Source organism: Salmo trutta, chromosome 4 (genome assembly GCF_901001165.1).
Source record: "Salmo trutta chromosome 4, fSalTru1.1, whole genome shotgun sequence".
NCBI lineage: Eukaryota > Metazoa > Chordata > Actinopteri > Salmoniformes > Salmonidae > Salmo > Salmo trutta.
The window spans coordinates 65556211-65628299 of record NC_042960.1 but is presented as its reverse complement, the minus strand read 5'-3'; the positions used below and the strand labels follow the sequence as shown (position 1 = coordinate 65628299).

Sequence of the window (72089 nt, the reverse complement as noted above, 5' to 3'; positions counted from 1 at the left end):
TAGCGTCTTCAAAACATTCACAAATCAACAAATATGGATCGATAGCAGGCTTGCAGGAAAACTGAAAGAGACAGATGCTGCTTATAAACAGGGCAAGGTTACCGGGGACAATTGTTTGGTTAAACTGTACAAATATGACCTACACAGATCGATCAAGATGGCGAAACACAAGTATAGGGACAATGTGGAGGAGCAATTCAGTGGGTCGGACACAAGGCAGTATGTGGCAGGGGCTCTTAAGAAAGCCAGCCACATCGCGGTCACCAACGCCACCCTACCAGAGTAGCTTAAAACCTTTTTCTCACGATTCGAGCACAATGACCCTGAGCTGCAGAGGAGAGCACCCGATGGCAACGTGGGTTACACGCTCATATATGTCTCCACTGAGGACATATATGTCACTCAAACGTGTTAACCCTTGCAAGGCTGCTGGCCCAGACGGCATCCCTAGCCGTGCCCTCAGAGCATGAGCAGACTAGCTGGCTGTTGTCAGACATCTCTCCCTAGCTCAGGCCTCTATACCCACCTGCTTCAAGATGTCCACTATCATCCCTGTGCCCAAGAAAGAGAACTGAATGACTACCGACCTGTAGAACTCACTTCCATCATCATGAAGTGCTTCAAGAGGCTAGTCAGAGACCATATCACCTCCCCGACACACTCAACCCTCTCCAATTTGCCTACCGCCCTGACAGATCCATGGACAACGCAATCGCCATTGCACTGCACGCTGCAGTCACCCACCTGGACAAAGGGAATGCATATGTGAGGATGATGTTCATTGACTACAGCTCGGCCGTCAATACCATAGTGTTCTATAAACTCATTACAAAGCTCATGGCCCAGGGTCTGAACTCCTCCCTATGCAACTGGGTCCTGGACTTCCTGACAGGCCACCCCCCAGGTGATGAAGGTAGGCAACATTATCTCCTCGACACTGAATCTCAACACGGGGGCCCCACAAGGGTGCGTCCTCAGCCCCCTCCTGTATACTCACGACTGCGTGGCCTCCCACGGTTCCAACTCCATCATCAAGTTTGCTGACGACACGACAGTAGTAGACCTGATTACCAACAACGACGAGACTGCCTACCTCCTCCCTGTAGGCTCTCTGACTGCGTGGTGCCAGGTAAACAACTTCTCCCTCAACGAAGCAATTAGGATTAAGTGCCTTGCTCAAGGGCACAGACAGATGTGTCACCTAGTCTAACTACACAGACACCGTGGTGCAGATGGCACAACAGCGACTCTTCAACCTCAGGATGTTGAAGATATTCGGCCTGTCCCCTAGGACCCTCAGTGTTCTATAGGAGCACCACCGAGAGCCTACTGTCGGTACAGCCTGGTACAGCAACTCCTCGGCCGTGGACCGCAAGGCTCCTCAGAGGGTGATAAGTGCAGCCGAACACACCATTGGGTGTACACTGCCTGCCCTACAGGACACCTACATCACCAGGTGTGGCAGGAATGCCAAGAAGATCATCAGGGACCCCAACCACGCCCTCTTCTCCCCGCTCCAATCACTCAGAAGGAGGCAGTACAAGAGCATCATGGCAAAAACTGGAAGACTGGCTAATAGTTTCTACCCTAAAGACTACTGAATAGCCACCACTAGTCAGCTACCTGCTTCTCCCTCCTATGGACATTATATATTTTACCAGGTAAGTTGACTGAGAACACATTCTCATTTACAGCAACGACCTGGGGAATAGTTATAGGGGAGAGGAGGGGGATGAATGAGCCAATTGTAAGCTGGGGATGATTTGGTGACCGTGATGGTATGAGGGACAGCTTGAGAATTCCCCCCCCCACACCCATTCAAGTCACTTACCTTACATGCTGCACCCCCTATGGACACTTCCCCACAACTGACTTTTACTCTGTCCCCACCCCAACGACATTCATCACTGTTGCAGTTGTTATACACACACATAATTGATTTATTAGACATTTTTTATTGTATTTATTTAACTTGGTCCCTACAACCCCTCAATGATCATGCTGTTCCCCCTATGGTCATTCCCCCCCACCCTATCAACAGTCTTTACTCTGCCTGCTGTTCCCTCTATGGTCATCACCCCCTCAACAGTCTTTAATCTGCCTCCACCCCAATGAACATGTATTCACCACTGCTACAGTTGTTATGATGCAGACAGTGCTATTTCTATTGTTTTTTTGTTTTTTTAAATGACCATTTTAATTATTTTAATTTCACTTAGTGCTGCATGTTGGAGCTCAGAGCCTACGAGTATTTTTATTTAACCTTTTAACTAGGTAAGTCAATTAAGAACAAATTCTTATTTGCAATGACGGCCTACCCTGGCCAAACTCGGACGACGCTGGGCCAATTGTGCGCCGCCCTATGGGACTCCCAATCACGGTCGGTTGTGAGACAGCCTGGATTCGAACCAGGGCGCCTGTAGTGACGCCTCTAGCACTGAGATAAAAATCCTTAGACCACTGCACCACTCGGGAGTCCAATGTACCCTGCAATCAAACGTGCAACCCTGTACATGTGACTATTAAACAATGAATGGCTCGGAAGAAGAAAAAAAAAAACACATACCCCTTTCTGAAGGCGTTTCCGGAGCAGGTCAGAGCCCCCAGGCTTGGCTCCAAGATGAGGGTACCTGGTCTTCAGTTTCACCTCCTCTGCCTTCTCTGGACTGATCACGTTATCATCAATCTCCTGTGTTGGCAGAAGAACACACAGTATAAACACGCATGGAGAGATGGGGTGATTTAACGTTAATGTCATGACGTTTCGTACCATTATAGTTCAGGCAGCAATATCGTTTTATCAATCTCGTGGTTGACAAGTCATGGTTAGTTTACCTACTAGTTATGATTCTCAGAGAAAAGGATGTCCTTTGGTTTGATTATCTAACGGTTTGGGGTTAGTTTACTAGCTAGCAGCACACAACGTTAGCCTTCTGCGTAGCAGCAGTGTGGCAAAAAAAAGAGTAGCTTAGCTGCAAAGCATGAACGCACGTAGACAAAACAATATGGACAACATATAGTTAGCTAGCTGGTTAGCCAATATACAGCGCTAACTAGCGGTAAATTGAGAAAGACTTGTGTTGGTAGTTCACTTTAACGCGCTAACTCATCTTGATAACTAAAATAATGATTATGCAAGGTGATGATACATTTGAAATACACTAACCAAGTTGCTAGCTAATTAAAATGCTGCTTAGACATCCATATTTGACAATTATCATGGCTAGCAAGCTACTGGCAATGTAGCATTAGCATTACCCTAGCTTGCTAGCATCAAAATAATTCAAATCTGACCTGCTGTTCCTTGTGGGTTGCCTCATCGGTGGCGGGCCTTGTTCCTTCAATCTCCTCGGACATGGCCAAAAAAAAAAAGTATGTAAATATCAGGTTTTCTACAAAACTGACGCGAGGTTAAACTTGCACACCAACAAAACTGCAGTGCAGACACAGCACATATATGGCTAGCCCATACAACAATGGCCGTATGTTTGAACTGGTTCGCACCACTCTCTAAAGTCGCTCCCTCACTTTTTTTTCTTCTGTGTTGCAGCAGATTGTAGAACGTTGTAAAACACGAGACGGTAGGGGACCTCCGGGGCCCTTTGGAATATATAACCATTGGACCCTTTCTTCTTCAAAGTAATCCCTAAAATGTATTTTTATAGTGAGCAACACATAATTAGATGGGTAGTATTTATGTTACATGTATTTGAAATATATACAGTTCCAATCAAAAGTTTGGACACACTTACTCATTCAAGGGGTTTTCTTTTATTTTCACTGTTTTCTACATTGTAGAATAATAGTGAAGATGTCAAAAAAGATGTGTTAAACAAATCAAAATATGTTTTATATTTGAGATTCTTCAAAGTAGCCACCCTTTGCCTTGATGACAGCTTTGCACACTCTTGGCATTCTCTCAACCAGCTTCATGAAGTAGTCACCTGGAATGCATTTCAATTAACAGGTGTGCCTTGTTAAAAGTTCATTTGTGGAATTGACTTTCTTCTAAATGCGTTTGAGCCAATCAGTTGTGTTGTGACAAGGTATGGGTGGTATAAAGAAGATAGCCCTATTTGGTAAAAGACCAAGTCCATATTATGGCAAGAACAGCTCAAATAAGCAAAGAGAAACGACAGTCCATCATTACTTTAAGACATGAAGGTCAGTCAATCTGGAAAATGTAAAGAACTTTGAAAGTGTCTTCAAGTGCTGTCGCAAAAACCATCAAGCACTATGATGAAACTGGCTCTCATGAGGACCGCCACAGGAAAGGAAGACCCAGCGTTACCTCTGCTGCAGAGGACATGTTCATTAGAGTTACCAGCCTCAGAAATCAGTAATTAACTGCACCTCAGATTGCACCTCACAGAGTTCAAGTAACAGACACATCTCAACATCAACTGTTCAGAGGAGACCACGTGAATCAGGCCTTCATGGTCAAATTGCTGCAAAGAAACCACTACTAAAGGACACCAATAAGAAGATACTTGCTTGGGCCAAGGAACACAAGCAGTGGACATTAGACCGGTGGAAATCTGTCCTTTGATCTGATGAGTCCAAATTGGAGATTTTTGGTTCAAACCGCCGTGTTTTTGTGAGACGCAGAGTAGGTGAACGGATGATCTCGAAATGTGTTTCCCACCGTGAAGCATGGAGGAGGAGGTGTGGTGGTGCTTTGCTGGTGACACTGTCAGTGATTTATTTAGAATTCAAGGCACACTCAACCAACATAGCTACCACAGCATTCTGCAGCGAAACGCCATCCCATCTGGTTTGCGCTTAGTGGGACTATCATTTGTTTATCAACAGGACAATGACCCAACACACCTCCAGGCTGTGTAAGGGCTATTTGAAAAGCAGCCAAAAAGTGCTCAGCATATGTGGGAACTCCTTCAAGCTTTTAGCCAAATCCTTATCCTACTCCTCCTCTGTTCCTCTGGCGATGTAGAGGTGAATCCAGGCCCTGCAGTGCCTAGCTCCACTCCTATTCCCCAGGCGCTCTCTTTTGATGACTTAAGCCTCCTCCCTAAGTTTGTTTTATTCACTGCTTTAGCACACTCTGCCATCCCGGATGTCCTAGCCGTGTCTGAATCCTGGCTTAGGAAGACCACCAATAACTCTGAAATCTCCATCCCTAACTAAAACATTTTCAGACAAGATAGAACGGCCAAAGGGGGCGGTGTTGCAATCTACTGCAGAGATAGCCTGCAAAGTTCTGATCTACTATCCAGGTCTGTACCCAAACAATCTGAACTTCTACTTTTAAAAATCCACCTCTCTCAAAACAAGTCTCTCACCGTTGCCGCCTGCTATAGACCACCCTCTGTCCCCAGCTGTGCTCTGGACACCATATGTGAACTGATTGCCCCCCATCTATCTTCAGAGCTCGTGCTGCTAGGTGACCTAAACTGGGACATGCTTAACACCCCAGCCATCCTACAATCTAAGCTTGATGCCCTCAATCTCACACAAATGATCAATGAACCTACGAGGTACCACCCCAAAGCCGTAAACACGGGCACCCTCATAGATATCATCCTAACCAACTTGCCCTCTAAATACACCTCTGCTGTTTTCAACCAAGATCTCAGCGATCACTGCCTCATTGCCTGCATCCGTAATGGGTCACCGGTCAAACGACCTCCACTCATCACTGTCAAACGCTCCCTGAAATACTTCAGCGAGCAAGCCTTTCTAATCGACCTGGCCCGGGTATCCTGGAAGGATATTGACCTCATCCCGTCAGTAGAGGATGCCTGGTTATTTTTTTTAAATGCCTTCCTCACCATCTTAAATAAGCATGCCCCATTCAAGACATTTAGAACCAGGAACAGATATAGCCCTTGGCTCTCTCCAGACCTGACTGCCCTTAACCAACACAAAAACATCCTGTGGCGTTCTGCATTAGCATCGAACAGCCCCCATGATGTGCAACTTTTCAGGGAAGTTAGAAACCAATATACACAGGCAGTTAGAAAAGCCAAGGCTAGCTTTTTCTAGCAGAAATTTGCTTCCTGCAACAAAAACTCAAAAATGTTCTGGGACACTGTAAAGTCCATGGAGAATAAGAGCACCTCCTGCCAGCTGCCCACTGCACTGAGGATAGTGCAGTGGGTTATGTCACCACTGATAAATCCACTATAATTGAGAATTTCAATAAGCATTTTTCTACGGCTGGCCATGCTTTCCACCTGGCTCCCCCTATCCCGGTCAACAGCACTGCACCCCCCACAGCAACTCGCCCAAGCCTTCCCCATTTCTCCTTCTACCAAATCCAGTCAGCTGATGTTCTGAAAGAGCTGCAAAATCTGGACCCCTACAAATCAGCCGGGCTAGACAATCTGGACTCTTTCTTTCTAAAATTATCTGCCGAAATTGTTGCAACCCCTATTACTAGCCTGTTCAACCTCTCTTTCGTGTCATCTGAGATTCCCAAAGATTGGAAAGCAGCTGCGGTCATCCCCCTCTTCAAAGGGGGGGACACTCTTCACCCAAACTGCTACAGACCTATATCTATCCTACCCTGCCTTTCTAAGGTCTTCGCAAGCCAAGTCAACAAACAGATTACCGACCATTTCGAAGCCCACCACACCTTCTCCGCTATGCAATCTGGTTTCAGAGCTGGTCATGGGTGCACCTCAGCCACGCTCAAGGTCCTAAACAATATCGTAACCGCCATTGATAAGAAACAATACTGTGCAGCCGTATTCATTGACCTGGCCAAGGCTTTCGACTCTGTCAATCACCACATCCTCATCGGCAGACTCAATAGCCTTGGTTTCTCAAATGATTGCCTCGCCTGGTTCACCAACTACTTCTCTGATAGAGTTCAGTGTGTCAAATCAGAGGGCCTGTTGTCCGGTCCTCTGGCAGTCTATGGCGGTGCCACAGGGTTCAATTCTTGGGCCGACTCTCTTCTCTGTATACATCAATGATGTTGCTCTTGCTGCTGGTGAGTCTCTAATCCACCTCTACGCAGACCACACCATTCTGTATACTTCTGGCCCTTCTTTGGACACTGTGTTAACAACCCTCCAGACGAGCTTCAATGCCACACAACTCTCTTTCCGTGACCTCCAACTGCTCTTAAATACAAGTAAAACTAAATGCATGCTCTTAAACCGATCGCTGCCTGCACCTGCCCGCCCGTCCAGCATCACTACTCTGGACGGTTCTGACTTAGAATATGTGGACAACTACAAATACCTAGGTGTCTAGTTAGACTGTAAACTCTCCTTCCAGACTCACATCAAACATCTCCAATCTAAAGTTAAATCTAGAATTGGCTTCCTATTTCACAACAAAGCATCCTTCACTGATGTTGCCAAACATACCCTTGTAAAACTGACCATCCTACCGATCCTCGACTTCGGCGATGTCATTTACAAAATAGCCTCCAATACCCTACTCAATAAAATGGATGCAGTCTATCACAGTGCCATCCGTTTTGTCACCAAATCCCCATATACCACCCACCACTGCGACCTGTATGATCTCGTTGGCTGGCCCTCGCTTCATACTCGTCGCCAAACCCACTGGCTCCAGGTCATCTACAAGACCCTGCTAGGTAAAGTCCCCCCTTATCTCAGCTCGCTGTTCACCATAGCAGCACCCACCTGTAGCACGCGCTCCAGCAGGTATATCTCTCTGGTCACCCCCAAAGCCAATTCCTCCTTCGGCCGCCTCTCCTTCCAGTTCTCTGCTACCAATGACTGGAACGAACTACAAAAATCTCTGAAACTGGAAACACTTATCTCCCTCACTAGCTTTAAGCACCAGCTGTCAGAGCAGCTCACAGATTACTGCACCTGTACATAGCCCATCTATAATTTAGCCCAAACAACTTCCTCTTCACCTACTGTATTTATTTATTTTGCTCCTTTGCACTCCATTATTTCTATTTCTACTTTGCACTTTCTTCCACTGCAAATCTACCATTCCAGTGTTTTACTTGCTATATTGTATTTACTTCACCACCATGGCCTTTTTTTGCCTTTACCTCCCTTATTTCACCTAATTTGCTCACATTGTATATAGACTTATTTTTCAACTGTATTATTGACTGTATGTTTGTTTTACTCCATGTGTAACTCTGTGTTGTTGTATGTGTCGAACTGCTTTGCTTTATCTTGGCCAGGTCGCAATTGTAAATGAGAACTTGTTCTCAACTTGCCTACCTGGTTAAATAAAGGTGAAATAAAAAAATTATAATAAAAAAGACTGCTGGAAAAGCATTCCTCATGAAGCTGGTTGAGAGAATGCCAAGAGTGTGCAAAGCTGTCATCAAGGCAAAGGGTGCCTACTTTGAAGAATCTAAAATATATCTAGATTTGTTTAACACTTTTTTGGTTACTACATGATTCCATATGTGTTATTGCATAGCTTTGATGTCTTCACTATCATTCAAACATTTAGAAAATTGTAAAAATAAAGAAAAATCCTTGAATGAGTAGGTGTGTCCAAACTATTGACTCGTACTGTATATACATTTTTAACATAATGCCACTTTGACAGTTAAACTAAGGCCATGAGTCATTTATAAGTTACATTCTTCAAGAATAAATGGGCATATATTATGAATTTACAAGTCCAAAAATGAATGTAGCACCTAAGGATTCTAGCTTTAACTTAAGGATCTGCCCCTTTTTGAAATTTTTGCCTAAAATGACATACCCAAATCTAACTGCCTGTAGCTCAGGACCTGAAGCAAGGATATGCCTATTCTTGGTGCCATTTGAAAGGAAACACTTTGAAGTTTGTGGAAATGTGAAAGGAATGTAGGAGAATATAACACAATAGATCTGGTAAAAGATAATACAAAGAAAAAAAAACGACCGTTCTTTTGTATTTTTTTGTACCATCATATTTGAAATGCAAGATAAAGGCCATAGTGTATTATTCCAGCCCAGGTGCAATTTAGATTTTGGCCACTAGATGGCAGCAGTGTATGTGCAAAGTTTTAGACTAATCCAGTGAACCATTGCATTTCTGTTCAAAATGTAGTATCAAGACTGCTCAAATGTGCCTAATTTGTTTATTAATAACTTTTCATGTTCAAAATTGTGCACTCTTCTCAAACAATAGCATGGCATTATTTCACTGTAATAGCTACTGTAAATTGGACAGTGCAGTTAGATTAACAAGAATTTAAGCTTTCTGCCAATATCAGATATGACTATGTCCTGGGAAATGTTCTTGTTACTTACAACCTCGTGCTAATCGCATTAGCCTACGCTAGCTCAACCTTCCCGTGGACGGGGCACCAATCCCGAATAAGTTTTTAACAATTCACAGATTACCTATTTATATCTGCTGAAATTTGAATTGCAAATTTGTTTACATTGCAAATAATTCTTCCACAAAAAAATAGGGCAACTATGGGCTCTGGTCAAAAGTAGTGCACCCTATTCCCCATTGGCCCTGGTCAAAAGTTGTGCACCCTATTCCCCATTGGCCCTGGTCAAAAGTAGGGCACCCTATTCCCCATTGGCCCTGGTCAAAAGTAGTGTACCCTATCCCCAATTGGCCCTGGTCAAAAGTAGTGTACCCTATCCCCAATTGGCCCTGCTCAAAAGTAGGGCACAAGCCAAACTGAAGAATCAAAAGTAGTGCACCCTATCCCCCATAGGGTCCTGGTCTAAAGTAGTGCACTACATCTGGAATAGGGTGCTATTTGGGATGGAGCCTTACCCACATATCAGTCAATGCTGTATACTGTGTATTTAAAAAAAAATGTACATTGAGGTGAAACAATGTCCTCATTATATCTCATCCACATCAACTGAGAATTACAAAAAACACTACCACACAACACAACAGCACCACTGCACCAGACAGGAATAGTTTTTCAGGAACTGTTTTATTCAAATGATGAGACAATCTTGAGAGGACCAAACCGTTTGGCTTGTGCATTGTAACACAGAAACACCTTTGTTTTAACAATTGAGAGAAAAACATTATAAATGATATGGTATGGTAAATATGCATTACAAAAGCAGGAAATTATAACAAAAAAATTGTAAAATAATAAAAATAAGCAACACATTCAAAATGTTCAATTGGTGTCCTACACTGGCAACAGGCAACAGGCTCACTGACTAACCTGCCACTGGCACAGGCTCTGAGAACACAGACAGGGAAAATAGCCCAATCTTTTCTTATATCCATCTGTGAAAAATATGCGTTAACACTCAATAAAATTATCCTAAAAGAACAAAACAATAACAAATCTTTTAAAAGTCCCAAAGTTAACTTTTAAGATCTTTAAGGTGAAATCTCTTGAACAACAATCACATCAACAACTAAACTGAACACTTTTTGACCTCTCAAGACGCTCTATACAAAATGGAACTTGGCATCACAACGAATCGACTATAAAATGCCCTTTCCAGTGAATCAAAATCATAAAAATCTATCACATTATGCAAATACTGTTACGTAAAAAATGTCAAACCAAATGAATAAACAACAGTGACTTTAAATTATTCTTTGGTTAAGATTATTTGTTTTTCAAAGATATAAAACTTGATTATATTGCTCTTCACACAGTCGTTATCGATTTGATAGTCAGAATCCTTGTCGTATTGTCACACTGAAATATAGAATATAGTATTAGTCAGGTTAGAATACAGAATATCGTAGTAGCCAGGTTAGAATCTGGTTGATGGATGAAAAATCCCCCAAAATAAAAAATCATCATCCACCCACTATCAGTGTCAATACACTGACTGGATTCTTTGGTCCTGTGTGAGCAGCAACTACTGTCAGGGTTGGACTCAATTCCATTCCAATTCAGTCAATTCTAGAAGTTAACAAAAATTCAAAATGCCAACTTTGCTCATTGAAAAGCATTGGAATTGGAATGTCAGTTTACTCCCATAATTGACATTTGAAATGGAACAGATCCCAACCCTGGCTTCAAATTACATAATTCCAAGGATCAATCTGAAGGACCCATCAGTCCTCCCCCTTTGAGGAAGTAGACAACTCTTTGGCATCTAATAGCACATCTGTGTCACCGCTGCTTTTAGCATCAATGATCTAGATAGAAGGCATCCGATAGCACCCCACTGGGCACAGACGTCAGTTCAACGTCTAGTTTTGAATTACATCTGGTTGAGTTGTCAACTAACATGAAATCAACAAAAAATGTTGCCATGTAATTGGACTTAGGTTAAAAGCTGAAAAAAATATGAAATTCTCTTACAGTGATGACTTTTTTTCAAATCCAATCAGTTTTTCACATTGATTCAATGTTATCGCATTGCATTTTTGTTGTGGAAACACTGATTGAACCAGTTTTTGCTCAGTGGGACATATGTGTCACTGCTGCGTTTAGTATCAGTGATTTAGACAGAATGCAAATGGAGAACAATTGTCTGAAAGACAGACAAAGAGTTAAAGCTTTCAACCAGGTATAAAAATTTACAATAAGAAATGCATTCAACTCAAAGAGGAATAGACATAGAAAAAAGTGTTCCAAAAGGGTTCCATGGCTGTCCTCATAGGTTAACCCTTTGTGGTTCAAGGTAGAACCCTTTTTGGTTCAAGGTAGAACCCTTTTGGGTTCCAGGTAGAACCCTTTTGGGTTCCAGGTAGAACCCTTTTGGGTTCCAGGTAGAACCCTTTTGGGTTCCAGGTAGGTAGAACCCTTTTGGGTTCCAGGTAGAACCCTTTTGAGTTCCTTGTAGAACTCTGTGGAAACGGTTGTACATGGAACCCATAATTTTTTGTTGTTGTTGTTGCTTTTGAGGTTTTGTTTACTTATAGGCGAACAACTCTTTCTTTGGATACCTTTCTTTGGATCTCTATATCTACGGTCATCTGCAAAGCCCTTTTCCACGTTGTGAGGCCATTTTAAAGCTTTTAAGAACTGGAAATGTCAGTTAAATGTTTATTTTTGGTTACTTGATCTTACTCAAATAGAGACTGATGATATCTAATGCACTTAAAGAGTAGAACTATACTGAAGAGACTCATCATTCAAAACTTAAAGCTTTTCCAACCTTGTAAAAAAACATCTAATAATTCAAAAGGAATTTTCACAAATCTTCAAAACAAATTAAACCTTTATAAGTCCTGCAGGATATTAATGCAGGTTAGACATGGCTTTTAAATGTTTTCAACTTCATTCCCTGAGTTATGGGGAAATACTGCACAATATACTGTTAAGATGAGGTAGTACTATATACAGTACTGCACAATATACTGTTAAGATGAGGTAGTACTTTTTACAGCACTGCACAATACACCGTTAAGATGAGGTAGCACTATATACAATCAGAGTCACTGAGGTAGACAATCAGCAATGAGTGGTCACCAACTACACCCTCTACTTCAGTGGAAGAAATAAATCGACATTAACATATTAGAAAATGTATCACAATAGCAATAGATTTTTTGACATTCTTTTGAACATTCATTTTTGGCGTGAGCTTTGGTTTAGAACAGACATTAAGGACTCGTTTCCCCGGACACAGATTAAGCCTGGTCCTGTACAAAGAAGCCACTTTGAATGGAGAATATCACTAAACATGTTTTTCAGGATCCCATAACATACCTGTCACCAATCCAGGACAAGGCTTAATCTGTGTTCAAAAACCAGCCCTAAAGACCGAACAGACACACAGACGAAAACCAGACAGACTGAAAATGAGATCAAAATGAAACAGGAAAACAACAACATTAATTTACAAATATCCTGAGGTAGACCTGAAGAAAACACCTGTTTCCTCTTCAATCTTCAACTTCCTGATCCCTCCTCATAACTCCTCGTATGTTCTATGCCCAAGGACCTGTTTTCAAGAGGCCAAGAAGGGAGAGAAGTGGGCAGCTTCAGCTGTAGATAAGTCACATTCAGGCTGGGTAGCATATCGTCAGGAGGAGCCTGCTGACTGGACCGTGCCCTGGGCAGGATAAGCAGCTTCCTCAGCTGAGAGGGAACGTGAGGGCCGTTGGACAGTGTCATAACCAGGCCGGTGGAGGTGATGGTGATGATGGTAAGGGTTGGCTTGGTGTCGTCACCTCAGATTCCACTTTAAAACCAGGCTTTCCTTCTTCCTCCACTTCTAAAACACTCTTCATCCTCTGGAGTTGAGCTGTCATCCAACTCCGACCCGAAGGACGGATGCCTGGAATTACGGCCCGAACGTAGCTGTGGACGGGTTACTCAATCTCACTCTCGTTGCTCATCTCTTCGTTGGAGTAGTGACCGGAGTCTCCTGTCTCGTGGCTTCCTTCGCTGGTCTCAGTGGTCCCAGAGCTGCTTCCCTGACTGCTACCCACGGAGCTCTGTAAGCCCCCTAGTGGCCCGAACAGGATCTGCAGGCTGGAGGGACAGAGCGTCTACCTTATCCTCGTAACACAGCACAGTCTTCCCTGCCTCGTACAGACACACTCTGTTCTCAGCCTAGAGATAGAGGAGAGAAGGAGATTTTTTGATATTTGTTAGTTTGTCATTGTATAACAATACTCCACTCTGTAAAACTATACCGAACCAAAATATAAACGCAACATGTAAAGTGTTGGTCTCATGTTTCACGAGCTGAAATAAAAGATCCCAGAAATGTTCCATATGCACAAGAAGCTTATTTCTCTCAAATGTTGTGCACAAATTTGTTTACATCCCTGTTAGTAAACATTTCTCCTTTGCCAAGACAATCCATCCACCTGACAGGTGTGGCATATCAAGAAGCTGATAAAACAGCATGATCACTACACAGGTGCACCTTGTGCTGGGGACAATAAAAGGCCACTCTTAACATGTTCAGTTTTGTCACACAACACACTGCCATAGATGTCTAAAATTTTGAGGGAGCGTGCAATTGTCATGCTGACTGCAGGAATCTCCACCAGAGCTGTTGCCAGATAATTTAATGTTAATTTCTCTACCATAAACTGCCTCCAACGTCATTTTAGAGAATTTGGCAGCCGCAGACCATGTGTAAGCACGCCAGCCCAGGACCTCCACACCCTGCGGGATCGTCTGAGACCAGCCACCCTTGACAGCTGATGAAACTGAGGAGTATTTCTGTCTGTAATAAAGCCCTTTTGTGAGGAAAAACTCATTCTGATTGGCTATGCCCTCCCAGGCCCACCCATGCCCAGTCCTGACCCAGACATGTGAAATCCAAAGATTAGGGCATAATGAATTTATTTCAATTGACTGATTTCCTTATATGAACTGTATCTCAGTCAAATTGTTGAAATTGTTGCATGTTGCATTTAAAAAATATATATTTTGGTTCAGTATTGATGTTCAGGATAGGCTCTATAATAGCATCAAGTTCCCGTCTGAAGACTTTACCTGGCTTGTATTTGTATTACGTCTCTCCCTCTTGAAGAATTGCCATCTCTTTCCGCGGTTGCTGCCATTGACTGGACCTGTTCTACTAATCACCAGGTTAGAACCACCCTGAAACAGAGAGATTACAAACAAATAAAGAGGTCTGTTGCTCGTTGCTAAAAAGACGTTGACAACCTTATCATGGCATCATAAAGGTTGTCATAGTGATGTCTTAAATACATTCTCATACCACTCATGGCCTGTGTCTGTGGAGCCATGTCTCACCTTGGCATCAATGAAGTGTTGTGTCATCAGGGCCTCTATGTTGTCAGCCTGGCGTTCATTGGCCAGGGCCAAACCAGCACGTGGACCGTGGGGTCTCTCACTGTTCACTACGTCGATGATCTTACAGATGGACGATTTCCTATTGGAGTAAAGAGTAGAAGTTAGTGGACAATATGAAATAATCTATTTGAAGAGAGGTCTTTCAAAAATGGCTGATGGATCGTAGTGAGTAAATGGCATATGAGAAGAACAAGAAGAAGATTACCATAAAAGAAGAAGATTACTATAAAAGAAGAAGATTACTGTAAAAGAAGAAGATTACTGTAAAATAAGAAGATTACTATAAAAGAAGAAGATTACTGTAAAAGAAGAAGATTACTATAAAAGAAGAAGATTAATGTACAAGAAGACAGATTACTGTAAAAGAAGAAGATTACTATAAAAGAAGAAGATTACTGTAAAAGAAGATTACTGTAAAGGAAGAGGATAACTATAAAAGGAGAAGATTACTGTAAAAGAAGAAGAAGATTACTGTAAAAGAAGAAGATTACTGTAAAAGAAGATGATTACTGTAAAAGAAGAAGAAGAAGATTACTGTAAAAGAAGAAGAAGAAAATTACTGTAAAATAAAAATATTACTATAAAAGAAGAAGAATAGTATAGATATGTACCTGGATCTGCCTTTGTTGATGAGGATGAGGGCACAGATGGCGAGACAAGCCAGAGTGATGCAGACCCCCACCATGATGCCTGTCATGGACTTCTGGTCCATGTGGTACAGGCCATCAGAGAACACTGAGACAAACAAAAGGCATACTGTTACACAAGAGAAATCATCTCACTTTAGGCAAGTACTATAGGCTACTGGAACTATACAGCTGTTAGCTATACACCGCTAACAGATCAAGGACCAGCCTATTAGCATTAAGACAAGACAGAAATATAATTTGTTTGATGCTATATACTGTACTGGTTCAGTTTATATGTCTCCAACAGCAGTAATCTTTTTATTTTACAGTAATCTTCTTCTTCTTCTTTTACAGTAATCTTCTTCTGCTTTTACAGTAATCTTCTTCTTTTACAGTAATCTTATCAACATTCAAAATATCTCCCCAGTCCAACAACACTCCATGGGAAAGGGGGATGCCTAGTCAGTTGTACAACTGAATGCATTTAAACCGAAATGTGTCTTCCAGACTAAACCCAACCCCTCTGAATCACAGAGGTGCGGGGAGCTGCCTTAATCGATATCATCAGCGCCCGGGGAGCAGTTGTTGTTGGGGGTTAACTGCCTTGATCAAGGGCAGAACGACTGATTTATTTTTTCACCTTGCCCGGCTAGGGGATTCGAACCTGCAACCTTTCGTTTACTGGTCCAACGCTCTTAACTGCTAGGCTACCTGCTGTCCATGTAACCATAGTAACCTGTAGTGTCTGAGGAGGATCCGCTGTCTGAATGCCTGGGGCTCTTCCCTCTGTGTCTAGACCCAGGCCCCAGGGCCAGCTCCACAGTGGTTGAGAAGGGCCCGTCTCCCACCAGGTTGGAGGCAGATATCTTCACCAGGTAGACGTTACCAGGCTCCAGACGCTCCAGCAGGACCATGGTGTTACTTCCTGTAGGGGAAAGACAGGACTGGTGTTAGAGAGCGCTGAATAGGATGAGGAAACGTACTGTGTTGGTTTAGTCTGTTCTTTTTACATCGTTCTTTCCAGCACGGTTACAGTAACCACGGTGGATGTGTAACCAGGCCAGCCCAACCCAGCCCAGCCCAGCTCAGCTCAGCTCGGCTCAGTTATGTCAAAAAGGGTTTAAGAGATGAGAGGTCAAAATCTAGCTGTCCATACTCACCCTCCCTCTACAGCGTTTGCTAGTGTCCATACTCACCCTCCCTCTGCAGTGTTTGCTAGTGTCCATACTCACCCTCCCTCTACAGTGTTTGCTAGTGTCCATACTCACCCTCCCTCTGCAGTGTTTGCTAGTGTCCATACTCACCCTCCCTCTACAGTGTTTGCTAGTGTCCATACTCACCCTCCCTCTGCAGTGTTTGCCAGTGTCCGGCCAGCCAGGCCCTCTGTGAGGCGTACAGGATGGTGTAGTGTGTCACTGCCAAGTTGTTCTCCTCTGGTTTCCTCCAGGAAACCAGGGCTGTGCCGTCCTCAATCAGAGACGCCCTCACACCTTCAGGTGGATGGCTGGGCGCTGATGAACAGAAAAGGGTCATTTTGAGACTTTAGTTTAAAAGTATCTTGGTCCGTCATCTAGTACGGTCCGCTTTGATAGGTGAGTGTTGTTGTGTGCAGAGGGGTCCTTGGTTGAAGCCCAGCTTGGGGTAGACTGGAAAGGAAGCTCTACTGTTGATGTCTTTTTAAAGTTAATTAGACTGCTTCATGATCTATAGATAGAGGGCCCTTGTTACCCTGGTTACCCTGGTTACCTTGGTTACCCTTGGGAGATGATAGTCAGAGAAAGATTAGAAGATGGTTGTTCACCTGCAGGAAGGGTCCTCTGGTGGACAACAGAACTCCAGGGGCTGGACAGCTGGTCGGCATGGAGACGCACCACTAACTCGTAGCGGGTGTTGGGTTCCAGACCCTGTATCGCCACAGTCTGATTGGTACTGACGAGGACAATCATGACAGGTTCAATCCAACAACTGTGTCAAAACAATCTTTATTTTCAGTCTCTTAGAAACTAAGTGTAGAACTAAATTACCACATGTAATATAAATGTCCAATGATCTGAAAAATTACAATGGATAATAGCATAGTAGTAAAGTAATAATCTTAGTATTAAAGTAGTAGTAAAGTATTCTTCTTCTACTTCAACAGACCCCAGTATACAGGTATAAACATCATAAGTGTCTAGACCTTGAGCAGTTCTGTTGCAGAACTGGTCATGAACTCACGTCTGTATGTAGCGTATGGCTGATGCGTTCATCAGGCCCACAGGTGTACAACGAGCTGTGTAGCTAACAACCTTCCTAGAGGCGAAGGCAGGACGGCTCCAACGCAGGTACACCGCTGACGAGCTGTTAGCCACCGCATTCACATGGTCCGGGGCTGGAGGCTGGGCCACCGGGTAGTCACGGATTGCTAGACACACACAGATGCACAAATGTTTTTAGTCACAACTAGAAAAGGTACATTTCCAGAAGAAAATGTGTGCTCTTGCTTCAGCTGTCTAGAAGTATTTTTTTATGGTAGTGGGAGATGTGTTAGAGGCCATTGTAGATATTCAGGATGAACAGAAGCTGAAGCAGATCAATAGTACGAATTGATCTGATTTCTTTGTGTACTTACACACACATCCTGGGGTGCTGAGTGTCTGGTCGGCCTGGTAACCATCTCCTACATGACTTAATGCCAACAGTTTCACCTGGTACTTCCTCCTTGGGTCTGGAAAACAATAAATTGTAGATTAATAAATAACATAAGTGGAAATAAATATTACATGTTCTGTTTATTATCAACTGACCAGCATAATATTTTAAAACAACTGGGCTAACACAATGCTGAGATGTCCACTATCAGTCACAATCAATCAATCAAATGTGTTTATAAAGCCCTTCTTACATCAGCTGAAACCCATCCTAAAACCCCAAACAGCAAGCAATGCAGGTGTAGATTACATCTATCATCCTAATGGAGGAGTAGATTACATCTATCATCCCAATGGAGGTGTAGATTACATCTATCATCTATCATCCTAATGGAGGTGTAGATTACATCTATCATCCTAATGGAGGAGTAGATTACATCTATCATCCTAATGGAGGAGTAGATTACATCTATCATCCTAATGGAGGAGTAGATTACATCTATCATCTATCATCCTAATGGAGGAGTAGATTACATCCATCATCCTAATGGAGGAGTAGATTACATCTATCATCTATCATCCTAATGGAGGAGTAGATTACATCTATCATCTATCATCCTAATGGAGGAGTAAATTACATCTATCATCTATCATCCTAATGGAGGTGTAGATTACATCTATCATCTATCATCCTAATGGAGGTGTAGATTACATCTATCATCCTAATGGAGGAGTAGATTACATCTATCATCCTAATGGAGGAGTAGATTACATCTATCATCCTAATGGAGGAGTAGATTACATCTATCATCTATCATCCTAATGGAGGAGTAGATTACATCCATCATCCTAATGGAGGAGTAGATTACATCTATCATCTATCATCCTAATGGAGGAGTAGATTACATCTATCATCTATCATCCTAATGGAGGAGTAGATTACATCTATCATCTATCATCCTAATGGAGGTGTAGATTACATCTATCATCTATCATCCTAATGGAGGTGTAGATTACATCTATCATCCTAATGGAGGAGTAGATTACATCTATCATCCTAATGGAGGAGTAGATTACATCTATCATCCTAATGGAGGAGTAGATTACATCTATCATCTATCATCCTAATGGAGGAGTAGATTACATCCATCATCCTAATGGAGGAGTAGATTACATCTATCATCTATCATCCTAATGGAGGAGTAGATTACATCTATCATCCTAATGGAGGAGTAGATTACATCTATCATCCTAATGGAGGTGTAGATTACATCTATCATCCATCATCCTAATGGAGGAGTAGATTACATCTATCATCCTAATGGAGGTGTAGATTACATCTATCATCCTAATGGAGGAGTAGATTACATCTATCATCTATCATCCTAATGGAGGAGTAGATTACATCTATCATCTATCATCCTAATGGAGGAGTAGATTACATCTATCATCCTAATGGAGGTGTAGATTACATCTATCATCCTAATGGAGGAGTAGATTACATCTATCATCTATCATCCTAATGGAGGTGTAGATTACATCTATCATCTATCATCCTAATGGAGGTGTAGATTACATCTATCATCTATCATCCTAATGAAGGTGTAGATTACATCTATCATCCTAATGGAGGAGTAGATTACATCTATCATCTATCATCCTAATGGAGGTGTAGATTACATCTATCATCTATCATCCTAATGAAGGTGTAGATTACATCTATCATCCTAATGGAGGAGTAGATTACATCTATCATCTATCATCCTAATGGAGGTGTAGATTACATCTACCATCTATCATCCTAATGGAGGAGTAGATTACATCTATCATCTATCATCCTAATGGAGGAGTAGATTACATCTATCATCCTAATGGAGGTGTAGATTACATCTATCATCTATCATCCTAATGGAGGAGTAGATTACATCTATCATCTATCATCCTAATGGAGGAGTAGATTACATCTATCATCCTAATGGAAGAGTAGATTACATCTATCATCCTAATGGAGGAGTAGATTACATCTATCATCCTAATGGAGGTGTAGATTACATCTATCATCCTAATGGAGGAGTAGATTACATCTATCATCCTAATGGAGGAGTAGATTGCATCTATCATCCTCATGGAGGTGTAGATTACATCTATCATCCTAATGGAGGAGTAGATTACATCTATCATCCTAATGGAGGTGTAGATTACATCTATCATCCTAATGGAGGAGTAGATTACATCCATCATCCTAATGGAGGTGTAGATTACATCTATCATCCATCATCCTAATGGAGGAGTAGATTACATCTATCATCCTAATGGAGGAGTAGATTACATCTATCATCTATCATCCTAATGGAGGTGTAGATTACATCTATCATCCTAATGGAGGAGTAGATTACATCTATCATCCTAATGGAGGAGTAGATTACATCTATCATCCTAATGGAGGTGTAGATTACATATATCATCTATCATCCTAATGGAGGAGTAGATTACATCTATCATCTATCATCCTAATGGAGGAGTAGATTACATCTATCAGTCTAATCAAGGTGTAGATTACATCTATCATCCTAATGGAGGAGTAGATTACATCTATCATCCTAATGGAGGTGTAGATTACATCTATCATCCTAATGGAGGAGTAGATTACATCTATCATCCTAATGGAGGTGTAGATTACATCTATCATCCTAATGGAGGAGTAGATTACATCTATCATCCTAATGGAGGAGTAGATTACATCTATCATCCTAATGGAGGTGTAGATTACATATATCATCTATCATCCTAATGGAGGAGTAGATTACATCTATCATCTATCATCCTAATGGAGGAGTAGATTACATCTATCAGTCTAATCAAGGTGTAGATTACATCTCACAGTCCAGTGTTCCAATTTGTAAACAAGGCTGCATTGGGATTTCTCTTAATGCGACTCTGTGCGGCCAATAGCAATGTCCGCTTTAGGTATAATGGCGGGAGCCGCTTGTGGATTTGACAGATCTAATGCAGTTCCACCTCTATGCGGATATCGGCTAAAGCGGATCTGATTTCAAGTTTCCCTTTTCAGTTAAAGGACTAGCCTCCAACAGATTAGGATGACAGTTAAGCGCTGGAGGGCAACGTTAACCCTTTGGTTTCTGCTGTCTGTTCCCAATTCACACAGAGAAGCTCTCCCGTGTGCCCCTTGACCCCAGTCTATCTATCATATCTTGTCACAGAGCAGAGAAGAGAGCGCTTTAGAATGATCCCATAGTCTGCCTGTAGACCTTCAGAAACAGAGGAGTTACTACTGAGCCCTATAACAGACAGTACTGACAGTCTCTCTTCATCCAAAAATAAATGATCCACCGAGTCCTCATGCTCTGCTAGATGAACTAGTGCTGCCTTTCATCCATGCTGTTACTGCAAAGTCAACTCTGAACAGAGGAGAACATGGACACTAGGCTGTGCAATACGGTGCTATACCATATAAACAGTAGAAACAGCAGCTGTGAAGAGGCCAGCTGAAGGAGGGGGGGGGGGGGGTCGGGGTGAAATTAGGTCTTTCTAGGACTGTTTTGTATACAGAACTACTTTAACTAGTTGTATATATCCACCAAGGCTCGGGGCAGTTCCATTTCACGTCATTCATTTCAGGAAGTAAACTCAAATTTCAGTTTTCTCATTGAAAAGCATTGATGAAAATTGGGATTGAAATTTCTGTTTACTTTCTGACCCAACCTCTGCTAACCACATGAGTAGGATTCTGCAACAAATCAATTCAGATAAATTATTGGTAGGAAATAGACAAAATATCAAACAAGGTTTATATAGTTAAAACAAGTTATTTACCCTTTCGCTTAAAAACTGTGCAATTTAATTCAGTGTCTTTCACTTTGAAACCCACCATCGACATGGCCACCAACTCGTAAATAATGCTGTATTGAAGGGAGAATTAAGGATTTGTTTTACGTCTCTTGGGGTGAAAGGTTAGGTTCTGGGTATTGACCAGTGGAGAGGGGTGGAGGGAGGTGGTGTGTGTGTCCAGGTCCGTTGTGTGCTGGTGGGGAATGGTGGCCAGGGGGCTCGGCTGGGGCAGGGGGGCCAGGGGGAGCATTCAGCTGCTGGGATCCAGGGCCTCTGGGACTGGGGGGAGGGGTGACTAGGGTCAGGGGTCACAGAAGGAATCTGGGCTTCAGGATTGTGGGAGAGGAGAAGAGAAGAGAAGAAGAGAGGAGAAAAGAGAGGAGGAGTGGACAGAAAGGAGAGGAGAAAATAGGAGAGGAGAAGAGAAAAGAGAGGAGTGGACGGAGAGGAGAAGAGAGGAGAAAGGAGAGGAGGAGTGGACGGAGTGGATGGAGAGGAGAGGTGTGGAGAGAAGGGCCCCTTTGTTTCAACTCCTCAGTAACTTTTGTTCCAACTGGCTGCCTCTCCACCCTTCAGTCTACCCTCCACCTGGCTGCCCCTCCACCCTTCAGTCTACCCTCCACCTGGCTGCCCCTCCACCCTTCAGTCTACCCTCCACCTGGCTGCCCCTCCACCCTTCTGTCTACCCTCCACCTGGCTGCCCCTCCACCCTTCTGTCTACCCTCCACCTGGCTGCCCCTCCACCCTTCTGTCTACCCTCCACCTGGCTGCCCCTCCACCCTTCAGTCTACCCTCCACCTGGCTGCCCCTCCACCCTTCTGTCTACCCTCCACCTGGCTGCCCATCCACCCTTCAGTCTACCCTCCACCTGGCTGCCCATCCACCCTTCTGTCTACCCTCCACCTGGCTGCCCATCCACCCTTCTGTCTACCCTCCACCTGGCTGCCCATCCACCCTTCAGTCTACCCTCCACCTGGCTGCCCATCCACCCTTCAGTCTACCCTCCACCTGGCTGCCCATCCACCCTTCTGTCTACCCTCCACCTGGCTGCCCCTCCACCCTTCTGTCTACCCTCCACCTGGCTGCCCCTCCACCCTTCTGTCTACCCCCCACCTGGCTGCCCCTCCACCCTTCTGTCTACCCCCCACCTGGCTGCCCCTCCACCCTTCTGTCTACCCTCCACCTGGCTGCCCCTCCACCCTTCTGTCTACCCCCCACCTGGCTGCCCCTCCACCCTTCAGTCTACCCTCCACCTGGCTGCCCCTCCACCCTTCAGTCTACCCTCCACCTGGCTGCCCCTCCACCCTTCTGTCTACCCCCCACCTGGCTGCCCCTCCACCCTTCTGTCTACCCTCCACCTGGCTGCCCCTCCACCCTTCTGTCTACCCCCCACCTGGCTGCCCCTCCACCCTTCTGTCTACCCTCCACCTGGCTGCCCATCCACCCTTCAGTCTACCCTCCACCTGGCTGCCCATCCACCCTTCTGTCTACCCTCCTCCTGGCTGCCCATCCACCCTTCAGTCTACCCTCCACCTGGCTGCCCCTCCACCCTTCTGTCTACCCTCCACCTGGCTGCCCATCCACCCTTCTGTCTACCCTCCACCTGGCTGCCCCTCCACCCTTCTGTCTACCCCCCACCTGGCTGCCCATCCACCCTTCAGTCTACCCTCCACCTGGCTGCCCCTCCACCCTTCTGTCTACCCTCCACCTGGCTGCCCATCCACCCTTCAGTCTACCCTCCACCTGGCTGCCTCTCCACCCTTCAGTCTACCCTCCACCTGGCTGCCCCTCCACCCTTCTGTCTACCATTCAACTTGCAGACATATAGGCTAGGCCTGGAAGAAGGCTGAGACGCAAGTAAGAATAGAATGATGTTGAGACAGTTGCCCAGTCTGTAACTTTAACTCATCATGAGCATATAACGTTTGATTCCTAAAACGTTTGATTTATATTATTTATTTCACCTTTATTTAACCAGGTAGGCTAGTTGAGAACAAGTTCTCATTTACAACTGCGACCTGGCCAAGATAAAGCAAAGCAGTGCGACACAAATAACAGAGTTACACATGGAATAAACAAACATACAGTCAATACAATAGAAAAAGTCTATATACAGTGTGTGCAAATGAGGTAAGATAAGGGAGGTAGGCAATAAATAGGCCATGGTGGTGAAGTAATTACAATATAGCAATTAAACACTGGAGTGATAGAAGTGCAAAAGATGAATGTGCAAGTAGTGATTCATATAATTTTTGATTCATATAACGTTTGATTCCTATAACGTTTGATTCATATAACGTTTGATTCCTATAACGTTTGATTCCTATAACGTTTGATTCATATAACGTTTGATTCCTTCTAGATAAATCTGTTGATTTACTTCGGATAAATCCTTTACCTGTTAGAAGAAATGGGAATTAAAAGCCTAGATTAAGATCTAATCAAATCTATCTGATCTCTATCGGTCTAGAGACTATTAATGATATGTATCAGTCTAGAGACTATTAATGATATCTATCAGTCTAGAGACTATTTCACAATCCCATGGACTCCTCTGCATCTGTTGGGCACTATTTACATGGACAACACAGACAGCAGGCCATCACTATTTACATGGACAACACAGACAACACAGACAGCAGGCCATCACTATTTACATGGACAACACAGACAGCAGGCCATCACTATTTACATGGACAACACAGACAGCAGGCCATCACTATTTACATGGACAACACAGACAGCAGGCCATCACTATTTACATGGACAACACAGACAGCAGGCCATCACTATTTACATGGACAACACAGACAGCAGGCCATCACTATTTACATGGACAACACAGACAGCAGGCCATCACTATTTACATGGACAACACAGACAGCAGGCCATTACTATTTACATGGACAACACAGACAGCAGGCCATCACTATTTACATGGACAACACAGACAGCAGACCATCACTATTTACATGGACAACACAGACAGCAGGCCATCACTATTTACATGGACAACACAGACAGCAGGCCATTGTGTAATGGGGGGGGCAGACATGGCAATTCTCTAATCCAAGTCCAATGTCTCACGACCATAGATCATAGGTCTGTCCAGCTCTGGCCAATCCCAGGGGGCTGTGGGGTGTGGTGGAAACGTCCACCTGTCCAGCTGTAGAGGGGGTGCTACTCAGGGTTACGGGTGGGTTGGTGGCCAGGGTGTCATAGGGCAGCTCTGGCCCAGCGGCCCTGCAGCTATAGCACAATAGCCAGTGATAATGTATGCAGGCCAGGGATGAGATCCATGGGAAGCAGTGGTGGGAAGGACATCTGGGCCCTGACCTCTAACCTCTTTGCTGCTCACACAACACTGGGGAGGGAGAGCCACTGAGGAGGGGGCTGGACAGGGGCTGGACTAGCCTGGTCCCAGATCTGTTGGTGTTGTCTTCTCATTGTGATACCAAATGTCATTATGACCATAGGAGTTGGTAAGAAAGCACAAACAGATCTGGGACCAGGCTATGGATGGAGAGGGGATTGGGGGAGGAACTTGGGACTGGACAGGGGGGCTAGGGAGGCGAGGGAGGTCTGTTTAGGAGAGGCCATATTGATCGGGGACGGACCGAGAGAAAAGGGCAAGGGGACACTAAAAGATGTCTCTACATATTGGAAAATAAGGCCATGCAAAATATTCCTCAGCTTTAGGGGCCACTACCGGTCCCTCCCTCCATTCCATGGCTGTCCGCCTATATCTGATTCTCCCCTTTGTAATCTGTTGATGTCCCTACAGCCACTCAAAACTCTAGCTCTACCCTACCTCTACCCCCCTCTACCCTAGCTCTACCTCTACCCCCCTCTACCCAGCTCTACCTCTACCCACCTCTACCTCTACCCACCTCTACCCACCTCTACCCACCTCTACCTCTACCCACCTCCACCTCTACCCACCTCCACCTCTACCTCTACCTCTACCTACCTCTACCTACCTCTACCCACCTCTACCCACCTCTACCCCCCTCTACCCACCTCTACCCACCTCTACCCCCCTCTACCCACCTCTACCTCTACCCACCTCTACCTCTACCCACCTCTACCCACCTCTACCTCTACCCACCTCTACCTCTACCCACCTCTACCTCTACCCACCTCTACCCACCTCTACCCCCCTCTACCTCTACCCACCTCTACCCCCCTCTACCTCTACCCACCTCTACCCACCTCTACCTCTACCCACCCTCTACCACCTCTACCCACCTCTACCCCCCTCTACCTCTACCCCCCTCTACCTCTACCCCCTCTACCCACCTCTACCCACCTCTACCTCTACCCACCTCTACCACCTCTACCTCTACCCACCTCTACCCCCCCTCTACCTCTACCCACCTCTACCTCTACCCACCTCTACCCACCTCTACCCACCTCTACCTCTACCCACCTCTACCTCTACCCACCTCTACCACCTCTACCTCTACCCACCTCTACCTCTACCCCCCTCTACCCACCTCTACCTCTACCCCCTCTACCCCACCTCTACCCACCTCTACCCACCTCTACCTCTACCCACCTCTACCCACCTCTACCTCTACCCACCTCTACCTCTACCCCCCTCTACCCACCTCTACCCACCTCTACCCACCTCTACCTCTACCCACCTCTACCCACCTCTACCACCTACCCACCTCTACCCACCTCTACCCACCTCTACCTCTACCCACCTCTACCTCTACCCACCTCTACCTCTACCCACCTCTACCTCTACCCACCTCTACCCACCTCTACCTCTACCCATCTCTACCTCTACCCACCTCTACCCACCTCTACCTCTACCTCTACCTCTACCCATCTCTACCTCTACCCACCTCTACCCACCTCTACCTCTACCCACCTCTACCTCTACCCACCTCTACCTCTACCCATCTCTACCTCTACCCACCTCTACCCACCTCTACCTCTACCCATCTCTACCTCTACCCACCTCTACCCACCTCTACCCACCTCTACCACCTCTACCCACCTCTACCTCTACCCACCTCTACCTCTACCCACCTCTACCCACCTCTACCCACCTCCACCTCTACCCACCTCTACCCACCTCTACCTCTACCCACCTCTACCCACCTCTACCACCTCTACCTCTACCCACCTCTACCCACCTCTACCCACCTCTACCTCTACCCACCTCTACCTCTACCCACCTCTACCCACCTCTACCTCTACCCACCTCTACCTCTACCCACCTCTACCTCTACCCACCTCTACCTCTACCTCTACCCACCTCTACCTCTACCCACCTCTACCCACCTCTACCTCTACCTCTACCTCTACCCATCTCTACCTCTACCCACCTCTACCTCTACCCACCTCTACCTCTACCTCTACCCACCTCTACCTCTACCCCACCTCTACCTCTACCCACCTCTACCCACCTCTACCTCTACCCACCTCTACCCATCTCTACCTCTACCTCTACCCACCTCTACCTCTACCCATCTCTACCTCTACCCTCTACCCACCTCTACCTCTACCCACCTCTACCTCTACCCACCTCTACCTCTACCCACCTCTACCTCTACCCACCTCTACCAACCTCTACCCACCTCTACCTCTACCCGATCTATACCTACAGTATCTATACCTACAGTATCTATACCTACAGTATCTATACCTACAGTATCTATACCTACAGTATCTAATCATTACTTACCCAGACCACTGATGGTGTATTCTGTGTCCTCAGGCTGGAGCTGGATGGAGGGCTGTTCTGGTTGACCCTCCTCATGGTAACAGAGCCGGTAACCCTGGACGACCACGGGGCCTGGAGATGGCTGCCATCGAACCAAGATGGAGGTGCAGTTGAGAGGCTCCAGTTGCTGCAGCAGTGGGGCAGATGGCACTGTGGGGACACAGGAAGGCTGTGTCTCAAATAGGTCTGGGGTCAAAAATAGTGCACTATATAGGGAATAGGGTGCCATTTAAGATGCACACTGTCTACAATGAAAGCCAACCAACAACCCCTACCCCTACCACTACCCCTAGCCCTACCACTACCCCTAGCCCTACCACTACCCCTAGCCCTACCACTAGCCCTACCCCTACCACTACCCCTACCCCTACCACTACCACTACCCCTACCCCTACCACTACCCCTACCCCTAGCCCTACCACTACCCCTAGCCCTACCCCTACCACTACCCCTACCACTACCACTAGCCCTACCACTACCCCTAGCCCTACCACTACCCCTAGCCCTACCACTACCCCTAGCCCTACCACTACCCCTACCCCTACCACTACCCCTACCACTACCCCAGCACTAACCCTACCCCTACCACTACCCATACCACTACCCCTAGCCCCTAGGATGTGATGTTAGTTACCTTTGATGCTGGAGGTTTAGGGTGAGGGTTAGGATGTGATGTTAGTTACCTTTGATGCTGGAGGTTTAGGGTGAGGGTTAGGATGTGATGTTAGTTACCTTTGATGCTGGAGGTTTAGGGTGAGGGTTAGGATGTGATGTTAGTTACCTTTGATGCTGGAGGTTTAGGGTGAGGGTTAGGATGTTAGTTACCTTTGATGCTGGAGGTTTAGGGTGAGGGTTAGGATGTTAGTTACCTTTGATGCTGGAGGTTTAGAGTGAGGGTTAGGATGTGATGTTAGTTACCTTTGATGCTGGAGGTTTAGGGTTAGTTACTTTTGATGCTGGAGGTTTAGGGTTAGTTACTTTTGATGCTGGAGGTTTAGGGTGAGGGTTAGGCTGTGATGTTAGTTACCTTTGATGCTGGAGGTTTAGGGTTAGTTACTTTTGATGCTGGAGGTTTAGGGTGAGGGTTAGGCTGTGATGTTAGTTACCTTTGATGCTGGAGGTTTAGGGTTAGTTACTTTTGATGCTGGAGGTTTAGGGTGAGGGTTAGGATGTGATGTTAGTTACCTTTGATGCTGGAGGTTTTGGGAGTGCGGTGGGAGGTCCAGGAGGAGGGCTCACACCACCCCACCCTGGTGGCTGCAGCGATCTGGAGCAGGTAGACGGTATCAGGCTGAAGGTCTCCCAGGAGGTACTGGGTGTTGTTCTGGGCCAGCTCCACAGACAGAACCGTGGCGTCTGCAGCCGTGCGGTAGGACAGACGATAGGCCCAGATGTGCCCACGGGACAGTTTGGTTGGTAGAGGCTGCCACAAAACCTGGATGTCTGTAGGGCTGTGGCTGGTCAGGCTGAGCTCTGGGGTACGCAGGGGCACTGGAGGGGACAGGAGGAGACATTCAACCGTGTTTGAATGAATCAGTTAGAGACAAGGCGAGGCGCAGAATCTCTAACCTTAATGCCAATATTGAGCAGTTATTTGGGATGATTTGTAGATCAGTGATTCTGCACAGTCCGAATGCAATGCAGTCAAACTTAAAACACATACAAATGAAGTGATGAAGTGAGTTACAGAAAGGAGTAGTTGATAATCCCTGTTATCTGCTCAATTCCATTCCATTCTATTCATTGGCATGACAACAGTCTACTTGTATGACCTTACTCACCGTCCTCCAGAGTGTGTTGACAGACTTGGTCAGACATACGGCTAGCTCCCATCGGCATATAAGCCACCATGTAAAAAGAGTAGTTCCAGGATGGCTCCAGGTCATCTATAATGTAGCTGGTCGGGTCGTTGCCAATCACCGCCTGGTATTCCTCATTGTTTAGTCCTGGAATGGATAGGGGAGAAAATGAAAAGGTTTTAATGTTAACGTGTTACAAGGAAGACGCCTCAAATGTAAGGATCCCTTGAAAGGGAGATAAGGCGACTCAACTGTTGAAATTAATGACAAATAGATGAATAAAGTAGATATAAAAGACCAGAGATGAGTATCTTCAAACCCTGTGGTATGTTAACAAGTTGGTTTTACTGTTTGGGTAAACTAGTCTTTCTGCTAACAGTCTTCTTGCCCCTCAGATTTTCTGTAAACATTGAACTAATGCAGAGCAGAGCAGAGTCACGTTCCCTGTGACATGTTTTAACCGGCTCACAGGCCTCAAACAGTCCTAATCTGTGACATGTTTTAACCGGCTCACAGGCCTCAAACAGTCCTAATCTGTGACATGTTTTAACCGGCCCACAGGCCTCAAACAGTCCTAACCTGTGACATGTTTTAACCGGCTCACAGGCCTCAAACAGTCCTAATCTGTGACATGTTTTAACCGGCTCACAGGCCTCAAACAGTCCTAATCTGTGACATGTTTTAACCGGCTCACAGGCCTCAAACAGTCCTAACCTGTGACATGTTTTAACCGGCTCACAGGCCTAAAACAGTCCTAATCTGTGACATGTTTTAACCGGCTCACAGGCCTCAAACAGTCCTAATCTGTGACATGTTTTAACCGGCTCACAGGCCTCAAACAGTCCTAATCTGTGACATGTTTTAACCGGCTCACAGGCCTCAAACAGTCCTAATCTGTGACATGTTTTAACCGGCTCACAGGCCTAAAACAGTCCTAACCTGTGACATGTTTTAACCGGCTCACAGGCCTCAAACAGTCCTAACCTGTGACATGTTTTAACCGGCTCACAGGCCTCAAACAGTCCTAATCTGTGACATGTTTTAACCGGCTCACAGGCCTCAAACAGTCCTAACCTGTGACATGTTTTAACCGGCTCACAGGCCTAAAACAGTCCTAACCTGTGACATGTTTTAAACCGGCTCACAGGCCTCAAACAGTCCTAACCTGTGACATGTTTTAACCGGCTCACAGGCCTCAAACAGTCCTAATCTGTGACATGTTTTAACCGGCTCACAGGCCTCAAACAGTCCTAATCTGTGACATGTTTTAACCGGCTCACAGGCCTCAAACAGTCCTAACCTGTGACATGTTTTAACCGGCTCACAGGCCTCAAACAGTCCTAACCTGTGACATGTTTTAACCGGCTCACAGGCCTAAAACAGTCCTAACCTGTGACATGTTTTAACCGGCTCACAGGCCTAAAACAGTCCTAACCTGTGACATGTTTTAACCGGCTCACAGGCCTCAAACAGTCCTAATCTGTGACATGTTTTAACCGGCTCACAGGCCTAAAACAGTCCTAATCTGTGACATGTTTTAACCGGCTCACAGGCCTCAAACAGTCCTAATCTGTGACATGTTTTAACCGGCTCACAGGCCTCAAACAGTCCTAATCTGTGACATGTTTTAACCGGCTCACAGGCCTCAAACAGTCCTAATCTGTGACATGTTTTAACCGGCTCACAGGCCTCAAACAGTCCTAACCTTTGACATGTTTTAACCGGCTCACAGGCCTCAAACAGTCCTAACCTGTGACATGTTTTAACCGGCTCACAGGCCTAAAACAGTCCTAACCTGTGACATGTTTTAACCGGCTCACAGGCCTAAAACAGTCCTAACCTGTGACATGTTTTAACCGGCTCACAGGCCTCAAACAGTCCTAATCTGTGACATGTTTTAACCGGCTCACAGGCCTAAAACAGTCCTAATCTGTGACATGTTTTAACCGGCTCACAGGCCTCAAACAGTCCTAATCTGTGACATGTTTTAACCGGCTCACAGGCCTCAAACAGTCCTAATCTGTGACATGTTTTAACCGGCTCACAGGCCTCAAACAGTCCTAATCTGTGACATGTTTTAACCGGCTCACAGGCCTAAAACAGTCCTAACCTGTGACATGTTTTAACCGGCTCACAGGCCTCAAACAGTCCTAACCTGTGACATGTTTTAACCGTCTCACAGGCCTCAAACAGTCCTAATCTGTGACATGTTTTAACCGGCTCACAGGCCTCAAACAGTCCTAATCTGTGACATGTTTTAACCGGCTCACAGGCCTAAAACAGTCCTAACCTGTGACATGTTTTAACCGGCTCACAGGCCTCAAACAGTCCTAACCTGTGACATGTTTTAACCGGCTCACAGGCCTCAAACAGTCCTAATCTGTGACATGTTTTAACCGGCTCACAGGCCTCAAACAGTCCTAATCTGTGACATGTTTTAACCGGCTCACAGGCCTCAAACAGTCCTAACCTGTGACATGTTTTAACCGGCTCACAGGCCTCAAACAGTCCTAACCTGTGACATGTTTTAACCGGCTCACAGGCCTAAAACAGTCCTAACCTGTGACATGTTTTAACCGGCTCACAGGCCTAAAACAGTCCTAACCTGTGACATGTTTTAACCGGCTCACAGGCCTCAAACAGTCCTAATCTGTGACATGTTTTAACCGGCTCACAGGCCTCAAACAGTCCTAACCTGTGACATGTTTTAACCGGCTCACAGGCCTAAAACAGTCCTAATCTGTGACATGTTTTAACCGGCTCACAGGCCTCAAACAGTCCTAATCTGTGACATGTTTTAACCGGCTCACAGGCCTCAAACAGTCCTAATCTGTGACATGTTTTAACCGGCTCACAGGCCTCAAACAGTCCTAATCTGTGACATGTTTTAACCGGCTCACAGGCCTAAAACAGTCCTAACCTGTGACATGTTTTAACCGGCTCACAGGCCTCAAACAGTCCTAATCTGTGACATGTTTTAACCGGCTCACAGGCCTCAAACAGTCCTAATCTGTGACATGTTTTAACCGGCTCACAGGCCTCAAACAGTCCTAACCTGTGACATGTTTTAACCGGCTCACAGGCCTCAAACAGTCCTAACCTGTGACATGTTTTAACCGGCTCACAGGCCTCAAACAGTCCTAACCTGTGACATGTTTTAACCGGCTCACAGGCCTCAAACAGTCCTAATCTGTGACATGTTTTAACCGGCTCACAGGCCTCAAACAGTCCTAATCTGTGACATGTTTTAACCGGCTCACAGGCCTCAAACAGTCCTAATCTGTGACATGTTTTAACCGGCTCACAGGCCTCAAACAGTCCTAACCTGTGACATGTTTTAACCGGCTCACAGGCCTAAAACAGTCCTAACCTGTGACATGTTTTAACCGGCTCACAGGCCTAAAACAGTCCTAACCTGTGACATGTTTTAACCGGCTCACAGGCCTCAAACAGTCCTAATCTGTGACATGTTTTAACCGGCTCACAGGCCTCAAACAGTCCTAATCTGTGACATGTTTTAACCGGCTCACAGGCCTCAAACAGTCCTAATCTGTGACATGTTTTAACCGGCTCACAGGCCTCAAACAGTCCTAATCTGTGACATGTTTTAACCGGCTCACAGGCCTAAAACAGTCCTAACCTGTGACATGTTTTAACCGGCTCACAGGCCTCAAACAGTCCTAACCTGTGACATGTTTTAACCGTCTCACAGGCCTCAAACAGTCCTAATCTGTGACATGTTTTAACCGGCTCACAGGCCTCAAACAGTCCTAATCTGTGACATGTTTTAACCGGCTCACAGGCCTAAAACAGTCCTAACCTGTGACATGTTTTAACCGGCTCACAGGCCTCAAACAGTCCTAACCTGTGACATGTTTTAACCGGCTCACAGGCCTAAAACAGTCCTAACCTGTGACATGTTTTAACCGGCTCACAGGCCTCAAACAGTCCTAATCTGTGACATGTTTTAACCGGCTCACAGGCCTCAAACAGTCCTAACCTGTGACATGTTTTAACCGGCTCACAGGCCTCAAACAGTCCTAACCTGTGACATGTTTTAACCGGCTCACAGGCCTAAAACAGTCCTAACCTGTGACATGTTTTAACCGGCTCACAGGCCTAAAACAGTCCTAACCTGTGACATGTTTTAACCGGCTCACAGGCCTCAAACAGTCCTAATCTGTGACATGTTTTAACCGGCTCACAGGCCTCAAACAGTCCTAACCTGTGACATGTTTTAACCGGCTCACAGGCCTCAAACAGTCCTAATCTGTGACATGTTTTAACCGGCTCACAGGCCTCAAACAGTCCTAATCTGTGACATGTTTTAACCGGCTCACAGGCCTAAAACAGTCCTAACCTGTGACATGTTTTAACCGGCTCACAGGCCTCAAACAGTCCTAATCTGTGACATGTTTTAACCGGCTCACAGGCCTCAAACAGTCCTAATCTGTGACATGTTTTAACCGGCTCACAGGCCTCAAACAGTCCTAACCTGTGACATGTTTTAACCGGCTCACAGGCCTCAAACAGTCCTAACCTGTGACATGTTTTAACCGGCTCACAGGCCTCAAACAGTCCTAACCTGTGACATGTTTTAACCGGCTCACAGGCCTCAAACAGTCCTAATCTGTGACATGTTTTAACCGGCTCACAGGCCTCAAACAGTCCTAATCTGTGACATGTTTTAACCGGCTCACAGGCCTCAAACAGTCCTAATCTGTGACATGTTTTAACCGGCTCACAGGCCTCAAACAGTCCTAACCTGTGACATGTTTTAACCGGCTCACAGGCCTAAAACAGTCCTAACCTGTGACATGTTTTAACCGGCTCACAGGCCTAAAACAGTCCTAACCTGTGACATGTTTTAACCGGCTCACAGGCCTCAAACAGTCCTAATCTGTGACATGTTTTAACCGGCTCACAGGCCTCAAACAGTCCTAACCTGTGACATGTTTTAACCGGGTCACAGGCCTAAAACAGTCCTAATCTGTGACATGTTTTAACCGGCTCACAGGCCTAAAACAGTCCTAATCTGTGACATGTTTTAACCGGCTCACAGGCCTAAAACAGTCCTAACCTGTGACATGTTTTAACCGGCTCACAGGCCTCAAACAGTCCTAATCTGTGACATGTTTTAACCGGCTCACAGGCCTAAAACAGTCCAAACCAAATGACAAGGAGTTAAATAAAAAAATAGTTACTTTTGTCTGCATCCCCTTTTTAAACTGTGCTTTTTAGCAACTGTCAGCTATTATTGTTGTTTCAATGTCAGTTAACTGATGTTTCTAGATTATCTTCTCACATTACAAATGTTTGGTCTGTTTGGTTTTGACAAAGTCAAGTAGTAGATAGCAGTAAATCCTATTCCCTAAATCCTATTCCCTAAATCCTATTCCCTAAGTAATATGTCCTATTCCCTAAATCCAAAGTCCTTTTCCCTGAGTAATATGTCATATTCCCTAAGTAATAAGTCCTATTCCCTAAATCCTATTCCCTAAGTAATATGTCCTATTCCCTGGGTAATAAGTCCTATTCCCTAAGTCCTATTCCCTAAGTAATATGTCCTATTCCCCAAATCCTATTCCCTAAGTAATATGTCCTATTCCCCAAATCCTATTCCCTGAGTAATAAGTCCTATTCCCTAAATCCTATTCCCTGGGTAATAAGTCCTATTCCCTAAATCCTATTCCCTAAGTAATATGTCCTATTCCCTGGGTAATAAATCCTATTCCCTAAGTCCTATTCCCTGAGTAATATGTCCTATTCCCTGAGTAATAAGTCCTATTCCCTAAATCCTATTCCCTGAGTAATATGTCCTATTCCCTAAGTAATAAGTCCTATTCCCTAAATCCTATTCCCTGAGTAATATGTCCTATTCCCTGAGTAATAAGTCCTATTCCCTAAATCCTATTCCCTGAGTAATAAGTCCTATTCCCTGGGTAATATGTCCTATTCCCTGGGTAATAAGTCCTATTCCCTAAGTCCTATTCCCTGAGTAATATGTCCTATTCCCTGAGTAATAAGTCCTATTCCCTAAATCCTATTCCCTGAGTAATATGTCCTATTCCCTAAGTAATAAGTCCTATTCCCTAAATCCTATTCCCTGAGTAATATGTCCTATTCCCTGAGTAATAAGTCCTATTCCCTAAATCCTATTCCCTGAGTAATAAGTCCTATTCCCTGGGTAATATGTCCTATTCCCTGGGTAATAAGTCCTATTCCCTAAATCCTATTCCCCAAGTCCTAAATCCTATTTAAATGTTTTATTTAACCTTTCTTTAACTAGGAAAGTCAGTTAAGAACAAATTCTTATTTACAATGACGGCCTACCCCAGCCAAACACTCCCCTAACCCGGGCGATGCTGGGCCAATTGTATGCCGTCCTATGGGACTCCCGATAACGGCAGATCAGGACGCCTCGGTGGGAGTGTTGAGAGGGGGCCTCGTCCCCGTGTGTCCTTCCTTTCCCATGCGTTACGCATGCGGTTCCCGGGGTAGCGCTGGGGGTTAGGTTTGGGCCGCGGAGCTCCGACCGCCAACCTGAACCGGATTGAGAAGGTGAGCCCGGGCGCCCGGCCACACTCCATTCACTTTGACTACGACCTCAGATCAGACGAGGCAACCCGCTGAATTGCTAAGCGGAGGAAAATAAACTAATCAGGATTCCCTCAGTAGCGGCGAGCGAAGAGGGAAGAGCCCAGCGCCGAATCCCCATCCATCCGGCGGGTGCGGCAAATGTGGAGTATAGAAGACTTTGTTAAGGCCTATTGCCTAAATCCTATTCCCTAAGTCATATTCCCTAAATCATATTGCCTAAGTCCTAAATCCTATTCCCTAAATCCTATTCCCTGAGTCCTACATCCTATTCCTTAAGTCCTACGTCCTATTCCCTAAATCATATTGCCTAAGTCCTACGTCCTATTCCCTAAATCCTATTCCTTTAGACCTAAATCCTATTCCCTAAGTCTATTGTCTAAGTCCTATTCCCTAAATCCTATTCCCTAAATGATTTTCCCTAAGTCCTAAGTCCTATTTCAAGGCCATCCAAGCTTACGACACTTCAAAAACGGTGTCCTGTTCCTTTAAGAGCATGCAGCGAGAGGTTGAGAAGGTTGAGAGCGGACAATGGCAGGCCATGGCTTATTTTGGTGAGCTTGCCATTCTTCCTGATAAAACCTTGACCCCAGCATTGGCTACAACAGATGGCCTCCAAGGAAATCTGGTCACACGTTAGACTACTAGAGCCGTAGAGGTTAAAGCGCTGCCTGCCTGCCTGCCTCCATCACATATTGAGGTGGACTGGACTCCCCTTTTCACTCCTTTCAATACCTTCATTGTGAAGTTCAAAAAGTTCAACCACCATTTTCAACATTTCTCAGTGACCAATCGTTGCATGTAACATATTGGTACAACAAGAACACATTTTATGAACGTCTGAAAAAAAGCGATGTCCACAACTCTGTAATGCTCCCCAGTGATTTCATTAGACGCATATGAAACCATATTTTAATTTTCTACAAAAATGTATGTGAGAGAGGAGATTTGTGGCTTGTGGACATTACTTTTGTCATATCCTGTAAAATGGCATATTGCTAATTTCTCCCTCACCCTGTCTTTACTCCCCCATCACCCTGTCTTTAGTCCCCCATCACCCTGTCTTTAGTCCCCCATCACCCTGTCTTTACTCCTCCCTCACCCTGTCTTTAGTCCCCCATCACCCTGTCTTTACTCCCCCTCACCCTGTCTTTACTCCCCCTCACCCTGTCTTTACTCCCCCTCACCCTGTCTTTAGTCCTCCCTCACCCTGTCTTCACTCCCCCCTCACCCTGTCTTTACTCCTCCCTCACCCTGTCTTTAGTCCTCCCTCACCCTGTCTTCACTCCCCCCTCACCCTGTCTTCACTCCCCCCTCACCCTGTCTTTAGTCCTCCCTCACCCTGTCTTTAGTCCTCCCTCACCCTGTCTTTACTCCTCCCTCACCCTGTCTTCACTCCTCCCTCACCCTGTCTTTAGTCCTCCCTCACCCTGTCTTTAGTCCCCCCTCACCCTGTCTTTAGTCCTCCCTCACCCTGTCTTTAGTCCCCCCTCACCCTGTCTTTAGTCCTCCCTCACCCTGTCTTTAGTCCCCCCTCACCCTGTCTTTAGTCATCCCTCACCCTGTCTTTAGTCCTCCCTCACCCTGTCTTTAGTCCTCCCTCACCCTGTCTTTACCTCTCCCTCACCCTGTCTTTACTCCCCCCTCACCCTGTCTTTAGTCCCCCCTCACCCTGTCTTTAGTCATCCCTCACCCTGTCTTTAGTCCCCCCTCACCCTGTCTTTAGTCCCCCCTCACCCTGTCTTTACTCCCCCCTCACCCTGTCTTTACTCCTCCCTCACCCTGTCTTCACTCCTCCCTCACCCTGTCTTTAGTCCTCCCTCACCCTGTCTTTAGTCCTCCCTCACCCTGTCTTTAGTCCTCCCTCACCCTGTCTTTAGTCCTCCCTCACCCTGTCTTTACCTCTCCCTCACCCTGTCTTTACTCCCCCCTCACCCTGTCTTTAGTCCCCCCTCACGCTGTCTTTAGTCCTCCCTCACCCTGTCTTTACTCCCCCCTCACCCTGTCTTTAGTCCTCCCTCACCCTGTCTTTAGTCATCCCTCACCCTGTCTTTATCTCTCCCTCACCCTGTCTTTAGTCATCCCTCACCCTGTCTTCACTCCTCCCTCACCCTGTCTTTAGTCCTCCCTCACCCTGTCTTTACCTCTCCCTCACCCTGTCTTTACTCCCCCCTCACCCTGTCTTTAGTCCTCCCTCACCCTGTCTTTAGTCCTCCCTCACCCTGTCTTTAGTCCCCCATCACCCTGTCTTCACTCCCCCCTCACCCTGTCTTTACTCCCCCCTCACCCTGTCTTTACCTCTCCCCTCACCCTGTCTTTAGTCATCCCTCACCCTGTCTTTACTCCCCCCTCACCCTGTCTTTACTCCTCCATCACCCTGTCTTTACCTCTCCCTCACCCTGTCTTTAGTCCCCCCTCACCCTGTCTTTAGTCCTCCCTCACCCTGTCTTTAGTCCTCCCTCACCCTGTCTTTAGTCCTCCCTCACCCTGTCTTTAGTCCTCCCTCACCCTGTCTTTAGTCCTCCCTCACCCTGTCTTTAGTCATCCCTCACCCTGTCTTTACCTCTCCCTCACCCTGTCTTTAGTAATCCCTCACCCTGTCTTTAGTCATCCCTCACCCTGTCTTTAGTCATCCCTCACCCTGTCTTTAGTCCTCCCTCACCCTGTCTTTAGTCATCCCTCACCCTGTCTTTAGTCATCCCTCACCCTGTCTTTACCTCTCCCTCACCCTGTCTTTACTCCTCCATCACCCTGTCTTTACCTCTCCCTCACCCTGTCTTTACTCCCCCCTCACCCTGTCTTTACTCCCCCATCACCCTGTCTTTAGTCCTCCCTCACCCTGTCTTTAGTCATCCCTCACCCTGTCTTTAGTCCCCCCTCACCCTGTCTTTAGTCATCCCTCACCCTGTCTTTAGTCCTACCTTCAGCCTTCATGTAGTGAACAGAGTATGTGATGACTTTGTCAGCATTACAATCAGACATTATAAAGGCTCATGCATGCTTATAACAATACATTTACCCTCAGCCTTCATGTAGTGTACAGAATAAGCGATGACTTTGTCAGCGTTGTAGACGGGTCTCTCCCAGGCCAGTAGGATGGCTGAGGAGGAGATGGTTTCAGCGTGGATGTTCCTGGGCGCGCTGGGCCGGTCCTCAGACATCACCACGATGAGGCGTGCCAGGGACAGAACACTGCCCTGTTCGTTCTCCGCCACACACTGGTAGATGGCATCATCCTCTGTTGTGATCTGAGTGATCACCAGTTTACTGTGGAGGGAAACAGAGTCATGAACTTTGGTACAGTCTTTATTAATGGTATGTGTACAATGCCATCAAGCTTAAATCAATACTTGTATTATTTTGTATTTTTTTTAATGTTTTACCAGGCAGGTCAATTAAGAACAAATTATTATTTACAATGATGGCCTGGCAGGTCGCCATTTGAAATACATAAAACTGCATTGTTGGTTAAGGGCTTGTAAGTAAGCATTTCACTAAGGTCTACTACACCTGTTGTATTCAACGCATTTGACAAATAACATTCGATTTGATGAGAACAGCTTCACTATTATTACAACAAACCATTGTTGGAGATGATTTGACTGACACATTGACATTTTTTATGGTTTTCTTTATGTCAATAGTGTTATTGCGAAATCAAAGACACATTTCCATATTGAGTGGACAATAAAAAAAAAAAGGTTTGTTTTAATTCTAAATTAAAAAAAAAAAGCACTTGAACATCTGTGTTATCTTGTTGCAGGTGCGTGGAGATAATGTGACGATATCGTCAATAAACGCTATGAGTCCGACACGTTCAATAAACTAAATGATATAAGCAGGAGAGCAGCGTTCTGTTTCTCTTTTCTTTGAATATCCCATTTTAAAATGTGAAGTGTTCATTTGAGATTTAGTACCGAGTTGTTCAGGTGTAACAGTACCTGTTGTACATCTTGATCCTGCCGTTCAGGTGCACCTCCTCTCCGTTCTTCAGCCAGGTGATGCGTGGCGGGGGCACACCCTGAGCCTGGCACATGAAGCGGGCAGTGCCAGCCCTGGGACGGGTCTGGCTCTCGGGTCTCTCCACCAGCGATGGGGGCTCTAGAGGCAGAACAAGTGGTGGATGAGGTGGGTGTCACCCTTTTACTATTTGATTTAACTGTACTAAACACATCCAGTCTATTTGTGCAGTATTATTTATAGGTGACGACACGTTACGAGAACCCTAAGAATGGCATAATATTCTTACATTTGTACTTTTTATTGGTGGATAGAGACAGGAAGTATTAGGAAGTGTGTGTGGAAGCAGTGGGACTGGGGTTTGAACCCACACTCACACAGACATACACCAAAGGCTGTGGGGCGTTACTCAAAATGCATACTACTGCGCTCCGAGAACGCAAATTGGGAGTACGGGACGGTCGGAAGTATGAGTCTAAATCAAAGTGTGCGAAACGGAGCATGGAGGGCACTTCTCGAATGCGTTTGTAGATATTTTGAAGCATGCATCGATGCTTCAACGGAAAGTATGCAAAGAAATATGACACAACCACGTAAAAATTAATAAAGTTTTCTTGAAATCAACGGCGGCCATTATTTGAGCTGAAGCGAGAGAGAAAATACACTCCGTCTTCGAATGTCATTTTGCCTATTCACATCTCATATGTTGCCTGACTACAATATTTTATCTTGATACATTAATAAATACATGCTGTGTTAATTTTGGCATGGATACCTGCCTACAATACCCACTGTAGTGTGCGTAGGTCCATAGTAAGTCAATAGATCTCACTGGCTAGCTACTATCGTTAGCTAGCCAGATAGCCACGAAGAATTGACATCTACCATGGATAACATTGGTTTTAGGTCATTTTTGCCTGTTATACTATCTGGTTAGCTACATTATTAAGATTCACATATAGCTAGCTGATAGTTATGAAGTAAAACGTTTGCTTTGTGTATATCTTGTTTGGTCTCTATTGTCGCCATTGTCCTGTCTGGAGGAAGGGTCGGTGAATGGGGAGGTGCAGCGTGAGGTAATACAGTAGGGGGAGGTGCAGCGGGAGGTAATACAGTAGGGGGAGGGCTGCTCAGCGGGAGGTAATACAGCAGGGGAAGGTGCTACTCAGCGTGAGGTAATACAGTAGGGGGAGTGCTGCTCAGCGTGAAGTAATACAGCAGGGGGAGTGCTGCTCAGCGTGAGGTAATACAGTAGGGGGGAGTGCTGCTCAGCGGGAGGTAATACAGTAGGGGGAGGTGCAGCGGGAGGTAATACAGTAGGGGGAGGGCTGCTCAGCGTGAGGTAATACAGTAGGGGGAGTGCTACTCAGCGTGAAGTAATACAGCAGGGGGAGTGCTGCTCAGCGTGAAGTAATACAGTAGGGGGGAGTGCTGCTCAGCGGGAGGTAATACAGTAGGGGGAGGTGCAGCGGGAGGTAATACAGTAGGGGGAGGGCTGCTCAGCGTGAGGTAATACAGTAGGGGGAGTGCTACTCAGCGTGAAGTAATACAGCAGGGGGAGTGCTGCTCAGCGTGAAGTAATACAGTAGGGGGGAGTGCTGCTCAGCGGGAGGTAATACAGTAGGGGGAGGTGCAGCGGGAGGTAATACAGTAGGGGGAGGGCTGCTCAGCGTGAGGTAATACAGTAGGGGGAGGGCTGCTCAGCGTGAGGTAATACAGTAGGGGGAGTGCTGCTCAGCGTGAAGTAATACAGCAGGGGGAGTGCTGCTCAGCGTGAGGTAATACAGTAGGGGGGAGTGCTGCTCAGCGTGAGGTAATACAGTAGGGGGAGTGCTGCTCAGCGTGAGGTAATACAGTAGGGGGACGTGCAGCGGGAGGTAATACAGTAGGGGGAGTGCTACTCAGCGTGAGGTAATACAGTAGGGGGAGTGCTACTCAGCGTGAGGTAATACAGTAGGGGGAGGTGCTGCTCAGCGTGAGGTAATACAGTAGGGGGAGGTGCAGCGTGAGGTAATACAGTAGGGGGACGTGCAGCGTGAGGTAATACAGTAGGGGAGTGCTGCTCAGCGTGAGGTAATACAGTAGGGGGAGGGCTGCTCAGCGTGAGGTAATACAGTAGGGGGGAGTGCTGCTCAGCGTGAGGTAATACAGTAGGGGGAGTGCTGCTCAGTGTGAGGTAATACTGTTGGTGGGAGTGCTACTCCGCTTGAGGTAATACAGTAGGCGGAGTGCTGCTCAGCCTGAAGTAATACAGCAGGGGGAGTGCTGCTCAGCGTGAGGTAATACAGTAGAGGGAGGTGCAGCGTGAGGTAATACAGTAGGGGGAGTGCTGCTCAGCGTGAGGTAATACAGTAGGGGGAGTGCTGCTCAGCGTGAGGTAATACAGTAGGGGGAGTGCTGCTCAGCGTGAGGTAATACAGTAGGGGGTGCTGCTCAGCGTGAGGTAATACAGTAGAGGGAGTGCTGCTCAGCGTGAGGTAATACAGTAGGGGGAGTGCTGCTCAGCGTGAGGTAATACAGTAGAGGGAGTGCTGCTCAGCGTGAGGTAATACAGTAGGGGGAGTGCTGCTCAGCGTGAGGTAATACAGTAGGGGGAGTGCTGCTCAGCGTGAGGTAATACAGTAGGGGGGAGTGCTGCTCAGCGCGAGGTAATAGAGTAGGGGGAGTGCTGCTCAGCGCGAGGTAATACAGCATGGGAAGGCCTGCTCAGCGTGAGGTAATACAGTAGGGGGGAGTGCTGCTCAGCGTGAGGTAATACAGTAGGGGGAGTGCTGCTCAGCGTGAGGTAATACAGTAGGGGGTGCTGCTCAGCGTGAGGTAATACAGTAGAGGGAGTGCTGCTCAGCGTGAGGTAATACAGTAGGGGGAGTGCTGCTCAGCGTGAGGTAATACAATAGGGGGAGTGCTGCTCAGCGTGAGGTAATACAGTAGGGGGAGTGCTGCTCAGCGTGAGGTAATACAGTAGGGGGAGTGCTGCTCAGCGTGAGGTAATACAGTAGGGGGTGCTGCTCAGCGTGAGGTAATACAGTAGAGGGAGTGCTGCTCAGTGTGAGGTAATACAGTAGGGGGAGTGCTGCTCAGCGTGAGGTAATACAGTAGAGGGAGTGAGGTAATACAGTAGGGGGAGTGCTGCTCAGTGTGAGGTAATACAGTAGGGGGAATGTTGCTCAGCGTGAGGTAATACAGCAGGGGGAGTGCTGCTCAGCGTGAGGTAATACAGTAGGGGGGAGTGCTGCTCAGCGTGAGGTAATACAGTAGGGGGAGTACTGCTCAGCGTGAGGCAATACAGTAAGGGGAGTGCTGCTCAACGTGAGGCAATACAGTAGAGGGAATGCTGCTCAGATGGAACGTTTCATGTGTTCTCCAAACGCTCGTCCTCACAAGAACGTACTCAAGAGAACGTCCTTGGAGAATACACTGGGAGCATGAGAGTGTGGAGCACGCTAGGTTGTATGCATATTGAGAAACCACTCAGTGGCTGTAACCACTAGACCAAAACCCAGAGCAATATTCTCCCATTTTAGCTGAAACACATTGTTGGATCAGTATATAAGGATAGTTTACCTAGCACGGTGAGGTTGGCAGCAGCGATGGTGTAGTTGCGTGTTCTTGGGGTGGTGGCTCTACAGAGGTAGACTCCACTGTGCTGAGGCTTCACATCACTGATCACCAGGTTTCCACTGTCAAACACAAATAAATATATATTTTTTTAAATGCATTAAAACACAACACACTTTACAGTACTTTCGACCGCTGAAGCAAGCGCACACATTTTCCTTCAGGAAATACATTTTTCTATATATTTTTTTATAACAATAATAAAATCGCATACAACACAAAGGATGTTATAAAAAAAATGTCACAGATACATAAATGACAAGCTACAAAAGTGGGTATTTAAACGTGATGGCCGATGTTGCACAGAGCATTATGGGTACAGTGGTGCATCATGCATCCTCTCACCTGCCCAGCACCCTGGCATTGAACACGTCGATGGGTTTACTGTCGGCCCGGCTCCAGGAGATGATGGGTCTGGGGTTACCTGTAGCAACACACTCCAGGACCACGGTGTAGTGGAGGGAAGCCGTCATGTTTTGGGGGCCCGCTATGATCCGGGGCCTCTGACGCGGTTTAGGGCCAGAACCTACACAGAGACAAAAAAAAGTTTTAGTTGTGCATTTATTATCACAGTTAAAACCAGTACAATTTGAAAGGAGACATACTGTATGTGCAGGTGAGGTAGAGGAGGAGGATGGGCTTATAAACAAGTCTAACCATAATCTTAATTGAAAGCACACACACACACACACACACACACACACACACACACACACACACACACACACACACACACACACACACACACACGCACACACACACACACACACCTGGGTTGATGACGGAGAGTGTTGCCTCTCTACTCTTGACCCGGTTGCCGATGTTGCTGGCCACACAACGGTACTTCCCAGCATCCTCTAGTTGGACGTTTTGAATCTGGAGAGCTCCGTTGGGCAGGACTGTGATTCTAGAGAGACAAATGGACAATGATGGCCAGGACCAGGGCCCAGAGTCACGAAACACTTCTTAAGAAAAAAAAAAAAGAGAAGTTCATAAGTGTATCACATTACATTTTTTGTCATCTTTGAATATGTTTTATGTGAAAAATAATCTGAGAAAGTTTAAAACATAATGTAAAAGAATGAGAAACAAAATACAAAAATATTCACATATTCACATAAGTGCAATTCCTCAACAATATCTTAAGATTTAATGATTTTCTTTTGAACTTCTCAAATATCTTCTTAAGATGGTTGTTGCTAGGCAACTGTTTTCGCTATCTAGCTAGCAATGGCAATCATGTTAGCATATTTCTTACTGAGATTACTATTCTAAAACATGTTCTTGGGTTTAAAATAATCAATACTGACCAGGGCCTGATAGAACAGTATAAACACAGTCCCAAAAAAAGGATTCCAATCTAGTCAAAGTAAAGGATACAGTATGAGGTGGCTGAAGACAGTTTCTCTTTCTCGTTCCTCACATCTTCTCTCCTCGTCTCCTTTTCACAGATGAATTGAGACAGAGCCAAGTTCCAGCAGGTACCTACCTGTCTGTCTCCAACGGTAGGGTGTTTTGTTTTAGCATCCAGGTGTAGTGCGCTTTGTGTGTAGTGTCTAGTGTGCCTACCTGTCTGTCTCCAAAGGTAGTGTGCTTTGGTCTTGCTCCCAGGTGATGGTGGCAGGAGGGTTAGAGGTCACCTGGCAGGTGAACCTGGCCACGGAACCCTCGGTCACCTCCAAAGGAACGGGCTGCACCACGAATGGTGAGATATCTGCAACGCGGTGAAAACACAATCAGCAAAGGAATCAGTGGTTTCTCAGTTTAATATTAACTCTGTAAAGTCACAGAACCACTGAGTTCTTCTTTGCAAGAGTTCTTCGATGTGGGGCGGCAGGTAGCCTGGTGGTTAGAGCATTGGGCCGTTAACCGTAAAGTGTTGCTAGAACAAATCCCCCGAGCTGACAAGGTAAAAATCTGTCGTTCTGCTAATGAACAAGGCAGTTAACCCACTGTTCCTAGGCCGTCATTGGAAATAAGAATTTGTTCTTAACTGACTTGCCTAGTTAAATAAAGGTGTATAAAAAAAGAGTAGATGGAAGAGTTCCCGTGTGGCTCAGTTGGTAGAGCATGGTGTTTGCAACGCCAGGGTTGTGGGTTCGATTCCCACGGGGGACCAGTATGAAATCTAAAAAAAAAAAATTAAAAAAAATGTATGCATTCACTACTGTAAGTCGCTCTGGATAAGAGCGTCTGCTAAATGACTAAAATGTAAGAAGGTGCTAAAAATGTTTATCTCGGGAGCTTGAAAAGGGTTAGCTCTAAAGCATGGGTTCTTAAACTTTTTCAGCCTGGGACCTAAATTAGAAATTCTGTGTTTTCCTGGGACCCAAGCTTAGGAACATATGCAACTATATGTAAATATTGGTACATTTCATTGCCTTTATGCCTAAAACAAATGCAATATAGACAAAAACAAATAACGATGAAATGAAATAGCCAAACAAACAGCTAGTCATGTTTATTTCCCCCATTAAAAACTGACATATCTGTCTAGGTTGGAACTGTTGCTGTTAAAATTCAAGAAATAATTTTCATTCTGAACTGGAATAAACTGATTGATCCAGGCTGTATCACATCCGTCCGTGATTGGGAGACCAGAAAACACACACACACACACACACACACACACACACACACACACACACACACACACACACACACACACACACACACACACACACACACACACACACACAGTCCTAATGAGAGGTGTGTGGCTGGTTGAAGTTTTCAACAAGCATGTGTCACGACTTCCACCGAAGTCGGTTCCTCTCCTTGTTCGGGCGGCGTTCGGCGGTCGGCGTCACCGGTCTTCTAGCCATCGTCGATCCACTTTTCACTTTCCATTTGTTTTGTCTTGTTTTCCTACACACCTGGTTCTCATTACCCTCATTAAGTGTTGTGTATTTAACCCTCTGTTCCCCCCCCATGTCTTTGTGTGGAATTGTTTGTTGTAAGTGCTTGTGCACATGTTTGCTGGTGTGCGTCGGGTTTTGTACCCATGTTGGTTATTTCTTTACGCCGTTGGTTTTGAAATTAAACTGCTCCGGCTATTACCTAGTTCTGCTCTCCTGCGTTTGACTTCACTGCCACCAGTTACGCACCCCTTACAGCATGTCTATTCTGGGCTCTGTTTTGACAGTGCAACATTGAGGTTATGCTCAACATTGAGACTGTTTCTGTACTTGTTTTTTTAAGTAATCCAGAGTTGAGAATCCTGACTGACAAAGGTACGTGGTGCCAAACAGGACCAGAACATCTTCTGCTTTCTCAGTCAGGCAGGAGACCGCTTCCTGCTGTAGATGAGCAACCCAGAACTGTATATGTGTGTTTGCCTCAAAAATTATCTTGCTTCAATCAGTTTATTCCAGTTCAGAATAAAAATGATGACTTGTATTTTAACAGCAACGGTTCCTACCTAGACTTGTTTTCAACAAGAACTTCTACAGTAAGATGTACAGTAGACCTGATCATTTTTCATCTTCATCTGTACTGTTACTTAGTGTTGCACTATCAGTAGCTAACTAACTCGCTTTGGCTAACGTTAGCTATTAGCTGTGTACAAGGCCAGGGGACTGTTTGAAAGAGAAACTCACATATACTACTATGAGATAGTACTCCCTTATTTCTGCTAATCGCCTTTTATAATATATAGTCACAGGACCAGGTCAATACCATGTTAAAGACCCCAGTCACCGGACCAGGTCAATACCATGTTAAAGACCCCAGTCACAGGACCAGGTCAATACCATGTTAAAGACTCCAGTCACAGGACCTGGTCAACACCATGTTAAAGACTCCAGTCACAGGACCAGGTCAATACCATGTTAAAGACTCCAGTCACAGGACCAGGTCAACACCATGTTAAAGACCCCAGTCACAAGACCAGATCAACACCATGTTAAAGACCCCAGTCATAGGACCAGGTCAACACCATGTTAAAGACCCCAGTCACTGGACCAGGTCAACACCATGTTAAAGACCCCAGTCACTGGACCAGGTCAATACCATGTTAAAGACCCCAGTCACAGGACCAGGTCAATACCATGTTAAAGACCCCAGTCATAGGACCAGGTCAATACCATGTTAAAGACCCCAGTCACAGGACCAGGTCAATACCATGTTAAAGACCCCAGTCACCGGACCAGGTCAACACCATGTTAAAGACTCCAGTCACAGGACCAGGTCAACACCATGTTAAAGACCACAGGACCTGGTCAACACCATGTTAAAGACCCCAGTCACAGGACCAGGTCAATACCATGTTAAAGACCCCAGTCATAGGACCAGGTCAATACCATGTTAAAGACCCCAGTCATAGGACCAGGTCAATACCATGTTAAAGACCCCAGTCACAGGACCAGGTCAACACCATGTTAAATACCCCAGTCACAGGACCTGGTCAACACCATGTTAAAGACCCCAGTCACAGGACCAGGTCAATACCATGTTAAATACCCCAGTCACAGGACCTGGTCAACACCATGTTAAAGACCCCAGTCACAGGACCAGGTCAATACCATGTTAAAGACCCCAGTCATAGGACCAGGTCAATACCATGTTAAAGACCCCAGTCATAGGACCAGGTCAATACCATGTTAAAGACCCCAGTCACAGGACCAGGTCAACACCATGTTAAATACCCCAGTCACAGGACCTGGTCAACACCATGTTAAAGACCCCAGTCACAGGACCAGGTCAATACCATGTTAAATACCCCAGTCACAGGACCTGGTCAACACCATGTTAAAGACCCCAGTCACAGGACCAGGTCAATACCATGTTAAAGACCCCAGTCACAGGACCTGGTCAACACCATGTTAAAGACCCCAGTCACAGGACCAGGTCAATACCATGTTAAAGAAAATCAATGACTACCTTCTCCTACTTAAAGTCAACATTTAAATCTTGCTCAAAAGGATTTGAATTAAAGATCTTTCCTAATAAGGAACAATACTGTACACAAATAACAGTTAACCCTTGCCCTGGATTGGAACGAAAAGAAAGCATATGTGGCCAAGACTCTGCCTTCCCCCATTGCATGTGATAATCAGCTAAATAGACATACATATAAAACATTTTGTATTTTACCCCCTTTTTCTCCCCAATATCGTGATATCCAATTGCGATCCAATTACGATCTTGTCTCATCGCTGCAACTCCCCAACAGACTTGGGAGAGGCGAAGGTCGAGTCATGCGTCCTCCGAAACATGATCCGCCAAGCCGCGCTTCTTAACATCTGCCCGTTTAACCCGGAAGTCAGCTGCCCCAACGTGTCGGAGGAAACACCTTTCAACTGACGACCATCGTCAGCCTGCAGGCGCCCGGTCCGCCACAAGGAGTTGCTAGAGAGCGATGAGCCAAGCACCCCCGGCCAAACCCTCCCCTAACCCGGACGACGCTGAGCCAATTGTGCGCCGCCCTATGGGACTTCCGGTCATGGCCGGTTGTGATATAGCCTGGGATCGAATCAGGGTCTGTAGTGACGCCTCAAACACTGCGATGCAGTGCCTTAAACTGCTGCTCCACTGTTTAGTGACCCTGCCAGGTCAGTGCCTTAGACTGCTGCTCCACTGTTTAGTGAGCCTGCCAGGTCAGTGCCTTAGACTGCTGCTCCACTGTTTAGTGAGTCTGCCAGGTCAGTGCCTTAGACTGCTGCTCCACTGTTTAGTGAGCCTGCCAGGTCAGTGCCTTAGACTGCTGCTCCACTGTTTAGTGACCCTGCCAGGTCAGTGCCTTAGACTGCTGCTCCACTGTTTAGTGAGCCTGCCAGGTCAGTGCCTTAGACTGCTGCGCCACTGTTTAGTGAGTCTGCCAGGTCAGTGCCTTAGACTGCTGCTCCACTGTTTAGTGAGCCTGCCAGGTCAGTGCCTTAGACTGCTGCTCCACTGTTTAGTGAGCCTGCCAGGTCAGTGCCTTAGACTGCTGCTCCACTGTTTAGTGAGTCTGCCAGGTCAGTGCCTTAGACTGCTGCTCCACTGTTTAGTGAGCCTGCCAGGTCAGTGCCTTAGACTGCTGCTCCACTGTTTAGTGACCCTGCCAGGTCAGTGCCTTAGACTGCTGCTCGACTCGGGAGGCCATCAGCTAAATATATTATTCAAAAAAATATTGTTAACATAAGAAACATCTTGAAAAAAAAACATGGCACCACTATGGCATGTAGAACTCGGTCCTCACTACCCAGTGCAAACTACCCTTGGCCTTGTGCAAACTACCCTTGGCCTTGTGAAAACTACCCTTGGCCTTGTGAAAACTACCCTTGGCCTTGTGCAAACTACCCTTGGCCTTGTGCAAACTACCCTTGGCCTTGTGCAAACTACCCTTGGCCTTGTTAAGATGATCTAACGTCCATCTAGCCAATCACCACCCATTGATAAGAGGGGCCATTCTCTCTGTTGAGTGTTTCTGCCAGTGGTTGTGGTCAGCCATGTTGGGTGTGTGGCCAAAGCCAGAAAACTGCTCTACTAATACGGTCATCCCAGCCCTGTCGTAAACAGCAGATCAATGGACAGGTCAGAATGCACAAAGATTCCCTTTAAAGAGGTCAGGGTTCACCCCAGCCCTCTGTCCATTCAATTTCAGCCAAATTGGGGGAGACCTGGCGGGATCGAAGACTGTTCCCATCTGGTCAGCTATTGTCTCCCAAAAACTGGGACTTGCATATACTAAATGTTTCATTTTACATTTTTACATTTTAGGCATTCAGCAAACACTCTTTTCCAGAGCGGCTTACAGGAGCAATTAGTGTTAGATGCCTTGCTCAAGGGCACATCGACAGATTTTTCACCTAGTCCTTTCGGTTACTGGTCCAACACTCTTAACTGCTAGGCTCCCTGCCATCTTCATGTTTTTTCTTCATTTTTGAAAATATGATACAATGTAGTGTCATGTCATAGAGGATGTAGTGTGATGTCATAGAGCATGTTGCAGACCAGTGTGCTACTGCAGGTGGTATAACACTGACTGTTATCAAAATGAAATCAGACGCAATAAACATCACAGAACTCTGGTGGCTTTCCTTCCCTGAGCTTTTTTCAAATGTTTGAGAGGAACTAAAGTACTATTTCAGAGTGGATAATACAACCTAGTCACCCACATGACAGATCGGGCCTAGCCTATAGATACATAGAACAATAGAGTTGATCTCGACAATGATGGCGAGTGTAGGAGAGCCAACGAAAGGACCAATGACAGGCAGATTAGTGACAGGTCAGAGGACAGCAGGACGGGATAACCCCCAACCCCAGCCAGAGCTCAGAGCAGGCCAGGCCGTGACATCACAAAGCCTTTCCCAATGAGCGAGAAGTGGCTTCTGGTGAATTAGAAATCACATCTCCCTGAGACAGAGAGAGAGAGAAAGAGAGAGGTAACCCTTGAACTCTCTGGGCCTCTGGACAGACTGGGAGCAGCAGCAGAGAGAGAAAGAGAGAGGCCCCTCCTCCAACCTCAAATCAAATTTTACTGGTCACATACACATATTCAGCAGATGTTATTGGTTACATACACATATTTAGCAGATGTTATTGGTTACATACACATATTTAACAGATGTTATTGGTCACATACACATATTCAGCAGATGTTATTGGTCACATACACATGTTTAACAGATGTTATTGGTCACATACACATGTTTAACAGATGTTATTGGTCACATACACATATTCAGCAGATGTTATTGGTCACATACACATATTCAGCAGATGTTACTGCGGGTGTAGCTAAATGCTTGTGTTTCTAGCTCCAACAGTGCAGTATTATCTAACAATACACAACAATACACACACATCTAAAAAGTAAAATAATGGAATTAAGAAATATCTAAATATATATATAAACTTCCACCACACCTTAACTCATTGTTAACCTTTAGACGTATAAGTTATCAGACCTGGACTCAGGGATGGCTAAGCCTGGAGAATGTGGAATGATCTAGAAAAACTCCTTTAGAGTTGGTGCCTCTAGGGCAATTCAGGCAGATGTTAGAAAGCCTTTTTACTGAAGAATATGTTTGTTTCATATGATTGAGTTTTTCTTTTCATGTATTGTGTAATTGATGTGTATATATATATATATATATATATATATATATATATATATATATATATATATATATATATATATAGTGTAATTCTTGTTTATTGATGCAGGGCTCATCTGTAAATGTCTCTGCTTAAATAAAGATTAAATAAATCCATATCAAAACTTCAAATAAACTAAAAGCAACAATGATATTGGTGTTGCTTCTGATCAACAAGGAATCGGTGAGACTTATAATAAAGTATCATCAGGCTATTCTACTGACTCAAATGATTGTCGTTTTCTTCCCCGTCTCGAAATCATATCATACAGAAAAATCAATGAAAAACGGATCCTAAAGATCCTACCCAAAAATATAAGCATGATTAAACTAAAGCTAAGCCCTGTGGTTGTGTCAGAAAGGGCCTGGTGATGCTGAATAAACCACGGACCTGAACAGCTGTCCAATCCACTGATATGTGGACAAATGAAACACAGTCTTTTCTTTAGGGGCAGTCAGGAGCAGGCCAGACAAAGGGTTAAAAGTGAAAGGCCTTTTGAGAAATTCCTCTGTGTAACAGACCACGGAACAATCACTGAGCAGAGCAGTAATCTACACTGACAGTGTATGTTCAATCATAGAACACAGAGGACTGACTGATTCTGTGTTTGTGCGTTTCCATCTTACTTTACCTGAAATTACACGGATTACCTCATTTGATTAGCTTTCAGATAGACTGTCCGTCACTACTTAATTGACCCTTAAAAGTTTTAAAACCAGTCTATAACTCCACAAGAAGCTTTTACCAGTAATAAGGATAAGCCTGTCCACTCCCTGAAACACTGGACAACTTCTATTGACATGGAAAATTCACTAAGGAAAGCTCTAGAGGACTGTGTCAGTCATTACAGTTGTTGTTGTTTGGCTCCCGAGTGGCGCAGCGGTCTAAGGCACTGCATCGGTACAGTCCCTGGTTCGAATCCAGGCTGTATCACATCCGGCCATGATTGGGACTCCCATAGGGCGGCACACAATTGGCCCAGCATCGTTAGGGTTTGGCCGGGGTAGGCTGTCATTGTAAATAAGAATTTGTTCTTAACTTAACTTGCCTAGTTAAATAAAGGTTAAATGTAAAAAACAAATGTATAGATTCCATTATAACCTTTCCACTTTGTTACCTCGAGCACCATACTTACTTGCGATAGTCAGGCGGGCTCTTTGGCTTAGGATGGCTCCATATTTGTTCTGGGAGAGGCACTGATAGAACCCTCCGTCTGACCCTTCTCCATCTCTCCTGACCTCCAGTATGTACAGTGAGCCGTTGGACAGGAACTGATACCGCTCGCTCTCCGCTAACCTGACTCCATTCCTCAGCCATCTGATGACGATGGGAGGCTGTCCGTGGGCCACACAGTCCAGGACCACTGGATCCTTGGGTATCACTGTAATATCACTGGGCACGATGATGAAGGAGAGTTCACTGAAACAAAAAACACCTGGAAAGAGAGGGGGGGTTTAGTGAGATGGAAGGAGGGAAGAGGAGAGAGGCACAGAGGGAAAAGGGGTGGAAGGGAAGAATGGAGAGGAGTGCATTGATATGCCAGGCCTGTCGTGCCAAAGGAGAACCACTGGTCAGTAACGGACTACGTGTAGAACTCTTGACATTGATGTAAACTTGTTTTTATTAGCCTGCGATGTATTCATTGCACCCTTGATTAGTATGTCATTACAGCAGTGCACTTTTTGTTGTTGTTTTACAGCAACTTTCTGTAAACTATTATATGTATCATACTTACAGAACCCTTCTATTCCCATAGTCTATATATTGAATGTATTTGTCACCCATGAAAACTGTGTGATTGTTTGCATTCCTTCAATTAATAGCATAACACTTTGAGACATAAGACAATGGGTAGTCTACTTGACGTATGAAGAGTGAGTTTGACCAGTGAAAACTGTGGTAATTATTATTATTTTTTTAATCAGGTACAGTGCATAGTCTAGTTATTGCTCTGGTTACTACAGTGTTAATGTGACCTACAAGAGATACTAAATTAAAATGTAAGTCAGTAAATAGTCCGTTTGAATTTGAAAACGTTAGTTAATTGGAATACATGATGTGTGGTCGGAGAGTCAGCGCGGAAATTAAGAACTGGACAGTTGCAAAAAAAAATCGCAGTCACTCAAATCAGTCACTAATTTCCTCAAAAACTCAAATTTTACAGATAATATTAGCGTTGCTATCCTTTTATGTTTAAAACTATCAAATCAAATTGTATTTGTCATATGCGCCGAATACAACCTTACCGTGAAATGCTTACTTACAAGCACTTAACCAACAATGCAGTTCAAGAAATAGAGTTAATTAAGAAAACTATTTACTAACTAAAGTAAAACGTGTATTTTTATTTTTTAAATAACAATAAAATAACAATAATGAGGCTATATACAGGGGGTACCGGTTAGTCGAGGTAATTTGTACATGTAGGTAATTTAGGGGTAAAGGGACTAGATCATAAACAGAGAAAAGTGATTGTGCTTATTCTCGTGCGTCTCTTTGCCCGGTATAATATTGACCCATTGCGGTCACATTCTGTCGTCATCCAGTCTGGTATACAGTCTGTGTCACACACACGGACCTCAAACACTTTCAGTTGCTGGGAAACTACTACTGACTAACAGAAAATAAGATACAGCAAAAAAACAAATGATTTACCTGATAGTGGAATAAACAAAACAAAAAACAGAAAACATTGCTGGTAAAGTTTCCTTTTGAAAATCTCCATTTATCCAGATTGTTCTGTCATTCTATAAATGAGGATCGCAGTTCCCCATCGTACTACAAGCTTCCCCAAATTACGAATAACACGAGTGGCGCAACCACACAACTCCTGAGTGGAGAAACGTCGGAGGACCCTCTCCCCCTGACCGCGCATGCGCTACTCGAGCCAAGCTTTCATCCGTTGGCGCTCTGTTGGTCTTGGAGAAGAGCAAATGTATGGTCTACTCTACACCTATAGAGAACAAGAAGCATCTCTCTCTTTCTCTGACAAAACACATAAAACCTTTGAGAAACAACTATCAACAAAGTGTGCAGGTTCCTTAGATAAAATGTCTGACAGTCTCTTTATTTGAGTATTCCTTCATATTTGGAGTAGGCTAGGCCTTCTCTCAGGACTGGAACCATAACACCATTATATTTGTTGACTTTGCACCACATTGTATACAGAAATTGCAGGAAACACAATATATTGGTTAGATTCTGTATTGGTTATTATTACCAAAGGCCATTGGATATTAAACTAGTGATCAGGTCCCTCCCTATATGAGACAGCTGCTCTGTTTGAATAAAGAACTTGGTAATTATTAAGATATGATGGTCGCCAGTCAGCTGGCTTCCTACTGAATTCAGATATTGATCCAATATACCCGTACCTGGAGAGGCGTGGCCTTTTGACAATGACCCTCCTCCCCTCCCCGCTGTTCCCAGACTCTCATTCAACAGCAATACTATTGAGAGCAATAGTAATGGCGTCTTTTTGTAGACACTAATTCCACCATGGCTTGTTGGCCAAAGCCTGTGGGGAAATGAATGGGTTTTCTATACTAACAGGTGGTGACTCATGTATTCCAAATGGCACTCTGTGGAACTCAATAGAACTCTAAACAGCACTGTTTTTAAAACTACCTTTCTCTTATCACCATTCTAATATAGTGCCTGCCACCATACAGGCCGAAAGACACTCTGTAGAACTCACACGTTGGTGTACATTCTTTATTTCTTCACATCGTCGTTGATTAGAAGACATACAGCCCAAACAACACTCATGGTGTGGAGGGTAGCACAGCACAGGTCGGGCTCCTCACCCTCACGGCCAGGGTCAAGAGAAAGAGGTCAGGGTTCAGGCTGGGAGAAGTCATGACCAATAGGAGTAAAGGTCATTAACTTGTTATGAATATGGTCGAGGGCCTGGGAACGGAGAGACGTGACCAACAGACTTCGTTCTGATTGGTCAAGAGGCAGTGTGGGTGGAGTAGGGGAGGCCCCTTCCCCCCCAGTGACTCCAGGAGCCATTCGATGGGCTGAGGTGACCTCTAACCTTTTTGGGGTTGGGGGCTTGAGGTTGACCCCCAGCTCTGCCATATTGTAAACGAAAAAGAACAAATCGGATAAAAGATCTATAAAGTAGGAGGGGCAAATGTTCAAAGCTTTGTAGTTGTGCCAGTTTCTGGTCATCATCAAAGGAGACACAGAGGACATGCTCAGTATGCTTTCATCAATAGTGTTGTTTCTGTAGGACAGTCTTTCAATCAGTATTATATGTATGTGTTTGACATAGAATACTGTGGATCTGTATACATCAATTTTACCATTTCAAAAGGAAGAAAACATGATAAAGATCAAGATTCTTTAAAAAAAAGTTTATTGGCTTTTAAAACCACTTTAAAAATCTCACCAGTGAGTACTTTCCATTGAAAAAAAGAAACATGAATGCTTTGTTTTGCCATATTAACAAGCTACTGTACATATGACACAGTACACCAGACAACAACAGAGGGAGAGAGCTTCTTCTACTGGTAGGAATGAACAGGATAGTCAAACTGAGTTGGTACTGGCTCCGGGTCAGTCAGAACTCACAACGTACAGAGCCACTGCTTGATGGAACCATAGAATCATTACAACTCATTCTAATTCTATAGTTGGAACTCGTGTACATCTAAAGATGGAGATGCATTTTCCTTCATTCAAAGATTGAATTCAAATATCAGTGCCTTATAGTAGTAATGCAAAAATCTTGATTTTTTTTTTAAACAACGTATTTCTTTACAAATGCTACATTTAAAAAAAGTATGTAAAAATAAAAACATAAGTCAATCATTAACGAAACATAGCTCCATACACACAGAACAATTTTAACTTATATTAAGTAAACAGCCCACAATGTAAAATAATGTAACTTACTGTAATTAAGTTAACTACAGTAGCACTACCAGTCAGGTACACAGAACCCGCCCAACTCACTGTAATTAAGTTAACTACAGTAGCTCTGCCAGTCAGGTACTACAGTAGCTCTGCCAGTCAGGTACTACAGTAGCTCTGCCAGTCAGGAACTACAGTATCTCTGCCAGTCAGGTACTACAGTAGCTCTGCCAGTCAGGTACTACAGTAGCTCTGCCAGTCAGGTACTACAGTAGCACTGCCAGTCAGGTACTACAGTAGCTCTGCCAGTCAGGTACTACAGTAGCACTGCCAGTCAGGTACTACAGTAGCTCTGCCAGTCAGGAACTACAGTAGCTCTGCCAGTCAGGTACTACAGTAGCTCTGCCAGTCAGGTACTACAGTAGCTCTGCCAGTCAGGAACTACAGTATCTCTGCCAGTCAGGTACTACAGTAGCTCTGCCAGTCAGGAACTACAGTAGCACTGCCAGTCAGATACACAGAGTCAGCCCTTACCACAGCAGACAGTGGTTACCGTAATAAGTGTGTATCCGAAAAGGCACCCTATTCCCTATATAGTGCACTACTACAGTTCTGACCAGGTAAAATGTAGTGCACTATATAGGAAATAGGGTGTCATTTTGGAGGCACCTGACAATACAAAGTAGTAGATAGAAATCATGAAGACATGCACGCCTACGTATCACAGTCATTGTTTAACATAATGAAACATGTAGGTTTTTAAACGCTTTTTTTCTTTTTAAATCATTTTTAAACATTTAATTTTTCCTTAACGCTTAGATTATATTCTCGTGGATGAGAATGAGTAAATCTCACTGAGATCATTATTAATGCACATTTTTTTTGCTACATGACAATTATAGTAGTCATTTTCTACATGACAATTCTTTCTTAGATCATAAAAAATATTTTTTTTTGTTGTGTTTTTTTGTTTATTGTTGTTGTTGTTGTTGCGGGCCTTCATTCATCCCTCGTGACATTTGTCCATTATAAGGTTTGTGACAAAGCCATGTTTCATATCATAGAAATTTAGTGCAATAAAAAGTGAACCTACAAAGTTTGTTGTTGAAAACATGAACACAATGTCTATAGAATCGACGATGTTACAGAAATGTATGCAACCAGCTAATATATATATATATATCATATAACTCTTGATTTTTTTCTTCTTCTTATCAATAAACCATGCTATTGTTCTCGCTCAGAGCACACATCAGAGACCTATTATTATTATTATTATTATTATTATAATAATTACCTTTGAAAGGAAAGTCAAAACACATCAGCAAACCAGAGACCAAACAGACAGCATTACTTTTACAAATACATCGAGTAGCCGGAAATGCAACACACAACACAGTCTCTATGATCTTGACTAATATACATTAAGCTTTTTTTTCTTCTCCTTTAATGGCACATAGACTTACTTAGCTAGAATGATGGCCATAATATAGTAGTCTTTTTTCTTGATACATTACATTTCTATGTATCTATCCTATTTACAAATTAATGGAGCTTTAATTTTGACTATGACTTTTACCACAATAACAATAGCCAAAATTCAAGCAAATAATCCTATTATAATCACATAGCTGGCTGGCTAGCAGTGATGGTTTCAACAACATGCTGTCTGGCCCAGTGTTACCTTAGCAACAACAAGGACCTTCCCCATTTCATATGTTACATGCTGTCTGGCCCAGTGTTGCCTAAGCAACAAGGACCTCCACCATTTCATACATTTACATGCTGTCTGGCCCAGTGTTTCCTTAGCAACAACAAGGACCTCTACCATTTCATACGTTTACATGCTGTCTGGTCTAGTGTTGCCTAAGCAACAACAAGGACCTCTACCATTTCATACGTTTACATGCTGTCTGGTCCAGTGTTGCCTAAGCAACAACAAGGACCTCTACCATTTCATACGTTTACATGCTGTCTGGTCTAGTGTTGCCTAAGCAACAACAAGGACCTCTACCATTTCATACGTTTACATGCTGTCTGGCCCAGTGTTTCCTTAGCAACAACAAGGACCTCCACCATTTCATATACGTTTACATGCTGTCTGGCCCAGTGTTTCCTTAGCAACAACAAGGACCTCCACCATTTCATATACGTTTACATGCTGTCTGGCCCAGTGTTTCCTTAGCAACAACAAGGACCTCCACCATTTCATATACGTTTACATGCTGTCTGGCCCAGTGTTTCCTTAGCAACATGCTGTACATGGATTTTCGAAGCTTCTCCTTTTTTCTTTTCTCCCCCCAAAATGAAACAAAACTCCTTACAGTTATACAGTGTGTTCCAAATGGCACCCTAAAATGGCACCCTATTCTCTAAATAGTGCACTACTTTAGACCAAGGTCCTATGTGTCCTGGTCAAAATCAAGTGCACTATATAGAGTGCCATTAAGGACGTACGCCAAGTTATATCTGTTTCTTTTCACTGATAACATAAGTCTCTAGGAGTGCATGGATGAGTACAAATCCCATGTATAACAACCTCCTACGATATTACAACTTCTGACGTAAAATTAGGTTATTTTTAAACAACGGCTGTTCTTTGGTATGGAAATAAGGCTGGATCTCCGGGAAAGACAATCGCGATTCGTTCTGTATCTAGATCTTAAGGTGACATCATCAAACTCCAGAAACCAAATCTATGCAACTATCTTCGCAGCCTCAGTTGCCTTCAATGACATATTTAGCCATCGCCATACCATTTATATAACTAATGCGTCCCAAATGGCACCCTATTCCCTATGTAGTGCATTACTTTAGACCATGGCCCATAGCCAAATGGCACCCTATTCCCTATGTAGTGCACTACTTTAGACCATGGCCCATAGCCAAATGGCAACCTTTTCCCTATGTAGTGCACTACTTTAGACCATGGCCCATAGCCAAATGGCACCCTATTCCCTATGTAGTGCATTACTTTAGACCATGGCCCATAGCCAAATGGCACCCTATTCCCTATGTAGTGCACTACTTTAGACCATGGCCCATAGCCAAATGGCAACCTTTTCCCTATACAGTGCACTACTTTTGGACCAGGGCCCTGATCCAAAAGTAGTGCACTATAAGGGGAATAAGGTGCTATTTGGGACGTGGACAGTATTTTTCAAGCCTGTGAGAAACACTCTGGCCACTAAAACGTGTGTCTGCCTGTTCCGACATTATTCTCCATCTACAACTGATACTAATTAAGGGCACACTCAGTGTGGTTTGTTTTATACAGTATGGATGCATTAAGTGACCCTGCAAATAAAAAAGGAACCATAAGAAATAGTATTGAAAACATTATCAGAGTTTAAACAGCTGCCTTGATATGAACGGTGAAGCTCTGGATGGTTATAGATCCAGAATCTGTTTGGTTCTAGAATCGCTTCTAGAATGTGCAGATTCTATGTACTACTATACTATTATATACAGTCTGTCTGTAAAGATGGTGTAAGGCCTTGGACTTTGGAAATAAGGCAGCCAAGTTTGTTGTTGCTTCCCTTCCTAGGAGTGACATATTGTTTCTTCCCCAGATAGACTACCAGCACTAGCAAATCATCTAATCTTCCTCCCATTTCCACATATTGAACGGTACAAGTAGCATAGGCTTTGAGATTTAAGATTTCACTGTGGGATAACGCTGTTCAGATATGAACCAGTACAATTGATTTGGTATAATGATAATGTATGATGAAGATAATGTCTTAAATTCAGCACCTGGTAGCTCCCAGATGGTTGCTACCCATTTAGTATTTGGATATGGCAGGCAATGTAATGTGCATGTCATTAAGTTGCCTACTAAGTCCAATATTGTATTTTTCGGTTTGGATTCACTTTTGAAACGCGCTCTTCTAAAACAGGATAACAACATCCTACATATTATTTTTTTGGTGAAGTTCATTTTTGATTGTGTTTTTGTGTGATAAGTGTGTGTGATAAGTGTGTGTGTGTGTGTGTCAGGGTGTATTAGGTGATTTCAGAACATATTGCATTGTTGAATGAGTAGACAATAAAATGTAAGATATGGTTTAACTTTGTGGTATTCATCATACCTTGGGAAATGTATCCCTTTCAACAAGTCTGCCACTGAAATGCCTACGCGGGCCCTGGCCAAAAGCAATGTACTATGTAGGGAATAAGCTATCGTTTTCAGATGCGGCCCATTGTCTCATGACATGCTTTAAAATACCTTCTAATTCTTGAAATGCACTCATTTTTGATTTCATTGGAAGGTGAAATTAAGTGGTACTGTGGATTGGTTAGGTTAACAGTGCTATAAAGCAGTGTGTCAGTAGGAGAGGTTAGGCTAACAGTGCTATAAAGCAGTGTGTCAGTAGGAGAGGTTAGGCTAACAGGGCTATAAAGCAGTGTGTCGGTAGGAGAGGTTAGGCTAACAGGGCTATAAAGCAGTGTGTCAGTAGGAGAGGTTAGGCTAACAGTGCTATAAAGCAGTGTGTCAGTAGGAGAGGTTAGGCTAACAGTGCTATAAAGCAGTGTGTCAGTAGGAGAGGTTAGGCTAACAGTGCTATAAAGCAGTGTGTCAGTAGGAGAGGTTAGGCTAACAGTGCTATAAAGCAGTGTGTCAGTAGGAGAGGTTAGGCTAACAGGGCTATAAAGCAGTGTGTCAGTAGGAGAGGTTAGGCTAACAGTGCTATAAAGCAGTGTGTCAGTAGGAGAGGTTAGGCTAACAGTGCTATAAAGCAGTGTGTCAGTAGGAGAGGTTAGGCTAACAGGGCTATAAAGCAGTGTGTCAGTAGGAGAGGTTAGGCTAACAGTGCTATAAAGCAGTGTGTCAGTAGGAGAGGTTAGGCTAACAGTGCTATAAAGCAGTGTGTCAGTAGGAGAGGTTAGGCTAACAGTGCTATAAAGCAGTGTGTCAGTAGGAGAGGTTAGGCTAACAGGGCTATAAAGCAGTGTGTCAGTAGGAGAGGTTAGGCTAACAGTGCTATAAAGCAGTATGTCAGTAGGAGAGGTTAGGCTAACAGGGCTATAAAGCAGTGTGTCAGTAGGAGAGGTTAGGCTAACAGTGCTATAAAGCAACGTATCACTAGGATTGGTTAGGCTGGCACTTTCCACTGGACAAATGGCCAAGAGTCCAGAAGTTTTTTCCCCAACAAACAGTAATAAAAAAATCAGATATACAGAGCATTCGGAAAGTATTCAGACCCCTTGAGCTCTTCCACATTACATTACAGCCTTATTCTAAAATGGATTAAATAAAAAAAATGTCCCCATCAATCTACACACAGTACCTCATAATGCGGAAACAGTTTTATTTTTTTTATTTTTGCAAATTTATAAAATAAAAAAAAATAGAAATACCTTATTTACATACGTATTAAGACCCTTGCTATGAGACTCAAAATTGAGCTCAGGTGCTTCCTGTTTCCATTGATCATCCTTGAGATGTTTCTACAACTTGATTGGAGTCCACCTGTGGTAAATTCAATTGATTCGACATGATTTGGAAAGGCACACACCTGTCTATACAAGATCCCACAGTTGACAGTGCTTGTCAGAGCAAAAACCAAGCCATGAGGTCGAAGGAATTGTCCGTAGAGCTCCGAGACAGGATTGTGTCGAGACACAGATCTGGGGAAGGGTACCAAAACATTTCTCCTCATCGAAGGTCCCCAAGAACACAGTGGCCTCCCATCATTCTTAAATGGAAGAAGTTTGGAACCACCAAGACTCTTCCTAGAGCTGGACGCCCGGCCAAACTGAGAAATCGGGGGAGAAGGGCCTTGGTCAGGGAGGTGACCAAGAACCCGATGGTCACTCTGACAGAGCTCCAGAGTTTTTCTGTGGAGATGGGAGAACCTTCCAGAAGGACAACATTCTCTGCAGCACTGCACCAATCAGGCCTTTATGGTACTGCAGAGTGGCCAGACGGAAGCCACTCCTCAGTAAAAGGCACATAACAGCCCGCTTGGAATTTGCCAAAAGGCACCTAAAGGACGCAGACCATGAAAAATAAGATTCTATGGTCTGATGAAACCAAGATTGAACTCTTTGGCCTGAATGCCAAGCGTCACGTCTGGAGGAAACCTGGCACCATCTCTACGGTGAAGCATGGTGGTGGCAGCATCATGCTGTGGGACGTTTTTCAGCGGCAGGGACTGGGAGACTAGTCAGGATCGAGGGAAAGATGAACAGAGCAAAGTACAGAGAGATCCTTGATGAAAACCTGTTCCAGAGTGTTCAGGGCCTCAGACTGGGGCAAAGGTTCACCTTCCAACAGGACAATGACCTTAAGCACACAGCCAAGACAACGCAGGAGTGGCTTCAGGACAAGTTTGTGAATGTCCTTGAGTGGCCCAGCCAGAGGTTGGACTTAAACCCGAGAGAACATCTCTGGAGAGACCTGAAAATAGCTCTGCAGTGACGCTCCCCATCCAACCAGACAGAGCTTGAGAGGAACTGCTGAGAAGAATGGGAGAAACTCCCCAAATACAGGTGTGCCAAACTTGTAGTGTCATAACCAAGAAGACCCGAGGCTGTAATCGCTGCCAAAGGTGCTTCAACAAAGTACTTAATAAAGGGTCTGAATACTTATGTAAATGTGATATTTCGGTATTTAAAAAAAAATGTTTTTTGCAAACATTTCTAAAAACCATTTTTTTCTTTGTCATTATGGGGTATTGTGTGTAAATTGATGAGGAAAAAAAACAATTTAATCCATTTTAGAATAAGAATGTAACGTAACAAAATGTGGAAAAAGTGAAGGGGTCTGAATATTTTCCCAAATGCACTGTATACAAATTACTCACAGTTCAAAACAAAAGACAACAAAACAAAAACAGAAACCATAAATACTTATTTAAAAATACCGGTTTGCATTTGAATTGGCATCCTATTCCCTATATAGTGCACTTCGTTTGACCAGGCCCTATGGGTCGACCCTATGGACCCTGATGAAAAGTAGGGCACTATGTAGGGAATAAGCATCCATTCGGGATGCATTCAATAACAACATTAGCCCAACATCTCTACGGTAGTAGGCTGGTCTTTGCTCTCTAGCCAGTCGAACGAGGAGTTCACAGTATCACTACATATCTGCTGAAACAGAGGATCGTTCTTCAGCTCTTCCAGTGTGGCGTCTTCGTACTGTTCTTGCTGCTGATTGGACGGATTGAACAGGAGGTTGGCGTCCAGTGTGTTCAGGTCAGTGATGCTGTTGGAGAGGTCGGAGGTCAACCTGATGTCATTGGTGAAGTCGGACACCACGGCGGCGTTAAGCTCTGACGCCACCTGACCGACCAGTTGAGAGCTGGGGTTGAGGCCTTCAGCGTCAACGTTGAGGCCGTCATCACCTAACAGGTCTTTAACAGTGTTGTTGAAGTCTAGCTGTTGCTGGGCGTCATCCTCCTGCTGCTGCTGGGTGGGGGTGGGCTGGAGGAGTATCTGGGACTGGGGCTGGAGAAGCTGGAGCCCGCCCTGGAGCTGGGGACTCTGGAGCAGTCTAGCCTGGGATTGGAGCTGGGTCTGGAGTTGTCCAGAGTCTCCCTGAAGCTCTTGGAGGCCCTGGATCTGCTGTAGCTCCAGGTCCACGTTCTCACCAGGACCTGATTGTGCTTGGTTGTCTCCAGAGGAGAAGCTCATCCCCCCCCCGCCTCCTCCAGCGCTGGTGAGGTAGCCCCCATGCTGCTGGAGGTCGAAGGAGGCAGGGCTGGAGCTGACGGTCTGCAGCTGAAGGTGGGATTGGTGGGTGTTACCTCCTCCCCTTCCGGTTGTGAAGCTCCCATTGGTGGCCTGGCTCTGAGACTGGGTCTCCAGCATCTGGGTGAGGTTCATGCGGGCAGTGTAGTTGGAGGGGAAGTTGTTGATGCCCAGGCCCCTGACTGTGTCGTCCACGCCAGAGTCCATCTTACTCAAGAGGACGTTGGTGATCTTAGTGGCATTACTCTGGTTCTGTCCCTGGATGGCCTGCATCTCTACAGGAAGCAGCTCCATCTCCACAACGCTCTGCATCATGATGTTTAAGGGCACCGATTGGCTGCGCTGGGCCATGCTGTGGAGGTTACTGCCCACCGATTGGCTGTTGGACAGGAAGCTGAGAATCTCGGAGGAGGTCATGGGGGAGCTGAAAGGGGAGACTACCAATTGAGTGGTTGTGCCAGTGCCGGGGGTTATGCCGGTACCGCTGAAGGTCCTCTGGCGCACGGCGGGGCTGACGCTACGGCAACGGAACGTCCCGCCCCCTGACGACGAGGCTCCGCCCTTGTTGTCTAAAGGGGCGGGCACAGCAAAGCTCTCATCCTGTTTGGTTGGAGTGTTGGTGGGCGTGGTCGACACGCTGGTCATCTGCTGTTGCACCGGGGAGATGGGAGAGAAGTGTTCGCCATCCTGCAGTCTGGACTGAGACTGGAAAGACTGGCCACTGTGGCCCGGAACAGCGAAGGCATGCGGCTTACGGAAATGGTCATCCACTAGATCCTGGTAACTAGGCAGGAGTCCACCAAGGCTGTGGTTAGAGATGGATAACCCAGACCCTGGCCCTGCTCCAACTCCTCCAATAGCTTCAGTACCACTACTGTTGTAACGGTTGTTGATCCACTCCAGTTTAGCCTTATCTGGGTGAGTGGCCATGGGTCTCTGCATGGGCTTGATGGGACTGGAGGAGACAGACACCACGGAGGCATCATGGTAACCCCCTGCCATGCTGGAGTTGATAGGTGTGAAGGCAAACGGGTTCCTGCACTCCACCGGGCTGGGCGGGATGCCGCTAGAACAGTTAGACAGAGCGCTTATAGGGGTGTGTCGGCCTCCTAGAGGGACCTCCACGGGCGTGATAGGGGCCATGCTGTGATGGCAGCAGGGGCTCTCTCTGGTCAGCCCGTGCCCACCGAGAGTCATCTCGGTGGGGGTCGGGGTTGGAGTCGGAGTGGGAGTCGGGGTGGGAGTCTGGATGGGGGTTGTGCTGCTATGGGCAGACTGGTAGAAAGAGGAGCTACCCCCCTGGTGGTGGGTGTTGAGGATGGACCCCTGGGGGCCCCCAGGCTGGCCCTGGAGAGAGATATTATCCACACAGCTACTGAACAGCGGCTGCAGGCCTTTCAGCTTCATCTGTTCTTCCATCTGAACCAATTCCTCTACTATGCTGTCCTGGGTCATATCATCATCGTTAAATGAGAAGTAGTCCATGGTGGAGCCGTGCTGGGAGGCTGAGGAGGCAAAGTCCACCATCTCCTGGTGAAGGCCAGATAACTGGTCAGAGGAGTCTGAAGTCTGGGACATGATGTTTGGGAGTTGGTGTTGGTTCATGGTGGAGCCCAGGGCCTGCTGCTTCGTGTGGTCTGCTGGTATCTAGAATTGAAAATAGCAGAATATAACTTTATTGACCATCAGAGGAGGGACAATGTTTCATTGACATTATCCTACATGGATTTTTTTTATTTCACCTTTATTTAACCAGGTAAGCTAGTTGAGAACAAGTTCTCATTTACAACTGCGAACTGGCTAAGATAAAGCAAAGCAGTGCGATCACAAACAACAACACAGAGTTACACGTGGAATAAACAAACATACAGTCAATAACACAATAGAAAAAAAGTATATATACAGTGTGTGTGTTCAAATGAGGTAGGCAAGAGGATGATTAAAAATGGTACATTACATTTTAATCAGTAAGGTGTCCAGTGTTAAAATATTGTGGAACGACATAACAACTTTTCTAAACTCTTATCTAGTTAAAACAGTTAGCACTATACATAGACATAGAGGAACACACATATAAACTGTGTTGGAATACTCATACTAACCGCACTAACCGTAGTATTTGTGACATAGTATATGTAGTATATAGACATGTAGTATATGCTTATTGGTCAAAGTATGGATATAGTTAGTATGCCAAAAGTTCCCAGATGTCTTACTACATTCACCAAAATACGAAGTATACAAGCAGTGGACACTCTTTCTGTGCTTTTAGGGCCCATAATGCAATTCTTCATAAAATGGGCGTGGCTTCACAATGTTTTCAGATTTGAAGACAATGGAGGAAAATATGCAGACTGACGAGAACGGATACAAATTCATTGCTTCATAACGTGTAAGTTACCTTACACGTTATGTTGGCTGACAATTTGTTAGCTACGCTAGCCTTACGAATCGCATAGCATATCATTACAGTAGTATGTACCGGTATGTTAGCTAGCTACCTAACGTTAGTTGGCTACTAAGGGTGTGTTCGTAAATTCAGGGTGCGTTAGTAAAATCAGAGCGTCGTCAGATTGTCCGTTCGTAAATTCAAAGCGTTTCGGCTCACGGAGCTTTCAGAGCGCACGCTGGACGCTCTGGCCGAGGAGTAGGGTTGATCCGAGCGTTCTGACCTCACAATGGCAGTCAAGGCTAACTGTATAAAGCTAACTGTATAACGTTTGCTAGCATGCTAGCTTCTTCCAGACACAAATGAGAGAACACTTCTCTCTGACCATTTAACTCACCCATCAGAGCTGGTTAGGCTGTTTTTATGTTATCCAGAGCGTTGGTGACTGTAACTGTGCTGCTGGAAACAATTTAAATTACGCTTTTTTGCAAACGTTTACTGACACCAGCCATATTCAAAGAGGGTTGAGTGTTTGTAAATTTGTCAGTTATTCTGCACTTTGGCACATTCAGACGAGAGTGCTCTGAAATTGGAGTAGATAGCCAGAGTTAATTTACAAACGCAACCTATTGACTTGATTGTTCAAGTCATTCTTAGCTTAGTGGTATAGTCATTGTGCGTTCTTAATGGACATCTTTAATGAAGTCGTAAAATGTCTAGCTAGTCATTTGTTATGCTAACAAGCTAGCAAGAAGTTGCATAGCAACAGCATTAACTTCAGGTAGACAGGCGAAGCGCTAGTTAGTACGCTCAACTGAAAGGATACCGTTCGTTTACAGTATACTAATAGTATATAGTATATACACAGTATGGGTATTCGAACACAACTTTAGACTCACATTCTGACTGAAGGTCTGTTTCTGCAGCTCTTCCGGATGCCCCGCAGCTGACTCCTCCCACATTGTGCTCTTTATGTCCCCCATCGCAGAGACAGAGGCCTCAGATTGCTGCTGTGCTCCTACCGCCATCGCAGCGACAGAGGCCTCAGATTGATGCTGTGCTCCTACTGCCATCGCAGAGACAGAGGCCTCAGATTGATGCTGTGCTCCTGCCGCCATCGCAGAGACAGAGGCCTCAGATTGTTGCTGTGCTCCTACCGCCATCGCAGAGACAGAGGCCTCAGAGTGTTGCTGTGCTCCTACCGCCATCACAGAGACAGAGGCCTCAGATTGCTGCTGTGCTCCTACTGCCATCGCAGAGACAGAGGCCTCAGAGTGTTGCTGTGCTCCTACTGCCATCACAGAGACAGAGGCCTCAGAGTGTTGCTGCTGCTCAGACACTGTGGTGGTGGTGCTATCAGTGCTGCTGGTGTGACTGCTGACAGTGCTTAGTGTTAGTCCTTGAGAGGACAGGTCTTCGCGTTTCACTACCAGCAACGAGGAGACCTGGGGCTTCACACTGACAACAGCCTGAGAAGAAGAGAAGGAGAGGGAGGAGATCTCTGCGTTCGTGACAGGCGAGTCGGACAGCGCAAGGATCTTCGTGGGCACTAGGTGTTGTTTCACCGTCACTCGACAGGGGGCGCTCTCAGGTCTGGCAGGAGTGCCAGGTCTAGCTGGGACCCATGGTTTGGGGTCAAAGGTCACACTCAAAGGCTGCTGGGAGATGAAGACGCGCTTCACAGGGATGACGTGGGAGGAATCCAGACCGGGGCCGGCCCGCTTCCTGGGGCTCTTGACCCCGGACGAGGAGTCTTTAGGGGACAATAAGGTAACAGCCGACGAGCCATTGGACGAAGAGGACAATCCGCTGACGCTAGGAGCATTTTGATTGGCCGAGGGAGCAACGGTCAGATACAAAGGACTTTCTTGGTGACAGGTGGTGCCGATGATGCTCTTATTGCTGTCCTGCTGAGGCCCCGCCCACTTGATCGCTGCATTGGTGGCAGCAGCTGGAGGAGAGGTGGAGGAGAATGAGACGCTTTTGGTCCTGGCGGTCACTCTGTCAGGTCCTGGTGAGCATTTGACCATAAGCGAGGGTTCGCTGGCCGCCCGGTACTTGGTGGCTCTCTCTGGACCCTTGGCCCCACAGGGGGACTGCTTTATGGTGCTCCGTTTATCAGAGTTACAGCCCGGGTTATTATCAGTGATGATGGCCTCAGGGGCCACTGTGGGAATAGGGGTGGAGGGTGGGGCGCCAGGCCATGCTGCAGGGGACTGGGGGGTGGCTGGGGCTGGGGGGCCTCCCTGGCTCTGTCCCTTTTGCTGGACCTCCTCTAGGGCAGCGATGGTGGTAAAGGTGGTGGTGGTGGTGGTTCCCACCCCGGCCGAGGCTGAAGCTGGCCTGAGGACCATACTGTTACTGCTGGTACTGAGAGTGTTGCTAGGGGCCAGGGAGATGGCGGTCATCTTGACAACATGGTGGGTCTTGATGGGGCTGTTGGTGATGAGCAGGGTGGGGGGCGAACGCAGGGTGATGGCCCCTGTGGCTGAGGGCTTGGGGAGGATCTGGGGGTACCTGTGGTTCCAGGAGATGGAAATAGATTAACACAAACTACAGATTTAGTGTTTATTAATGTCTATTAGACAGTGTCAATTTAACCAGCAGAACAATAACGCATTACCCTAACCCTTACCTTAACCCCGCTGAAACTATACCCAACTTAACCCTTGTTCCTGAACCTTAACCTTACTTAATTTGACCTCTATGCCTAACCTTAGGTTTTGGTTCTGACGGTGTAGTTTATACTTCTTATTATGGTTGTTACCTGTGCCTGGCCAGGCGGTCGCCCACGGGGCTGGCTGAGATGTTTTGGGGCGTCTTCGGGGACTGCCTGTGGGTCAGAGACTGGGTGTGTGTGACCACCTGGAAATTGACCGTTGGCAGGACCTTCCCCTCGGCGGATCCCACTGGGCTAGGGGAAGTCATCAGCTGCCTGCTCCTCTGGACCTGCCGGGGGGACAACGGACAAGGTGGAACATGTCCGATAAGGAATTATGACTATTAGCATTAAATGCGAAAAACACTTCTAGGAAAAACACTTATCTGGTTTATTTCTGTGTAATTTTTTGACTATGTAGTGTATTTAACCTTTATTAAACGAGGCAAGTCAGTTAAGAACACATTCTTATTTACAATGGCGGCCTACACTGGCCAAACCTGGACGAACCATTATCAATCTTGTCTGATCTGTGTGCGTACAGTTGAAGTCGGAAGTTTACATACACTTAGGTTGGAGTCATTAAACTCGTTTTTCAACCACTCCACAAATTTCTTGTTAACAAACTATAGTTGGTTAGGACATCTACTTTGTGCATGACACAAGTCATTTTTCCAACAATTGTTTACAGACAGACTATTTCACTTATAATTCACTGTATCACAATTCCAGTGGGTCAAATGTTTACATTCCCTAAGTTGACTGTGTCTTTTAACAGCTTGGAAAATTCCAGAAAATTATGTCATGGCTTTAGAAGCTTCTGATAGGGTAATTGACATCATTTTAGTCAATTGGAGGTGTACCTGTGGATCTATTTCAAGGCCTATCTTCAAACTCTGCTTCTTTGCTTGACATCATGGGAAAATCTAAAGAAATCAGCCAAGACCTCATAAAAACAAGTGTAGACCTCCACAAGTCTGGTTCATCCTTGGGAGCAATTTCCAAACGCCTGAAGGTACCACGTTCTGTACAACGTCTGTACAAACAATAGTACGCAAGTATAAACACCATGTGACCACGCAGCCATCATACCGCTCAGGAAGGAGACGCGGTCTGTCTCCTAGAGTTGAATGTACTTTGGTGCAAAAAGTGCAAATCAATCCCAGAACAACAGCAAAGGACCTTGTGAAGATGCTGGAGGAAACAGGTACAAAAGTATCTATATCCACAGTAAAACGAGTCCTATATCGACATAACCTGAAAGGCCGCTCAGCAAGGAAGAAGCCAGTGCTCCAAAACCGCCATAAAAAAGCCAGACTACGGTTTGCAACTGCACATGGGGACAAAGATCGTACTTTTTGGAGAAATGTCCTCTGGTCTGATGAAATAAAAATTGAACTGTTTGGCCATAATTACCATCGTTATGTTTGGAGGAGAAAGGGGGACGCTTGCAAGGCAAAGAATACCATCCCAACTGTGAAGCATGGCGGTGGCAGCATCATGTTGTGGAGGTGCTTTGCTGCAGGAGGGACTGGTGCACTTCACAAAATAGATGGCATCATGAGGGAAGAAAATTATGTGTATATATTGAAGCAACATCTCAAGATATCAGTCAGGAAGTTAAAGCTTGGTCACAAATGGGTCTTCCAAATGGACAATGACCCCAAGCATACTTCCAAAGTTGTGGCAAAATGGCTTAAGGACAATAAAGTCAAGGTATTGGAGTGGCCATCACAAAGCCCTGACCTCAATCCTATAGAAAATTTGTCGGCAGAACTGAAAAAGCGTGTGCGAGCAAGGATGCCTACACCAGCTCTGTCAGGAGGAATGGGCCAAAATTCACCCAACATATTGTGGGAAGCTTGTGGAAGGCTACCCAAAACGTTTGACCCAAGTTAAACAATTTAAAGGCAATGCTACCAAATACTAATTGAGTGTATGTAAACTTCTGACCCACTGGGAATGTGATGAAAGAAATTAACGCTGAAATAAATCATTCTCTCTACTATTATTCTGACATTTCACATTTTTTTAAATAAAGTGGTGATGCTAACTGACCTAAGACGGGGAATTTTTACTAGGATTAAATGTCAGGAATTGTGAAAAACAGAGTTTAAATGTATTTGGCTAAGGTGTATGTAAACTTCTGACTTCAACTGTGTGTGTGTGTTTAAACTGTGTTATCATCAAACAACTCAAATGTCTTAACGTTTCACTTCAGTAAGCCTCGTGTGTGTGTGTGTGTGTGTGTGTGTGTGTGTGTGTGTGTGTGTGTGTGTGTGTTTTAATAACCCCTTCCTACCGTGATGGGGCTGGAGACAGCTGCCACCACTATACCAATGGTAGGTTGTGGTGAGAGCATAGCAGGACTTCCACAGGGGATAGCTGGCCCTGGGGTGCTGGCCTCGGTCCTCCTGGCCTGGTTCTGTCCCTGTCCCTGGGCCTCTCCAGGCAAGGGGGACTGGAGCTTCTGCTCCTGCTGTTTCTTCTGGATCTTCCTCTGGAGCTGTTGCTTGGCGTCCACTGAGGGAGAGGCCAGCGTCTTCACCTGGGGCTGGAAGGACGAGGCCTCGGATGTGGGCACGAACGCAGAGGTTGGCGTGGGCGTCTTCAGACCTGGTGAGACATACAGATGAGAAGTAACCAATACTTTTTAGAGTCAACACACCTGAGAGTTTAAAACGTTTTTGAATGTTCAGAACTAGCGTTAGACTCCGTCACCCAAAACATTACATCTTTAGCTAGAGCTTGATACATGAGCAAGACAGCTGAGCCCCCTGTTGACAGCTGAGCCCCCTGTTGACAGCTGAGCCCCCTGTTGACAGCTGAGCCCTCTCTGTTGACAGCTGAGCCCTCTCTGTTGACAGCTGAGCCCTCTCTGTTGACAGCTGAGCCCTCTCTGTTGACAGCTGAGCCCTCTCTGTTGACAGCTGAGCCCTCTCTGTTG

At 45.4% G+C, this 72089-nt stretch overlaps 3 protein-coding genes across 3 annotated transcripts in view; all 3 read right to left on the bottom strand.

Annotated features, from left to right (window-relative positions):
- Positions 1 to 3534, bottom strand: part of LOC115192892 (cAMP-regulated phosphoprotein 19) — a 7491-nt gene extending 3957 nt beyond the window's left edge. Inside the window, exons 1-2 of the mRNA XM_029751823.1 lie at positions 3295 to 3534; positions 2567 to 2689 (exon numbers count right to left, since the gene is read on the bottom strand). Coding sequence (XP_029607683.1) covers positions 2567 to 2689; positions 3295 to 3357 — 186 coding nt within the window. The 5' untranslated portion in view covers positions 3358 to 3534. The remainder of the gene's footprint in view (positions 1 to 2566; positions 2690 to 3294) is intronic.
- Positions 3535 to 12878: 9344 nt separating this feature from the next.
- LOC115193067 (protogenin B) lies at positions 12879 to 54379 on the bottom strand. The gene is made up of 21 exons (XM_029752052.1): positions 54192 to 54379; positions 52672 to 52971; positions 45021 to 45165; positions 44222 to 44358; positions 43797 to 43977; positions 43398 to 43513; positions 39815 to 39974; positions 38893 to 39140; positions 29259 to 29423; positions 28663 to 28968; positions 27439 to 27627; positions 17873 to 17968; positions 17479 to 17665; positions 17063 to 17190; positions 16602 to 16772; positions 15998 to 16186; positions 15244 to 15367; positions 14573 to 14711; positions 14309 to 14416; positions 13288 to 13411; positions 12879 to 12934 (listed from the first exon to the last, which is right to left on the bottom strand). Exons 1-21 carry the CDS (start codon positions 54259 to 54261, stop codon positions 12879 to 12881), a joined length of 3339 nt encoding a protein of 1112 aa, XP_029607912.1. The 5' UTR covers positions 54262 to 54379.
- Positions 54380 to 63236: 8857 nt separating this feature from the next.
- The window catches only part of LOC115192891 (DNA-binding protein RFX7), a 20849-nt gene continuing 11996 nt past the window's right edge, over positions 63237 to 72089 (bottom strand). Inside the window, exons 8-11 of the mRNA XM_029751822.1 lie at positions 71445 to 71758; positions 69251 to 69432; positions 67383 to 69000; positions 63237 to 65741 (exon numbers count right to left, since the gene is read on the bottom strand). Of these exons, the coding sequence (XP_029607682.1) occupies positions 63411 to 65741; positions 67383 to 69000; positions 69251 to 69432; positions 71445 to 71758 (4445 nt within the window). The 3' untranslated portion in view covers positions 63237 to 63410. The remainder of the gene's footprint in view (positions 65742 to 67382; positions 69001 to 69250; positions 69433 to 71444; positions 71759 to 72089) is intronic.

Coding starts and splice junctions, on each gene's coding strand:
- LOC115193067 (XM_029752052.1), bottom strand. CDS start 54,261: ATGGAGATTTTCAAAAGGAAACTTTACCAGCAATGTTTTCTGTTTTTT. Junction 27,628..28,662: donor CAAAACCTCCAGCATCAAAG/GTAACTAACATC, acceptor GTGTCCCCACAG/TGCCATCTGCCCCACTGCTG. Junction 16,187..16,601: donor GCAAACACTGCAGAGGGAGG/GTGAGTATGGAC, acceptor TTTCCCCTACAG/GAAGTAACACCATGGTCCTG.